The sequence below is a fragment of the Hydra vulgaris genome, chromosome 12, assembly GCF_038396675.1.
Source record: "Hydra vulgaris chromosome 12, alternate assembly HydraT2T_AEP".
Classification (NCBI taxonomy): domain Eukaryota; kingdom Metazoa; phylum Cnidaria; class Hydrozoa; order Anthoathecata; family Hydridae; genus Hydra; species Hydra vulgaris.
This window is the reverse complement of record NC_088931.1, coordinates 48,849,713-48,905,865: the sequence shown is the minus strand read 5'-3', so window position 1 is coordinate 48,905,865 and position 56,153 is coordinate 48,849,713. Positions and strand designations below refer to the sequence as shown.

At 27.2% G+C, this 56,153-nt stretch overlaps 2 protein-coding genes across 4 annotated transcripts; both read left to right on the top strand.

The window, feature by feature from the left end:
* Positions 1–9,827: 9,827 nt before the first annotated feature.
* On the top strand, positions 9,828–11,052 carry LOC136088172 (uncharacterized). Its single transcript, XM_065811847.1, has 2 exons — positions 9,828–10,089; positions 10,157–11,052. Exons 1-2 carry the CDS (start codon positions 9,828–9,830, stop codon positions 11,050–11,052), a joined length of 1,158 nt encoding a protein of 385 aa, XP_065667919.1.
* Positions 11,053–13,135: 2,083 nt separating this feature from the next.
* Positions 13,136–40,806, top strand: LOC100209716 (V-type proton ATPase subunit E). 3 transcript variants are annotated; one of them, XM_065813546.1, is made up of 10 exons: positions 13,136–13,273; positions 18,358–18,417; positions 18,505–18,570; positions 21,613–21,722; positions 21,851–21,917; positions 22,137–22,226; positions 22,353–22,421; positions 22,859–22,953; positions 40,448–40,535; positions 40,636–40,806. In XM_065813546.1, exons 2-10 carry the CDS (start codon positions 18,385–18,387, stop codon positions 40,696–40,698), a joined length of 681 nt encoding a protein of 226 aa, XP_065669618.1. In that variant the 5' UTR covers positions 13,136–13,273; positions 18,358–18,384; the 3' UTR covers positions 40,699–40,806. The 3 variants fall into 3 exon arrangements, with proteins under 3 accessions (XP_065669618.1, XP_065669619.1, XP_065669620.1); XM_065813547.1 differs by having other exon boundaries at positions 13,202–13,273; positions 18,344–18,417; XM_065813548.1 differs by lacking the exon at positions 13,136–13,273 and adding an exon at positions 14,831–14,875.
* The last annotated feature ends 15,347 nt before the right edge of the window (positions 40,807–56,153 follow it).

The following is a 56,153-nucleotide window of genomic DNA, read 5'->3' as shown; positions in this document are numbered from 1 at the left end:
TGTGGATTCATCTGCAGCCATTCTTGATAATTTATTAATCCTATTAAATCAAAAAGAGGCCCAAATAAAAAGTTAAAAAAGGTTGAAGATCTTATTGTCAAAAATTTTAGTTTTCCAGTAAAAAAAGGCCCCATTATATTGAATTTTACCTGTTGAACCGAAAAGTTTTGACCTACAAATAAAATTAAGTTGATTTCTTTGAAAACAGCAATAAGAAATATACATAGTATATATATAAATAAGTACCTATTATGAGATCCGTTTATATGAACTGTTACACATTCTTCATTATGATGATTTATGGCCTCCCACAGGTGCTGTAACTTCTGAAAAGTTCTTTGATGGTATTTCAAGATGTTAAAGGTATCTTCCTTTTCTTTCGAGGTAAAAGAGTAAACTCTGTCTCTTTTTGATCTTTTTCATCAGCACTATCAACTAATTCACTGACTTTAAAGGTACTTGGTTTTAAATATTTATTTAACCTTATCCGAAAATCCATGTTCAGTCTAGCTTCTTGACGTTCTAAACATTTTGAAACATCTAGATTGATGCTATCTGTCATGTGATATTTTCCGCTACTCTTTTGATCTTCAAAAAATGACCAATCTTCTTTTCCTTTTGGTTTTCGTGTTATCAAAAGCTTGTTATATGCATTTACTGCTGAAATGTCGCAAAGTTGTTTAAATTTATTAAATAATCTGACAGTTTTTTCTTTTTCAGCTTTAACATTTTGTCTTGGCTGCTCTATTTTTTTATTTTCACTTTTTTCCCCAACAGTTTTGTAAGCAATGAAAGGCAAAAGTTATCTGATCGAATCGGTACTCCAGCTTTTTCAAAAATTTCTTTACCTCACCAAGAACAAGTTTAAAAATATCACTTGCAGAAGCTTGATAAGTTATCAGATTCAAGGTGACCAATTAACCAGTATTAATTATATTTTCTAAAGTTCATCATAATAATAAAATATTCGCCTATCTGCTAAACTAGTTTTAAGATTATTTTTAAAATTTCAATTTCGCTAATTTTTTTAAGAAAAAATTAGCATAATAGAATGCGAATTTATCACCTTGTAGAAAAATCTTATAGATGCCTTGCTAGTTTAACTTGCAATGTTAGTACTGAAACCAATATGTTAAATAGTGAAGATGGTTTTTAAGCTGTGACACCAAATGGTTTTTATTAAGGTACCAAAAATTTTTGGCACTCGATTTCAAAAGCTGCTCAAATCAACACTTAAGTGGATCAGATCTAAAAACCTTAACTGGTGATGGAATCCAAATTCTTATTATTAAAACTGGTACGAGTAGATACTGTTATGGACGAGTATACTTACTGGACGAATAAATACTGTTGTATCCTTTTTATGAATACCGTTGCTAGATTCAATGGAAGTCGCTTCTATTAAGTTTCATATTAAACCAGCTAAAAAAAAATTTTGAATGCATAAGAGAGACCTTTGATTGGATATCTTGGGGTGAATTTAAAGGGCTTTATTAAAAGCTCTCTAAGGGGTGTCTTGGGGTGAGTTCAAACCCCTTTTTACATCTACTGCCAGGCTAAAATCCAAAACTCAATTCTAAACTTGTCAGGTTTTGCAAATATATTGTGTGTGGCGAAAACATGCTAATGTTCGAAAAAATTGTTCAATAATTTTTGTAAATGAGTTAAAGATAAACTAAGTAGGTAACATCAACATCGTTATATATATATATATATATATATATATATATATATATATATATATATATATATATATATATATATATATATTTATATATATATATATATATATATATTAATAGCACTTCCGTCATAATATATATATATATATATATATATATATATATATATATATATATATACATACATACATATATATATATATATATATATATATATATATATATATATATATATATATATATATATATATATATATATATATATATATGTATAATTTTACCTGAAAGAGCTATTTTACCTGAGAACGCAACACAAAAAATAGCGACAAATAGAGTATAATCTTTAGACAAAATAACAAACTTATTAGCAAGTTTTGAAATGTTAAAAGATGACCAAAAATGCTTGACAATTGCAAAAACATCGGTTTTGTAGTAGAATGGCTTTCAAACCCAATATTGGAAGTTAAAACAGCAATTGAAATAAAAAAAAGAAAAAGAACAAATTAGATACAATAAACAACTTTCAAACATCAGCAAATTCAATTACTTACGCCAACTCTTTAAAGGAAAACCCAGAGACGACATACTGGTGTATAAAATATATAAATAGCTTCAGTGAATAACGAATATTTACAAAACGTATCAATTCAAAAATCAACTTTAAACCCAAACAATAAACAAAATACGACTAAAAAAACACAAATGCTCAGTGTTTTATGGACATAAGAAGAATTGAAAAAAAAGCATTGCATTTAAACAATACAATAGGGGTAATTATAAGAAAGGAATAATGATAAGTGTTGATATCGATGCTACTGTTAGTAACAAAATCATAAAAGCAAAGATTGCATAAAAGTGCTGCATATCAAGCATTGCATAAACATGCAAGCAGATTTTAACAAGCAAAGAATTTGTTACAACTGTAATGGTTAGAAACACTCTGTGGCAAGTTTTCAATCAAGAAGATGCAAGATGGACATCAGTTATTCAAAATGAGTATGCAACAATGGATAATAAATTTGAAAACAAATAAAAACTATGTTAACGGAGACTGAAATTTAGAAATTATGAATGGAGTGATAAATTGCAACCTGTTTACACAGTACTTAGTATTGCTGATTATAGACAAACAAAAATTACGAACCGGTTGTTCTTGGAAAATGTCCGGATAATGATCCTTAATTTTTATGTATTTGACTCCCAAACAGGGTGAACCCTGTCTGGGAGTCAAATACAATAAAGTGCTGGATTTGAAAAGGATTTCTTATCGATTGTGATGAGTTTGAGCAAATGTGAAGTTTAGAAGTATTTGAATTATCAAATACAAACAATGAATCAATGTTCCATCAAAGATTAAATAATAGAACTTATTATAAAACTAGAATACCTTAGAAGCAGGGTTGTTAACGTAACGTAACGTGATTAGGCGTTAACGTGACTTTTTTTTTGCTCTAAACACGTTAATTAACGTTAACGTGATTAAAATTGACTTTAGTAATCACGTTAATTGTGTTAATCGCGTTAAAATTCAATATAATGAGGGGAAAAAATTTGGTTTTAATAAAATCAATAACAAAGAAGAAAAAACGAAATATTTAAAGGGAAGAAAAGAAACGAACTGTTTGAAAGAATATAAAATAATATATATATATATATATATATATATATATATATATATATATATATATATATATATATATATATATATACACACACACACAAAAGTAACGAAAATAAAAGTAAACAAAAATTTTTCTGAATGAAATAAATGAAAAAGAAAGAAAACATTCGAAACTTTGGATTTTTTAGTATATGTAGTGCATATACTAAAAAACCCAAAATATTTGCAATATATTTTGGTGATTATAACAATTATGATTAATATATTTACTAAATCTATATAACTTTTTTAGCAATGTTTGTGTTTATGTAATCATTAGTTGTTATATTTATTATTATCGTTATTGTTGCTACTTTTTATTATCATTTTTATTGTTATAATTACTTTGCGTCACTTTTTTAATCATGCTTCTGCATGAGTAACATCTTCCTGGTAAATAATAATTATATTTAATCTTAACAATGATATTTTCTTATGATTTTTTTATTTGTATTAATATCGAAATTATTATTGTTAGTATATGATTGTAAATTTGAAAAAAGGAAAATAAGTATCTTGTTGTTGTCGTTGTTGTTGTTTGTGTTGTTGTTGGTGTTATTTGTGTTGTTGGTGTTATTGGTGTTGTTGCTGTTGTTTTTGTTGTTGTTGTTGTTATTGTTGTTGTTATTGTTGGTGTTGTTGCGGTTGTTGCTGTTGTTTTTGTTGTTTTTGTTTTTGTTGTTGTTGATGCCTAACATATCTAAAGATATTTATCCGTCATCTTGAAAGTTGAAAGGTGGTCAATAAAACAAACCTTCATTTAACAATGTTGTATCATTTTATGTTTTGTGAATGTTTCAAACTACTTGGTAATTACTATAGAAATCTTTTTTTTATCCAGAAATAATTCTGTGCATAATTGTATTCGAGATAGGGTAAAGTCATGTCAGGTAAAAGTGCTTCCTTGAGCAGAAAAAAACGAACTCGAATACGAGAGAGCTCTTTTTATGATCACTTCCTTTTTTTCGAGCCTGAGTCACTGTTTAGATGCGATATTGACGTTCCAAATGAAGAAAGAGATCAAAACAACAAAACGATAGCTTGCACGCGCCAAGAAGGCGGTCAGTTTCAAAATTGTTGAAGTTGAAGTATCACGTAAAAAGTCATCATTTCAACGTATTCGATGGTCTAAGTAAACGAGAGAAGGCAAAGAAAGAAGTTGAACAAACAAAGAGTACTGAGAGTTATCCAGAGTGAACAGACATACTGAACAATAATTTCCTGAAATACTCGACATTGACGTTGAGGGTAGCTATAAATTATGTCATTCTGATGACTCCAATAGTTCATCTGACCAAATGCTGGTTCACACAAATGAATCGGAGTACGAAGATGATTTAGAAAATAAGTTGCACTATGGAAGAAAAAGAGATCCCGTGGAGCTGCTGGTGGTCAACAGGTTTACTTTATCAATAATCAAAAGTGCGGTATACACATTTTGCAATTGGCTATACGTGATAGTCTTACGGCGGCGTTTTCTGATGGTATAATACTCAAGGATTTTGCAAAGTTTTCTTCGAAAACATTATGAGATAACAAAAGAGCTTCAAGGTGTAGAAATTACTCCTGGGCAATTTTACGCAGCTTGGAAGAATGTTAAATACAATTGTCGTCGATTGTATCACAAAAACAAAAAAACGTCACAAGTGTGAGAGGCAGCTATCACTATGCTAAATTCACTAAAGATCCGATTGGAAATTATTATCGAAAATGATCTCTTTGTTTATGCTTTATACATGGAAGCAAAAGTTTAATTGAATTTGAAGCAATACCGTCAAGTAAGTATAAATCGTACCAGCATTATTTTGAGTAGAATATTTATTACCAAATGCATATATGTTGTGTAATTTTTTTTAGACAATAGCCAAGAAAAGCTTACCTGCTATTTTTGAACGTATTTCTTTGGTGGACATTCAAAGATTGACTGAGAAAGAATCTGTAGATTTAGAAGATGTTCTGGAAGAAGCTAAAGCTGAATCAATTGTTGAAAGCCAAAAAAAAATTCCAACACTGCAACTGACTGTTGCTGAATATTTCACGCGAAACCATCATCCGACTCAATTGTAAAAAGTGGTTCAGTATTAAGCAGTTCAAAACAGCAGAACCTACCAACAGATAGTATGCTTTTAAGTAGAATTTCAGGCTGAAGGTTTATACTCAGTGACGTGATTGAATTCAGCTCTTTCAGAAATTCCAGCTCAACTTTGATCTCGGAATCTACTTCTGGTTCAGTGTTTGATAATTTTTACGCAAGGACACACAAGAAGAAAGTCCAAATTGCTCAAAAGGAAGCAAAAGAATTTATGAAACTAGACCGTATGAAGTTGTTTAAAGATGCCATCAATAAACTTCCTGACGTCTTGGCTAACCTACCGAATTCAATTGACCCATTTCAGGTTCCAATTTTGTTGGAAACTATTTTGCAAGAGACTGCGAAAGTTTTATCAGCAATATCAACATCTCAAGCAAGTGTTAAGAGATTGTTTTTGGCTCTCACTTTACTAATGTCATCTCTTCATGCTTCTATGAACTCAGATTTGGTGGAAGTCATTTTATTTTTAAGCATGAATAACGTACAAATGATTAACTGAAATAAATAATATGTAATGTTTTTACATAAAAGAAAGTTTGGAAAGTGCTGATTTTTTATTATTATATGATAAAATAAGCAAATAACTTAAAAATAATAGAAAAATAAGAAAAATTAAAGTTTAAATTTTATTTAGCGTGATGATTAATGAGATTTAACGTGATAACGTAACGTGTTTACGTGATTGCTTAGTAACTGAACTTTAACGTAACGTGTTAACGTAACGTGATTAATTTTCTAATCGCGTTAAGAGCCCTGCTAGGAAGAAAGATTTTCTTAAACTGTTAAACTACTGGGATGTGGCAATTGAAAATATTTCAAAGTACGTCAAACTGTGTTGCGGTTATAAGATTCAAATTCAATTGGTGTGTGACCTAGACTCAGCTTTAATCGGGTAAATGTGTTATGAGTCACGTCTTTGAAGTGATATTATTGATTAAAATTATATAACGTTTTAAAGCATGACTAGAGCATAAGTTAAATAAATTTTGGAGATATTTGGTTATGGTGCACATGACAATATCATCAGCATATACAAGATGTTATACATATATATATATATATATATATATATATATATATATATATATATATATATATATATATATATATATATATATATATACATATATATATATATATATATATATATATATATATATATATATATATATACATATATATATATATATATATATATATATATATATATATATATATATATATATATATATATATATATATATATATATATATATATATATATATATATATATATATATATATAATATACATATATATAATATACAATACGAAAATATTTTTTTTGATATTGCAGCGTGTTTTAATTAAAACTAAAAAACTATATCAGCAACCATTACTTAAAAAATCACCGGCTACGGTATACCAGTTAAACAACTTCATTGTCTTTTGGCATCGCAGCGTTTAGATGGGATGAGATAAACAACACAAAAACTAGTTAACGGAGCAGCCTAAACGGAGGAATTTTAATTGAAATAATTATCGGAGCGGCTAATATACGGTGTCTAAATGGCAGGATTAGAATACCATTTATTTCCCTCTATTTTAAAACTGGCCATTTAGAGTTTTTCTCTTAAGAGACACTCAAATTTTCCATTAGTTTAACGGAGAGAAGTGAATACGGCTGCTGGTTTCCTAAAGGGTAGTTAAAATTCCGATGGTTTAGTAAAGTCAATCATAAAAATATTTAAAATGTTCTTTCGTCTTCATTGACAATGCATTGTGAAAATACAAATAAACAAAAAGTTTATTATAATAACCCCCGTTAAGTCCAGTAAAAATCACCGTGCAAAAGAGCAAATGATCTCCTACTTCTACTTTTAAGTAAGTTTAGCGTTACGTACTTTATGGATGAACCCTTCCCAGCGTGCACACGACGTTGGAATAACGTTGATTGACGTTGATCGACGTTGATGAACGTTATTTCAACGTTATTCCAACGTTGTGTGACCGCTGGGTTATGTTTACTTTTCTTTTTACATACGTGTAGATTTAACGAGTAAAAAATAAGATAAATGCATAATCTAATAAAAAAAAAAAAAGTTTATTTAATTGATGCGGGTTGTATTTTAATTTGCAAATTTACAAATTTATTAAAAGTGAGCTGTAATTGCTAGAAGTAGTTAATCGCTCTTTAAGTTAATGCTCAAACTAGTTGAGTTAAAATAATTAAGTTTGTGGTGTGTGCATAATAATCTTCTTCATTTTTGTAGTTATTTAATGCTCCCTAAATAAAAGCACAAATCAATGAAACTCTAGAATCTCTAGCAATTAGAACTCTAATTAATTCTTTTCGAATTGTTTTTCCTGTAAAAATTTATTTTATTTCTTATTTAAAATTCTTAATTATAAACGTACGTTTTTGGTACGAAATTTAAATTGTAATTATCACCATAAAAGCAACCATAAACACTTAATAGTGCACCCTGTCTCGGAAGGTGTTCCACCAATAAGAAACCCCATACTTTGAAATTGTATAAGTTTGATCTTCTAGAGCAAAAAATATTATATGCCATATAATATAATATATTCTTACCGCATAGTCTGGGTTTATAAGAGACACCTAAATTCATTATTATCTTCGCTGTAACCAGAGGCGTAGCTAGGGTTATCTGCGCCCGGGAACATGACACAATATTTGCGCCCCTGCTCGGACCGAAAATTATTAATACTATTATTAAGAAAAATTAAAAAATCAAAAAATCAGCTGCGTAAACAAATAACTTTATTTTTATAATAAATAAACTGTAATATAAACTTATCATATTTATATGATTTATTCCTTAATTAAAAAAAAAAAATTATGTTTATTATTTACACACTTATTAAATTTTTGAATAAATGTTATTATAAAATGAAATGTATTTTGCATATATGTACGTTAAATACATGCGTATCTGTATAACATTTATGTGTTTATTTATGGATAAGACTGACAGAATCTGGGGGCTCACTGAGCCCCTAAGACATTTTTGAAATTTATAAAGACGGTTATATGGACCATATAAATATTATGTGGTCCGTATAATATTGGTATTTGATAATATTCGAAAATGAATATATATATATATATATATATATATATATATATATATATATATATATATATATATATATATATATATATATATATATATATATAAATATATATATACAAATACAATTTGATCCTCCTTAATTTGACTGTCGCAAACTCGTCAAACATGGCTTATGTTTAGGGCTCGGCTCCGGACTCTTATATTGAATTGTTTTAGTTGATCAGAGCAATCAATTTTGTTGTTAAATAATTTTCAGGCAAAATTTATGTTAAGAAAAATTCAAACTATATACTAATACATATTGTACAATGTTAGCGAATTTGCATATACTTAACATATAGTATATATATATATATATATATATATATATATATATATATATATATATATATATATATATATATAAATATATATATATATATATATATATATATATATATATATATATATATATATATATATATATATATATATATATATATATATATATATATATATATATATATATATATATATATATATACTTAACACTAGACTGTCAGTTTTGGTATAACTCGTACACACTTGTAACATCAACTCAGGCGCGTAGCTACCCTATAGCAAGAGTAGGCACAGCCTAAGGGCCCGTCGAAAAAGGGGCCCAAACGTCGACCTTACTCAAAATTCATAAATCGAAATTGAGATGTTGAAATTTGCAATAGAGCTGGCAAGTTTTTTTTTAAATTTGAATTTTTGTTATTTAAGTAACGTTTGTAATATTTTGCGCTAAAATATTTATAAACTATTGTAGTTCAATGAGAATCTTTAAAGAGTATAGATTTGTTTAATTAAGTCATCGTTTTTTATATTTGTGAACTTCTACGTTGTTTATTTAGTCATATGTATATTAATATACATATATATTTTTTTCTTATTACCGAAGGTAAGCAAGCACTATTGCATTATTTCATTTTTAATATATTACTAATGTCCAAGCCCGTTTTAAAAAACGGGTTTAATATATATAATATTTAGAGGTCTTTAAAATGGATGATTATGTCAACATATACCTATGTGTTAACGTCAAGAACATTGTTTGAACCCAATTAATTTATTGGATTGCCTCAACAATACGTGTCTCTGACATTTATAAAATTTAAGTATTTTTTTTTTTTTAGGGGTAAAAAATTAATTCAAAAAAGTAATAAAACTTTTATATATATTGATTTCACCAGTTTTTTGGAATTTATAAGTGTAAGACCCTTTTTTATCATGGCGGAATCTACATCTAAAGTTAAAAGTTTTTGGAATTTATAAGTGTAAGACCCTTTTTTATCATGGCGGAATCTACATCTAAAGTTAAAAGTGGCTCTGAAAAGCGTAAAATTAAAAAGGAAAAAGAAAAAGAATTGCAAAAATTGCCCAAGCTCGATATATTTTTAAAAAAAAGTAAAAATGATATTTACCAATCTGATAATATAGATTCTGCGGATATAAATGAATTTCCGAAAACTGAAGAATCGCAGACTACTGATACTGCTACTGAAATTGCAATACAAATTGAAGGAGCAAATAAAGAAACAGCAGTAGAAACCTATGGCACTAACTAATGATTTGGGTAAATATTTAAATCAAATTATATCTGATTACGAAAAACGTTTATTAGTACGTATTCCACCGCATCGGCCAAAAGGACCATTTCCTAAAGATTATAATCAACAGAACAGGAGTTTTAGTGAAACTTATAATTACTACACATCAAAATATAGTCCAGTTCCACGTATTTGGCTATGTTATTCCATACTTTTAGATGCTGTCTACTGTGAGCCATGCTGGTTATTTTCAAATCAAAATAGCCAATGGAAAACTGGTCTGAAAGATTGGAAAAATTTATCTACACGTGTAAGTTCTCATACCTCTTCACAAGCTCATGTTAATGCTTGTACAGTATATGAACTATGGAAAACTAATCAGACAATTGATGAGACACAGGAGGAACAGTTAAGTTATAAAGCATCCTTTTGGAAAATGGCTTTAGAGCGTTTAATTCGTATAACGCTTATGCTCGTCAAAAATTATTTAGCCTTTCGCGGCCATCGAGAAGGATTTACAGGAGGTTATAACGGAAATTTTTTGTCGCAAGTAGAACTATTTGCTCATTATGATGATGTGATGAAACAAATTATTTCAATGCCTTCCGGATCCATTACGTATCTTAGCCCAGATATACAAAATAAATTAATAACAATTTTGGGAGTAAGATTATTGGAAGAACTAACTACGAAAATCAATACATCGCCATTTTATTCTTTAATGTTAGATGCAACACAAGATATCACTGAGAAAGATCAATTGAGCATTGTTATCAGACATGTACACATAGATCGCAGTGAAAACGAAAAAGCGACACATTTTAATATTATTGAAACCTTCTTAGGATTTTTTGAATTAACGGATCATTCAGCCAAAGGAATTACTGATGAGGTTCTGCGTATACTTTGTGAATTAAATATTCCAAATGGAAAGTGCTATGGTCAAGGTTATAAAATTAAACAAATGTAACCAAATGCTGAATATGTCCACTGTAACAGTCACAACTTGAATTTAGTTGTTAATGATAGCGTATCTGACTGCCATGATGTAATGTAATTTTATACCACACTTCAAAATATATATTCTTTCTTTGGAAACAGTGTCAATCGGTGGGATCTGCTGTCACAGTTTTCTGGGGAATCGGGAAAATTTAAAAAAAAACTTAACCCTACGCGTTGGTCAGGGAGAATACAATTTATAGCAGCTATTAAAGTTCGTTTCGTGGAAATTTTAAAAGCAGTTACAAAAATAACACTGCAATCAAATAAGATGGATGAAAGAAATGAAGCAGCCAATATTAAAAAACAAATCGAAAATTTTGAGTTAGTATTTATTACTGTAATTTTTATTCAAAATCATGACTGAAGTCAATTATGTATCTAAAATTTTATTAAAAAAAAAGATGTGGATTTAAGTACGGCAGTTTCTACATTAGAAAATTTAAATATTAAACTAAAAATATTTCGAGACTCATATGAAGCATTTAAAATGGAAGCTAAAGTGCTAAGAAACTTGTGGAAAGTTGATCCGCGTTTTACGTGTAAACGACGAAGATTTGTTAAACGTCATTTTGATGAATTATCATTAGATTATCGTTTTAGTAATAGTGAAGAAATATTCAAGGTAAATGCTTTATATTATACACTTGACAAAATAATTGTCCAAATCGATAAACGTTTCACCGGAATGAGAACTATCAACCATTATTTGGCATTTATTGAACCTAAGAATATATTAACGACGTTGCAACAAAATATGGTAAAAGATTGTAATACACTTTAAAGTGTATCACAAGCTTTTACCATATTTTGCTGCAATTGCAGCTAATATCCAGAAGTATTTACATCCAACCTAGCTAATCAATTTGTCCAACTAACCACATTATTAAAATTAGACTTAAGCCACACAATGACAATTAAACAGCTAGCTGAAATAATGACAACCAAATATAGTGTATTGGAAAGTGATTTTTCCGAAATTTACATGACAGTTCTTTTATTTTTCACATTACCCATTATTATTAACGGTTGCAAGTGTGGAGAGAAGTTTTAATAAATTAAAAATAATTAAAGATTACAAAAGAAATGCAACCACTCAAAGCAGACTACACCATCTTGCATTACTAGCCATAGAGCATAAAACAGCATCAACAATGGATGTTAAAGAAGTTGTGAACATCTTTGCAAATGCAAAAGCTAGAAAAAAGTTTTTTAATATTATGTACTTTGTAAGTGTTTTTCATACTGTGGTCTTTTCTGTAATAATAATAAACGAATGAATTTATAATATATTTACTGAATTTACTTTTTTTATAATTTACTTTAAGGGGGCCCTCAGGGGATCTTGCCTATGAGCCCGAACCTTTAAGCTACGCTACTGCATCAACTTACGTGCTCTGCATTCTGTCAGCAACATTTTTGAAAAAAAGCAACAACAGTGTAACAAAACGCAAAGTGTTGCTTATTAGGATACTATAGTTTACATATATTAAAAAAAAAAATTAAATAATTAATTTTAATACTCATTTTAGCGTTCCCTAACGTTGCGCCTGGGAACATGTGTCCCCTCCCCCTCCCTCTCACTACTAGTCACTAGTACAATCACTCGCTGTAACTCAATAATTAATTGTGAATTTTCAAAAAAAAATTAGTGTATTCTTAAATATTATTTTAAAAAATATTTAATTTCTAAAAAGATTTTATTTTTAAGAGATTTTATTTTTAATTAAGTTGCTTTTTAATACAACAAGGTTATAAATTAAATCGGCTTTATTACATTTCACTTAACGCCTTAACTTTTTTTTCTTTTAGTTTGATCTTGTGATGGTAGAAGAGTTTCTGTATCCAATGAGCAATGGATAAATAACTATTTTTAATTTCTAGTTAATATTATTATTCTATTTAATAACTTTTTACTTATTTAATAAAATAATAAGCAGCTTTTTTTTTGCAACATTTAAGATCTATTTAATGCAATAGTATTATGCTTATTACCCCCGTTTTTTTAATGTATACTGTTTGCTGGTATTTTTGCATACAAAGTATTAGAAATATCTTAAAACACTGTCGATTTTTATGTATCTAAATTTGTAGATAAACTTTTTTTTTCTCAGTTAAAACCCCCGTTATATAATTTTAAATACTGTTTGTTTTGTATTTTATAGGGAAGGACAGAATAAATATCTGCACAGGTACGCTTTTTAAATTAAACTTTTGATTAATTACATATATGTATGTATGTATGTATGTATGTATGTATGTATGTATGTATGTATGTATGTATGTATATATATATATATATATATATATATATATATATATATATATATATATATATATATAAATTATGTTAGTGTATTTTACAAATAGAGTGCTCAATGTTCTTAAAGAACAGAGCAATAATAAATTAAGTTCAAGTTGAAGAAAAAAGTTAGATAAGTGTTTTTTACTAATTTATATATATATATATATATATATATATATATATATATATATATATATATATATATATATATATATATATATATATATATATAAATTATGTTAGTGTATTTTACAAATAGAGCGCTCAATGTTCTTAAAGAACAGAGCAATAATAAATTAAGTTCAAGTTGAAGAAAAAAGTTAGATAATTGTTTTTTACTAATATATATATATATATATATATATATATATATATATATATATATATATATATATATATATATATATATATATATATATATATATATATATATATATACACACATATACCTTCTACAGTCTGTTTCACCTTCTGATAGTTTGTCAGAAAGAATGTTTGAAAAACAGAAAAAAGACATAAAAATAATAGAAAATAGACATTACCTACAGAAGGTGAAACAGACCACAGAAGAAATTTAATTAAGCGTGTTTACTAATTTGTTATTGCTCTGTTCTTTAAGAACATAGAGCACTCTATTTTTATAATACACTGACTTATCTAACACACAGACACAGACACAGACACACACACACACACACACACACACACACACACACACACACACACACACACACACAGATATATATATATATATATACATATATATATATATATATATATATATATATATATATATATATATATATATATATATATATATATATATATATATATATATGTATATATATATGTATATATATATATATATATATATATATATATATAGAGAGAGAGAGAGAGAGAGAGAGAGAGAGAGAGAGAGAGAGAGAGAGTTATTTTAGTTTGTATATATATATATATATATATATATATATAAACAGAAACTAAAATAATTCTATTTTCGTGCTCTAATATCATAATTATTATGATTAATACTATAGCTATTGTTATTATAAATATACCAATAATCATTATAAATAGTTATTATTATCACTTATTATTATTATTTTTTTAATATGAATTTTTATACCCTTCTCCGTTAAAGTTAAACCCAATCATTAACTTTAATTTTAATGAACTTAAGTATATTTTTTTAATCAAAATTAAATCATATATATTTAAATCTAAATTAAATTATACATTTTTTTATTATCAGAAATATAATTTTAGTTAAAACTATGTTTAATGTAACATTAGTAATTGTTTTAGTTACAATTTCTTTTTGTATTATACAGTTTGAATTTTTTAAATATTTAAAAAAAAATGTTTTGATAATTAGAAATATATATTTTTTAATTATCAAAATTTAATTAGATGTTATAAAACTTCCTTTTTCAATTAGGATAAAAATATGCGCCCGAAAGTAATTTTAAACTATTAACATTAGCTGGTAATTTAAATATTTGTTATTTTCGTTTCCATTTAGAAAATGATTTTATTTGAAATTATTCCTTTAAAAGGAATATGAATTTGTTTATATACCAAGATAAAAGATGCCGGTCGAATTCCTATAGGCTTTAAATTTACCAATTGTGGTAAAAAATGGCTCTTAATTGACTTTTTGTTTTTAAAAATGACAAAATCAAATACACTTTTAATCATTAAATTTAGTTGAGGATTTAAATAATTAAATTTTATTGCTTTTTAAAAAGCCATAAAAATGCAACTTAATAGATTGGAATGTTTTTGTTTTCTTTTAATAAAAATAAAAACATTCTGAATGATTTTGTTTTTTATTTTTTCACTGCTTACATACATCAACTGACAAATAGGTAGAACATACAAGAAGTGCTGCTACATCAAGGATTGGGTTTGGACAGGCATTTATCAATTAAAATTTTTTTTTCGTTTTTGAATTTTTTTCGTCTTCAAATTTTTTTTTTTAAATAAAAGATAAAGTTTACATTTTATGTAAACTTTATGTTTTGTTTCAAAAAAATGTCTCTTTCTTTTTTCTATGGCAAATATATATTTTTTTGGCCAAAGTAACCCTACATTCGGCAATATTTCTGCCAAATTTTGCTAGCACATGGGGGGGGGGGGTACTGCTGCCCTAATTATATATATGCCCATATATATATATATATATATATATATATATATATATATATATATATATATATATATATATATATATATATATATATATATATATATATATAGTATATATATATATATATATATATATATATATATATATATATATATATATATATATATATATATATATATATATATATATATATATATACAGGGCCTGTTCTAGGAAAATAGAATGTATATATATATATATATATATATATATATATATATATATATATATATATATATATATATATTTATATATAGTGATGGCCAGTGACAATACACTTTGGTGGGGCCAGGAAATATTAGCCAAACAAAATTGCAATGACTTGCTGTTAGATGTTTTGGTGTTTGTTAGGACGCTAGCGTTTTTTGAATAGTTGAGAGAGTTAAGCGCTAGCATACTTTCAAAATAAAGTATTTAATGGCATTGAATCTTTTAAACCTATGAAAAAACCAGCTAAAACTGATTGAAAACTGCCCTAATAGTTCATAAGTGTCTTAACTCTTTTTAAAGTAATAAAACACCGTTAAGCATCAGCTGTAGACACAGGCGCGACCAAAACAATCTCTATCAATTTTGATACTTCAGAAAATGTTTCAACCAGGTTTTTTTCATGCATAATTCAGATAGGGTATTAATTGTGCTGATATCACTAAAAACAGCATTTTCATCAAAACGGTTAATTCCGACACCAACTTAACTTCACTTAGTAATGGTTAGTTGTTTTAATATTTTATATGATTCTGAGGAAAAGGTTGTCTATTAAAATTGAAATTTTTCGGATCCCTATGATGAGAAGCGTTTAGCCAACAAACTGTAAATTTTGTTCATGTTAATTTATCTTAATAATGAACCTAAATTATTGTAATAAGATAACTTTAAAATATATTATAACTATGACTTTGGCATGATTTAAAAGCAAACTTTATCAACAGTAGTTTATTCAAGAAGGGCTCTTAATCTTAATTACCAATCAATAAAATAATAAAGAATGTAACATTACATATACATTGAACTCTCTGGTAGGTTTACATAAAGTTTTCTGAGAATGGTGAGAGGGTCAATAAAAACAAAAAAGATAGTTTTACAACATTAAAAAATTTTTAAACATGTTTTTTAAATAACTTTTTCATAATACAACACATATTTTACTTAATTAAATCCATAATTCTTAAATACAACATTTAAAATGTCAGTCAAATAATAGTAAACTTCACAAGATTATTTGCATTGTCAAAGATGCTTTATTGATTTCATGTAATTAAAAATAAAAACTTGACATCTGTTTGTAAGCATACATAACAGTACTTAAATGTTTATATAGTTTTAGTTATTTGGCTTCAGCTTTAACCCAAAAAAAAAAAAAAAACATTTCAATAAAATATTCTGATTATTTTATTTCTATGGTAATGGTAAATGTCAAACATTTTAAAATAATCTAAACTTTGTATATTTTTTTAATTTGTGCCTTTTTGGAAGTATCAATTATTGAAGGTGTATTATGAAATGTAACAGTATCCCCAGTGGTACAGTTTTTGTGATTGAAAAAAAAATTTTCTTCATACCTTCTGTTGTTTTGGCTGTTTGTACCTTTGTTGTATCAAACTAATAGTAATATTGACTAATTTTAAAATGTTACTTGAAAACCCAGTTGCATTTTTTTGCTGATAAAAAATTATTTAAAACCGGTGATTGATGCTTATGATCATGATTGAAATTGGCTTTGGTTCAGCATCAATCTAATTGGCAACTTAAAAGGTAGAATAACTTAACTGCCACCAATCAATGTAAACAATTTTCAATGGCTGATTCATTATGCCGCAGAATATATAATACATAAGCTATTTTGAAAAAATATTTGTACTAAGCTTTCTTGTGTCACCATATATAAACTACCTAAACATTGCCATACACTTGTGATACATTTGTTCGATTAATACACAAATCAAGATTCTCATTAATATGGCTGAGCCACATCAAAAATTATATTACTACAAACAAATTAAATAGGGCCAGTAAAAATTGGCCCAGCCAATATTGGTGATGAATTAAAACAATGCTACAATACTTTAGATAAGTTGCAAATAAACATATCACTTATAAAATAAAATAATTTAAAATTAGAACTAACTTAGAACTATTTATTTTTATAAAACCTGTCTGCAAATAGTTTAGGCTAATAGTTGCATATTTACATATATATAAATACATATTTACATTAACAAATACTTTATTTTAAATAAATCTAGGTGGGGCGGGGTCCCTATGGCCCCTATTGACGAGCCGCCATTGTATGTATATGTATATATATATATATATATATATATATATATATATATATATTAGTAAAAACACTTATCTAATTTTTGATTTCTTCTACACTGTGTTTCACCATCAGCAGGTTCATCAGGAAGAATGTCTCTTTCTCTCTCTCTCTCTCTCTCTCTCTCTCTCTCTCTCTCTCTCTCTCTATATATATATATATATATATATATATATATATATATATATATATATATATATATATATATATATATAAATATATATATATATATATATATATATATATATATATATATATATATATATATATATATATATATATATATATATATATATGTAAAATAATCACACAATATATATTTTTTTCTTCAATGGCCAGTTTCTGAGACTGGCCGTTGAAGAAATAGTTAGAATAGTTAGTATATACATATATGTGTGTGTATATGTATGCTTGATATATTGCTCAATCTTATTTATTACATCTAGTGATATTATTATAGCTAATAGTTCATTTGAAGCGGTTCATAATGGGTTTGAATGATGAAGAAGTTAAAAAACAAGTAAGTCTAAAATAATCATAGTTTCAAAACTTTTTATTTCTTTTTGAAAACTAGCTTTTACCAACTACTTTTTTGCTTTGTTTATAGATTGATCATATGATGGCCTTTATCCATCAAGAGGCAAAAGAGAAAGCAGAAGAAATTGATGCTAAGGTTGGTATTAAACTAATACTTTATTGAGATATTAAATTTTATTTTATATGCTATGTAGCCTGTAGTAAATGTATTTATATTATGTTACTATGTGTTATGTGGTCACCTATAAATGGTAACATAGTATATTCAGGGCTTGACAATTTTTTTTTATTGACAAACATTGACATTTGTCTTAATATTTATTGGCAAACGTCTATATTCTTCTCTGTTTGAAATTTACCACTAGCATTTTTAGGCTGGTGTGTGCGATTCTAAAATTTAATTTTTATTTGCTATTTTAAATGAAATAAAAACGCAAAAATGAGCGTTTTAATTAAGTTCTAGATAAAATAATTAAAGTAATATTTAAACTCTGAATAAAATAATTATAATAAGAACAGCAAAACACACATTTTATTTTAAATAAAAAATAAAAAATAAAAATGAAAAATGTTTTTTTTTACTCTAAAATAAAAATAAAAAAATGAACTTTTTTTTAAAATAATTAAAATAATTAAAATAAAAAAAGGCATATTAAACATTTTATTTTAATTCTAAATGAAATAAAAACAGCAAGACGAATATTTTATTTATAAATAAAATAATAAAAATAAAAATTGCAAAATAAATGTTTTACTTTAATTCTAAATAAAACAATTAAAATAAAAAAGCAAAATGTTTTATTGTGTAAGGGGGCATCCATAAAGCATGCAAGTAGTGAGTCTTTTGATTTAAGAGCTTATCCCCCTTGTACCCAAGTGTATTCTTTCAACGACCTCTCTCCCCCCTCTGTGTAAGTATAAATTATTTATTACAAAATCAACCCCCTCTCCAACACATTAATTTTTCAAAACGTTAAAAACAAAAAAACTTTTAGTTATATTAAAAATATAAAAAATTTTTATTAAAAGTTTGTTTTTCAATATTCATTTTTAAAACAAATTGATTTAATTTTAAAGAATGAAAAATTTAATAGAAGAAAAAAAAGTATTTGTCTCAGTTAAACATTATTAATGCTCATACTTTTATTGCAGCAATAAGATAAACATCCTTGTTCAAACAAAGAAGATTGCATCTAAATCAAGTGAAAATTTTTTAATTAAAAACAAATTTGTTAGCAGTCTTCACCAACAAGTTACACTTGTTATTGAAGACTGCTAACAAAATGTTTCAGCTGGTTTCCATATCTTTAAAACATAAAATAATGTAGTGTAAAATAAGTTTTCAATAACAAACTTAAAAACAAAATTGGGAAAATGCTGTGTTTGTTATCTGGGAACTTCAAGTTCGTTTTTTTATACTATACATTCCCCAATTTGCCAAGCCCTGATATTCATATTATGTTATCATGTGTTAGGTGATCTAACCAGTAATTAAATATGGTTTAAAATTTTAAATTTAGTTCTGAAGGAATGTAAAATAGTTAGGAAAATGTAGAATGTAAAATTTAGTTTCAAAGGAATTTAAAATAGTTTTGCAATATTCATTAAAGAAATTATTTTCTTATCTTCTGCTAACTAATTCATTACATAATACATGAGTCTCTTCATCGAAGATTAAAAACTTCTCCCTTTTTTTCTTAAAAAAAAAAGGGAGGGAGAATTTTTCATAAATGAATTTAAATTTTTTTTATTTATTTTTAATTCAATGTCATGTAAAGTTCTTTTGATATAATTTATTCATGAACATTATGTTTACAAATATCTCATTGGTAACTAAAGTCTATCTATAAACTGTTTTTTATTTTTTATTAAAGATATTAATAAAAAATATGTAAAAAATAATGTTTTAAGAAATAAATTATAAGGAAATAATCTTTTTCAAATACCAAATTTAGATTTACCAGTAATTTTTGTTATATTAATTAAAATGGTTTACAAAGTGGTACTTTGAAATACGCTATGGACGCAATTTTACTTTTAACAATGTAAATATCAAAGCTATTTTAAAGTTACTTTTATTAGTGTTAAGCATTTTTGTTATGCAATAAAATCTCGTAGCAAGACAGATGGAAAATCAAAAAACATATTTGCAAAGTAATTTTGTGAGATGACAATGCAACTGCACACAAAGCAAAACCAGCTCAATACAATCGAAGCACTTGGCTGGGAGCTGCTGTATTCATCACCTGCTGTATTCATCAGACTTGGCTATATTGACTACCATTTGTTTTCATAGTACATTGAAGTTTTAAATAGTAATTTGAAGTAGTACAATTGTACAATGAAGAAAAATTTTAATATTTTTGTATCAGTATTCTGTATTAGTCAATACTGTGAATGATAACATCAACTTCTTACAAAGTTTTGAGAAACTTATACTAACAACTGTTGAAGAACTTAAGATGATCCATCACACCAGATGTACTAAGTTCCAACTTGAGATGATGGTCCATCACACTAGATCTACTAATATTTAAAACATTATTTAGAAATACATTATGACAACTTTAATTTAAATATTTTGACAGATTGAGATATTTATATAAATAGATTGGGATTAATATATATATTATTTTTTTCAAATCTAAAATAAATCAATACATATCTATATATTAGTTTATATATATTAGTATATATATAGTTTAGATAAAGTTAATGAAGAAAGTTATATTTATTTTCAATATTTTTAATTAAAAAAAAGCTATAATATAATATATAAAATTAAAATAAAGCCCAAAATTACGAAAAAAACAAACATTTTTTTTGAAAAAAAGCTGGTTTTTTGAGCCCTGATTAGTATGCAATCAAAAAAAAAATTGGCACAAGACATTTTGAGATTAAGGTGTGGATTTTGGCAAAATCCCTCCTCTCAAAAATCTCAAAAAGCCTGCCCCTCATTCCTAATCACTAATTTGTGGATCAAAATTGTGTCTAACTTTTATTGTTGCCCAAAATAATTTTTCTAGATTATCCCCTGGATGATAGTACACCAAGCCCTAATTTATTAATTTCATAGAAAATAATTGCATCAGGTTTTCAATCATGTTTATAAAAATATTTCATAATAATTTTATTTTGAGTTGTTAAACAAAAGGTAATGACTATAATGTTTTAACAGGCCGAAGAAGAATTTAATATTGAAAAAGGGCGTCTTGTGCAGCAAGAAAGGCTCAAAATTATGGCTCTCTATGAAAAAAAAGAAAAACAAATTGATTTGCAAAGAAAAATGTAAGGTTTTGTTATATTACTTTTATACAAACAATACAAACATATGACTTAGGAATAATTTATTTATAACTTTTTTTGTAGTTTTAAAAATTTATTATGTTAATTTTCATTAACAATTTTTTATTAAGCGATCGCTCCAATTATCTTAATGTAGCTCGTCTGCGTTTGCTAGAAACACAAAATCAATATATTCAGGTATTTCTTTTCTTTTCTTTCAATTACTGATGCTTATCTCATAATTGTTGGTAATAATTATTGTCAAAAAAAAAGGAAACAAATTTAGATTTATTTTTTCTAAAAACTATAAATAGGCTGAATTTTCACCTAAACTTCATACTCTTATGAAATTTAGTTCTGTTTAATTTATGTTATATTTAATCATAACAGTTTGTTTCATTTTTTTTTTTAATTTAGGAAATCCTTGAAGATGCTCGTAGTCAACTTGGTAAAGTTACTAAAGATAAGAATCATTACCAAAAAGTTCTTACTGGTCTTTTGACTCAAGTAGATTTTTATTTCATTTTTTAATTGTTTTAGAAAGTTCGAAATCTAAGAAGAATAGAAATGTTTTTAACAAGCAATTAATCAAAAAGCTTAAAAACTATTCAGTTATAAAGTTGATCTTTTTAGTCTTTGTTTCAACTTTTGGAGCCAGTTGCCCAAATCAGATGCAGAGAGGCTGATGTTGAGCTCATCAAGGTGTATTTTTTAGAATTGAACAAACTTTTTTACTAATGTTCAAATGAACAAATGTCCAAACTTTTAATATATTGTGACATGCACAATTGTCAAGTTTTTTTTTGTTGTAACATGCAATTCTCAAGATTGACAGTTTTTATGATAACGTTGCTTAAGAAATAACACATCCACACTAAGTACTAATAAACTCTTTCTGTTGGTTTAACATGTAAATTTAAAGAATATAAACATACATTTAAACATGTTTAAAGGAATAACTTTTTGAATTGTTATGTGTGAAATTAGCAAAGATTTTCATCTCTCTGAAAAGTTTCTTGTCACTAAGGCTGTGTTGTTTTTTTAAGTGATATATTTAATTCTTTTCTATTATATGTATAAAATATTAAATGTTTAAGTGATAATATATTAAATATTTTTCTATTAAATCTATAAAATAGGCTGCCAAAGAAGAGAGTTTGAAAGCATACTATGAAAACACCAAGAAAAGTTGTGAATTATCAATTGACATGCAACATTTTTTGAGTCCTGAATGGTGAGATTTAAATAAACATTTATTGTTATCATTTTTAAGTTTATTTTTTTGTGTGATTTTCAATTCAATTTAAATATTATCATCATTTATTTTTTTCAAAAAATTAGGACAAAATATCACCAGATGCTATTATCCAGTCAGATATTAAAAAGATGTTATCCGGGACACCCCAACATATAGTTGGGGTGTCCCGGATAACATCTTTTTAATATCTGACTGGATAAAATGATGTTTTAAATTATTGCAAATATGAAGAGAAGTTTCCACTTCTTTAAGTGCTAAAACAAGTTAGCACTTAATTTACTAGCGTCACCTGCATCCTCTGTTTTAGATTTCTTTCCATTTTCAAATGATATTAGCATGAAATATCCGGTATATAAAAAACCCAATAAAGTTATTATCTGGCCAAATATTGAATACCAAATGATACTCCTATCCGGCTGGATAGCTTATCTGGGACACCCCTACTTATATGTGTGCATGTAACACAATATAAAAGCAAAAAAAAAAATTAAATTATTTTCTGCAATGCTAAGAAATATTTTTTTTTTTGCTGTGTTTTTTTTCATATTTATGATATTTAAAAAAGGTCTTTAAAAGCTTTTATTTTGCTAACATTTTGCATCTTTTAAGTCGACCCTTTTTCCATCTAACTCAAAATAATATAAAACAAGCTAAATAATGTCTAAGCAAAGCTACTGGGGTAAAAGATTTTGCTTGATTTCTTATTTAGGTTGTTTTTGTCATAATTTATGGGATGATTTTTCTCATTTTATGCTTCCTAAAGTCTACATTACATACCTACTATACATTTATTAATACATTTGTATTTTTTTGTGTTGTGTTGTTTTTTTACACATAATTGTACACATTATACCACTGGTTTTTTACACATTTTCTTTCTGACTTTTCACATATTTTGTTCCTTGTTATATATTTTTTTAATTTCCAGTTCAATTTCCGTTTTGTCTATTGTTTTGTTAAGCATTTTATTCTGGTAATTTATTTATAAAAAAAAAAGTTATTGTGTAAAAAGTTACACATTTGTTCTGATATTTTGTGTAATTCCTTATATTTTATATAATTTCTGATATATCTGCATGTATTGCTGCCTTACAGTTTTTTTTAAAAAAAGATAAGTTAATTCCGATTTGAAACTCCCCTATCAAGGACTTTTGGTTGAGTAAAGCCACATATGGCACTTGGTTGAGTAAAGGTCAGAGATAGGATTTTAAAAGATATTTAAAATTCTAATGTAAACTGCATTCATATATTGTTTTAGAGGCTTTCTAGGCAAATACTTTAGGGATTGGGGGAAAGTTTCTGTTGACCAGAAATTTTTATTGTGGTGCACCCTTTTTTTATCTAAATGATGAATATGAAGATGTAAAACTGTTTGTTTCTTGTCTATGGGGCGGCAGCCCAGATGATTAATATAAATAAATGATTTAACATAAATTTCTAAAACAAGTATAAGGTTTACTTTTTGCTGGAAGGCTCTAAGTAAAAGTTTTAGTTAATTTCAAAAATGCTGAAATACAATTTTGACCCTCTTTATATTAAAAATGCACAACCAATCAAGCATTTTTTGGATAAGTAAAAATATCGATGTCATTTATCGTGTTGTGAGACAAAGTAAAGACATGTTATCAATAATGCTTGGTTTTCCTTGCAGATTCCAATTCAGGCAATCATCTTAATTCATTTGTGCTGGTAATCTTTACGTTGGTATTTTCTTTTATTTTTATGGCAGTTGATGCCAAGTAATCTATATTTGCAAGCAGCCTAGTTTTGGAAAACTCTAATATGAAGTCCGAATATGATTTTAAGGCAGTTAATGTTTTTTCATTCATTTTTCTGGTAACATGACCAATTCTTCTAATTGTTATAACCAGAACCATTATTAGCATGCTGGAAATATTAATAATTCTAGAATATGTCAGATGGTTTGTCGAGGAATTTTTAAGTGATTTACAATTTTTTATAAGCTTGATACGCTAAAGTTTTTTCTTTAAAGTTTGCAACTTTTTTACGAAGTTGTAAAGAATAGAACTATTTATTTTGTTAATACGATAAAGTGTTAATTGTTAAAGGGATCCCCAAGTGCCAAGACAAGTTGTGTTCATATCATAGATAAACATTAGAAAATAAGTTAAAAGTTAAATAAACTTTCCAAAATAAATTATTGAATGAGATATTAACAAAAAACTTTTTAATTTTGAACACCATTTTGTTTCTGGCGAAGGAAACTTCCGGCTCTTTGACTATTTTTATTTTTAAAATCAGGTCTGATTCGCTTATATTTGATGTCAATACAAAAAGTTTATTTCAAAAAACTTAAATCAAGTTAAATTGCAGGGGTTTCTCCTTTGGCGGGTAAACGAAAATATAATGTTTGTTTAACCGCCAAAGTTTTTAATATAATGTTTATATACAGAGCCGACGACTATAGAAGACTTTTTTAAAAATTGTCAATTCTCCCCCCCCCCCCTTCCACTTCAAACCATGTTGTCGGCACTGGGTGCGGATTCACAACACTTTCGTAAGTCCAAAATTTGCGTAAAGTTTGCGTAAGTTTTGCTTAAGTTCAAAGTTACGCTAAGTGGTATTCACAAACCTTGCGTAAACAAAAACTTACGAAATTCCTAAGTTTTTACGTAAGTTATTACTTACGCAAAAAGTCTAAAAAACGGTATTCACAACATTTTCCTAAAAAGTGCTCAGCAAACTTTACGCAAGAAAAGTTACGTCTGCTATTTTCTGACTTGAGTTTGGCGTAACTTTGAATCATCTACAAATATTTAAAAAAGGCGTTTTTATTATTATAAAAGATTTCAGATTTTGTTTGTTATTGCCAATAAAATATAATTTTATCTTAATTTTATACTGCTATACATTAAGTTATTTATTTAAATAATACAACTATAGTTTTTTTTTAACAACAACAACAATAGTAGTATATTTACCAAAAATTTAGATGTACTACATAAACTTGTTTTATAAAACTTGTTTTCACCTTAAATTTAAGATTAAAAAAATATACACACAATCTATATAATCGATGGTTCACTCTCTTATAGCCTAGCTAAAACAAGGAGAGCGACGATAGTACGGATATATATTAGATAGCTTTGTAGTATACCAATAACTTATTAAATAAGTTAACTTAATAACTAGTTATTGTCATACATCAAAACTATATGATGTATCCATACTATATTAACTTATGGTTGTATCTATACTATACTATCTATACTATATTATACAAAAATATATACAATAATATTATTGAAGTATTTACTTTAACTTGCATAACTAGCAAAAAGAGAGAGAGAGAGAGAGAGTCTCTCTCTCTCTCACTTTATAAATTTAAAAAAAATATTTTCTCTCTCTTTGTGAGAGAGAAAATATTTGTGCTAATATAGATACAATATTCACAAAAATATGTAATCAATTCATTAGTTTTTAAAATATCTGTTTTTTTTTATTTATAAATGAGAATAAGACTATCAAAATACAATAATGCAAAAATTATCTCTGAGTAATGAGGCTATTGAAGTAAAAAAGTATTATAACCTAAATATTAAACTTACTTTAAATAATGATACTATGTTTTTCAATAATTTCAATTATTCAAAGGTATTAAAGGTATAACAATATTAAGATTATTTTGAATAATAATGCTTTGTTTTTATTTATTTCAATTATCAGGAGATTTTATTAATATCTATGGATAATTTAAATTATTAAAAAAAGAGCATTGTTTTTTAAAGCCTAATTTCTTGGTAAATAATATTGTTATTTGCAAATGACAAACATATTCTGTAATAGTTTAAATTGTTTTGGTAGATCTTTTTTATTTTTGTATATCTAAATGAAATCTCATTGTTATAGTTTGTTATTGCAAAGAGCAGAAATTCCATAAAAAGTTCCTTGATCCACCATTTAGTCCAAATGGAGTGATAGTGCTTTTCACAATTCAGTAGAGTTATTATCTGTTGCTGTTGAAAATAGCATTACAACTCTTGAGATGACAGCATATTGCTCACACTGGTTGTAGCTATTAGATTGTACTGTATTTGATGTCTTGAAAACCTACTACAAGACTTGTTGTTGTGATTTAATCAATACTTACTGTGTCAAAGAGTCAAACTTTTTTATACTGCATGTACCTGATTCACAAAATTAACTTTACGCTATCCATCAAATATAAAAATCATGTTTTTATTCGTGCAAATATGGTACCATAAATTCTCAATCTGAAATATCACTGAAAAAAAAATTACAAAAAACAAGTGGGTTTTAATTCAAACTCAACTTTTATTAATTATACAATTAAAACATTTTCCATAACATATTATGAAAAATACAATGTATTTTTCATAGTATGTTATGGAAAAGTTGTTGAACTTTTGCTTATGTTTTCAAAATGTTCCTTATATTTCTGACAATAGAAATTTTGTTTATAAATAGTTACAAATATACTAGAATGCAATTAAATGTATTTCTTGAATTTATTGAAGCAATTTCATTATTTGAAATGAAACTGTCATTCCCTATTGCAAATAAAGGTGTTTTTGATTCAAGTTAATTATATGATAAAACAAGACCACTAAAAAGAAATTTTAACAATTATCATGATGTTTTCTTATACCTTAGGGTATGAGAAGTAAGAATGAAAACAAGAAGTTAAAAAAAAAAACACTTTAGTTTAACACTTCCATTATTTTATGAATGTGAAATTTTATGCTAAACTAAAGTATTTTGTTTTAACTTCCTGAAGCAATGCAAGACAAGTTGCATGATCTGATCAGGTGTGAACCCAGACCTTATTTGGTACTATAGGACTGGTATGGGCACCAAAATAATGCTTCAAAATAATAATTTCATTTTGTTTTTCTTTTTCTTTTTATACTAAAAATAGAAAAAAAAGTTCTTTCAAATGCTAGTTTTCTGTATATTTTAGCTAGTTTATTTAGCCAGTTATGTTTACAAATAAGGTTTGCTGTAGGTTTGGAGTTAGGGTTAAATAAAACTAATGGGCATTCACTGATGGCATCATACAGGAAGCCGAATAATTATCTTGCATAAGCCCAGGATAATACAATTTATATTACCCATTTGGATTTGAATAAATATGCCCGAATTATTTCTTAATGAGTGCTTGTAATGTTTATATTTGAAGTAATAGATGTGTAGCACTTTTTTAATAATCGATATCTTATTTAAAAAACCAAGCGACTCCTATTTGTTCCATTTTTAATCCAATTATTAATTATTTTGATTATTTTGCTAATATATACTCAAAATAGATTGAAAGAATGTTTATGCTATATATGCTATTACTTTTATAAGTAATTGCGCGTATATACTATATGGGGCTATTCAAGTACAACGAAACACTTTTTTGCTGTTTTTAGACTCTCTTTTTTGTATATGTAACATTTTAAACAATCTCTCCCCGCCCTATTTGTGACGTGACATTATTTTTAAACAAATATATCTTTGAGTTTGTACTTTTATGCTAAAGGTTTACTATTCCGCTGTGATTAGAATTTAAATTTTAAAAATTTTGTCAACGCTGTGGCTAAACACCCCCTCTCCCATGTGATATTTGGTGACACTTTCAAACACCTCCGTCTCATATAAGAATGTCACGTATTATTTGAATAGCCCCTATATGGTTTTGCTACATTTTTAAATATAGCAACAACAACAACAAAATAATAATTGTAAGTAAATTTAAGCCCTGTCTTTAAAAAAAAATATTTACTGTTTGGTCACATTGCCCTGTGTGTCTTAATAAAAAAAATGAGTAATACTAACTAATTCCTTTATACAAACAGTTATAAAATATTTGCCTTAAATTTTGGGTAAGTTTTTGCCTAAGTTTTGCGTAACTCATGCGCAACCTTAACTTTACGCAAATGCTGCGAAAAAGTTGTGAATACCAAACAGTTACGCAAAAAATATTTTGCGTAAGTTTTTCGTAACTTTTGCTCAGCTACGCAAGAGTTACGCAAAACTTGTGAATCCGCACCCTGATATATATCTGAAAAATATTTATTAGATCATTTTAAAAACGATTTCTTGAATTAGGAAATAAGTTATCATAAACATAAGTTAAAAATATATATAAGATCATTTTTAAAACAGTTTCCTCAATTTATTTAAAAAATAAAGATTTTTAAATCTTTCAAAATTTATGTTGTTTCAAAATTTTTGTTGTTTGTTTGTTTTTAACGTTTTTTGGTTTTTCTGGTGTTTTTTTAGCAATTTTTTAGTTTTTTTGTGCATAAAATTTGGAATAGTTTTCTTTTATTCTAGTAAATTTTTAGCATACAATCATTAAAAGCACAATTACATGTATAAACACCAATTTAACTAATATTTTTAATAAAAAGTTAGTTATAAGTTATATATATTTTAATAAACAAGTTAGTTATAAATCTAGACATACTGTATGAATGTATGGAAATGTTTATTTCTTGTGTTGTACTTCCTAACAACTGTGATACTCTCATTTTATATAGAAACTATTCTTATCCTATAAGAAAGTTCAGTTTCGATAATGTAAATATATCAGTATATAATACCATGCCAATTTAGTATCAGACTTCAAGTGCTCAAAAAAATAAGCAATCTATTAATATTACTTATTTATTTGAGCATTTGTATAATGTGCAGTAATTTAGTCTTACATTGTTTGTTTGTTATATTTGTCAAAAAGTATATATCACTAGTAGGCCCTTATAAAAAAATCCCTATACTGTACTTGATTTCAAGGAAAATTTAAAAATTTTGAATCATTATTTACTGAGTTTCCCAAACCGCCTTCATCTGATGATTCATAATTTATTTACTCATAATTTATTTTTTATCTGCATTTCTTTTACATCTAGACATTTTCATATATCGCTAAATCATTTGCAAAATTTTTCAACGTGCTTTGTTGTTCAGGATCAATTTTTATACATATGGTATGGTAAAAGAAAAAATTTTTTCCATTTTGCTAATTTGGTGTAAAGGTTTGAATAAATGGGCAGCTAAGGTTTTATTTTTACCTTCTGTTTGGAGAGTTTAATCATAATTGATTACCAACAAAAGCAATAAGAAATCACTCAATAATTTAAAGATATCCTTTTTCTCTCTCTATATATAATTATGTATAGATATTATGGTGCCTTGAAACCCCCTTTAGATAGAAAATCACAACAAAGTGTTTTTAATGTGTTGTGGTTATCTTTTGTGTTAATCCTTTTTAATTTTATTCCAGAAAAACTACAGTTTTTTATTAAACATAAAATGCATGAATTTATATATATATTTATACATATATATATGTATTAGTATAAATGTGTATATATGTACATATATATATGTGTATATATATATTTATACATATATATGTATTAGTATAAATATGTATATACATATATATATACAACCCGTAGATGTTGTCCGAAAGTTTTTTCTATATTTTGTTGACAAAAAGTAAAAATTAAAATGCAAGACCGGAATTATTTTTTTTTATTAATTGATAGACTGCCTGCCCCAACCAAACCCTCAGTCGATGTAGCAAAACTCCCTTGCGGGTCAGGCTAAAAGATAGTAGATGTAGCAGCACTCCCTTGCGGGTCAGGCTATTTGTCAGTTGATGTAGCAGCGCTCCCTTGCGAGTCAGGCTATTTGTCAGTCGATGTAGCAGCACTCCCTTGCGAGTCAGGCCATAAGATAGTCGATGTAGCAACACTCCGCGCATGATTTACAGTAAAAAAAAAATAAAAAAAAAAACATTTTATTAAAAAAAATAAAAATAAAAACATTGTTTATATTGTTAAAAACATTCAGAATGTTTTTAAAAACATTCTGGTCAATTAAATTTGCGTTTTTGTGGTTTTTTTAAAAAACGATTAGTTTGTAATTAAATTAATGGTTTTTACTTTCGTCCAACACGCAAATGTTGGACGAAACTCAAAAGTAATTAAAAGTGACGTATGTGTTGGCGTAAGAATCACTTTTTTCCTTCCGCTCTTCCCAAAGACAACAAACTATATATATATATATATATATATATATATATATATATATATATATATATATATATATATATATATATATATATATATATATATATATATATATATATTAGGGTGGTTCAAAAAACAACTTTTTTTTAAATAGTCTGTTGCACTAAACTAAGTGTGTTCTATATGATACAAAAACACTAGGTTTAAAATTTTTTTGAATAAAAAATATTTTTTGGGGTGCCTTAAAACCTATAAACATTTGACAGGTCCCTAACATTTTGAAAAAAAAAGTTTTTCTAAAGTATGTCAACTTGGTACTCAAAAGAAGCGAAATTATATAAAAACTTCAAAAATAATAATCATTTTACATAAAAATATTTTTTTCAGATATAATTGCCTAAAAACTATTGTTTTTAGGATAAAAATAAAAAATATTTATGTAAATTTTGTGTAAAATATTTTTTATTCAAAAAAATTTTAAACCTAGTGCTTTTGTATTATATAGAACACATTTAGTTAAGTGTAGTAGACTAAAACTTGTTTTTTGAACCACCATATATATATATATATATATATATATATATATATATATATATATATATATATATATATATATATATAGATAGATAGATAGATAGATAGATAGATAGATAGATAGATAGATAGATAGATAGATAGATAGATAGATAGATAGATGGATAGATAGATAGATAGATAGATTGTTGCATTTGGGAGTACTGAAGGAAAAAAATGATTCTTATGCCAACAAATACGTCACTTTTAATTACTTTTGACTTTCGTCCAACATTTGCGTGTTGTCAAAAAGTTAAAACCATTTATTTAATTACAAATTAATTGTTTTTTAAAAAACCCGCAAAAATGCAAATTTAATTGACCAGAATGTTTTTAAAAACATTCTGAATGTTTTTAAAACATTCTTAATGTTTTTAATAATATAAACATTGTTTTTGTTTTTATTTTTTTTAATAAAATGTTTTTTTATTTATTTTTTTTTACTGTAAATCATGCACAAAGTGTTGCTACATCGACTATCTTATAGCCTGACTCGCAACAAAGTGCTGCTACATCGACTGACAAATAGCCTGACTCGCAACAGAGTGTTGCTACATTGACTATCTTATAGCCTGACTCGCAAGGGAGTGCTGCTACATCGACTGAGGGTTTGGTTGGAGCAGACAGTCTATCAAGTAACAAAAAAAAAATTCCGGTCTTACATTTTAATTTTTACTTTTTGTCAACAAAATATGGAAAAACTTTCTGACAACCAGTTAGGGGTTATATATATATATATATATATATATATATATATATATATATATATATATATATATATATATATATATATATATATATCTGTGTGTGTGTGTGTGTGTGTGTGTGTGTGTGTGTGTGTGTGTGTGTGTGTGTGTGTGTGTGTGTTACAGTCCAATAATCAAACAATCTAATTTTTTGTATAACTTTTTTTTTTTTTAATATAACTTTAGACAATTAAAACATAATTTTTTGCAATAAAGTATAAACTTAAACTTTATTAACCAGAATAATAATTTTTTGTAATGTTTTCTCATCCTCACTAGTCAACACCCTTAGCATCATATATTTGGTCTATCGCTATGGTGATTTTTCTTGAGGTGGCATTCTGCTGCTGTTCAGACGCACTCCTATTCACGTCGATCTTGAATCTGATCTCACTTCTGTAACAGATTGGGGTTCACAGTGGCTTACAAATTTTAACTTCAACAAAACTCAGTTATTTACTGCAAAAAACTATCGTGATACTATTGGCATTCCTATATTAATGAATGACAACCTTTTCACTGATTCCTCTTTTTTACATCTTGGATTATCATTTACTACTAACCTTGTAAACTCTTATACAGCTATTCATGAAAGTTTAAATGATTGCAGAATTTTTATCAAGTTTGTTTGGTTTTTGTTTAATAAAAAAAAACTGTAAAATGATATCGAATTAATTTTTTTATTTATTAAAGATAAAGTAATTAGCTTTAAAATAAATATGAACAAATTATAAAAATTTTAATATTTAGTTAGAAAAAAACAATTACAAAAAATTGTATAGGAAAAATAAGAAGCACAAAAGTTTAAACGAATTGCAAGATTCGAACAAAAAATGAAAAAAATAAAGCAAAATTAATATTTAAAGTAGCCTCCTTTGTTTTTATAGCAAAGATAAACTCGTTTATGCATTGATTCAACTAATTTCATGCACATCACGCGAGGTACCTTCAGCCAGTACTCATTCAAAAGTTGCTTCAAATGCTGAGTTGATTGAATTTCATCATATGTCAGTTGGTTGACGATCCAAGATCAAAGGGCATCACATTGAACCTTTTTTTTTTTTTAATATTCTTTGATTGAGTGAGCTGAAGCCCCATCTTGTTGAAAGATGAATTGCTTGCTTGTGCCATACAAGTGTCTGATTGATGGAACTAAACACGTTTCCAATGCGTTCTTGTAGGTGTATTGATTAATTTGGCCTTCGTACAGCTCACAGAAGCCTATACCTTTGTGAGAAAAACATCCCCAGATGCCAACAGAACCCCCACCGCCTTGTCAATGATGTTACAAAAAACTAACAGTATGCTGCATGTTGGAGACGTCCTTGGTAAGTTCCCAGGTTTTGATGGTTTTTCGAACGCAATATTCAGAAACATGAAGTATTTTGCCTATTTGAACATTTGTGTGATTTTTTTTTTAGCAATTTTAATTAGCAAATAATTGATCCTAAATAAAATCATTGTGACACCTCTTAATTTGTATCACCTGGTTTTTAATGAAATTTCTGAGTAAACAGTGATGTGTCGAAACATCATGTATATGTTTTTTTAATTCTATTAGCAAATAACCTATTTACCAAATCGGAAAAAAAATTATTTTGATATCTATTTCCGTTAGATTTTTATTCAAGAAAAACTAAATTCTGTAATCGTTTAAACTTTTGTGATTAGCTGTATACAATAGATTGCTAAATTAGCATTCACTAAGGTTGCTTCTCTTTATAGTGCTTGCCATTTTCTTCACCTGATTTTATTCTCTACTTCTACAAGTTTCTTAGTCGTCCCTGTATAAAATACTTTTGTCATATTTGGTCTTGTTCTTTTAATGATGCTCTTTCTCTTCTGACAAGGTCCAAAAATACATTGTAAATGTAGTTGGACCCACTTGATCTGCTGAGCTTGAGCCTTTTTCCGATTGTCATAAAGTTGCATCTCTTTCTTGTTTCTAAAAATACTATCATGGTCGCTGCTCAAAGCAGTTATCATCTCTAGTTAAATCAACTAAGACTCATTCTAGCTTGATTTTTCATTCAGCTAAGTCTCGTTCGTTTACTGTATCTGTCCCTGCATGCTCTAAAAACTTTAATTTGTCCAGTTTTTTTTCTGTATTTCAACCCTTTGAAACTCTCTCCCATCTTCATGTTTTCCTGCCTCATACAACCTACAGCTCTATAAGTCTTCTGTCAACCGTTTTCTTGCTCTATAACTCTTTTTTTTAATAGTGGTTGCTTGCAGCTTTGTTGGAAGTGAATCAGCATATATATATATATATATATATATATATATATATATATATATATATATATATATATATATATATATATATATATATATATATGTATATATATATATATATATATGTATATATATATATATATATATATATATATATATATATATATATATATATATATATATATATATATATATATATATATATATATATACATATATATATATATATCAAACATTAAATGTAATTAAATATAATAAATCTAAATAAAAAATGTTTGTGTCAATACATAACACCAAAATCAATTAAGTTAAAATTGTGTAAGATTAAGTTATGTAAGAAGTTTTAGGACTCATGTTAACTAACCATGTTAACTTTTAAACATACCAAAATAAAACGAATTTCAGTAAATATCAGCATTAGTTGCCTTTAATGGCAATATCTTAACTCATATTTAAATATGAGTTAAGATATTGCCATTAAAGTTAAATTTAGTAGCTTAAATGATGAATTTTTAAATATTTCCCAAAAAAACAGACCCCTGCATTTTATATCCAAAAAAGCAACCAAAAAAAAATAAAAAAATAACAACCAAAAAACGCATTACATATTTACCTGTAGCTGCAAACCTTTAACTTACAAATTTTATGCTGATGATTGCTGTGCACATAAGTATTGAAACAAACTTTTTCAAAATTTGGAATCAAAACAACTTTTACAGCTAATCCTAATCTGACGTCAATTCTCTGCTCTCGTAACTGATCAAAATTGCAAAAAAAAAAATTCTGGTGTTTATTTTGTTCTGTGTAAATGCTGATCAAAATATATAGGCGAGACAGGCAGTTAGATAAAAACTAGAATGAAACAGCACCAGTATTTAATATTCTGTAGAAAATGGACTGACTCAACATCGCAAAACTTGCAAAGATAATATCGATTGGGATAATGTAAGGTTGCTAAAATCAGAAAATAATTTTTATAAATAAGCTATTCAGGAATCTGTAGAAGTTTAAGATTTTAATTCAATATTTAAGTGTCAATATTTTGACACTTAAATATTGGGTATGAATAGAGATGCTGAAAGGTATGTCAAAACTAGTCAATAGCAAGATGCGTTTGTGCATATGAAAATAAACTAATCTAGTTTTTAAAAAATAAGAAACCTGCATAGCGCAACAAACTCAAAATTAAGCTGAAAATTAGTTTATCTTGGCAGTATAATGACTACTAATGTCTCAGATTGAAAAATGGGTCTGACAATTAAAAGTTGAAATATATCTGTATAAGTATTTGAAACGATTTTTAACAGAATAAAATAATACGTATTTCCTCAACCTGATATTTTATGTTTATATTTATTTTATTGTTTTTCAGAAATTTATTTGAAAAAAAAAATTGGGGTTAATTATGAAATAATTACTTCCATTTTTTATTCCATTTTTTAAGCCAGATAATTTTAACAGGTGATTAAAAGAATTGAAAAAATAATTCGACTTCATAAAGAGGAAATCATGTTACCAACAGCTTTATCAAAGTATAAGTTAAAACAGTTTTATAATTTTGATGAATTTGGCTTGTTTTATTGGCTCCAACCAAATGAAACCTTACCTCTTAAAAATTGCCAATGTGTCAGTGGTAAACACACTTATCTATGTTTAATAGGGTTTGCAGCCACAAATGTAGGGTAGGAAAAATTGCCTTTTCTTTTCAAATCTTTGTCATTAGCAAAGGTCAATTGCCCAGATACTTTAATTTAAACCACTTGCCCTGCCTTTTTTGCAGCAAAGAAAACTACATGATATTTAATGACAACAGATTTATTCATAAAGTTTTTACCAAATAAACTTCATTTAAAGAAAAATTACCTTAACTCAAACTTATATTTCATAATTTATATTTCATATTTTATATGTTCAAATTAGCAAGACTTTGCTTAAGTCAAGCATTTGTTAACTATTTAACTTGATTTCTAAGATTCATTCCTTAGATAAAAGCAACCTAATTTGATTTATGATACAATTTCAAAATGTAAATTATTTGAAACTTTCTGTTTTGAGATCATTCTTTTAGAGTATGATTGTTCAAGAATAAAAATAAAAAATTCACATATTTAAATTTAAGTTGTTTTGAATTTAATTATGTGAAAAAAAGTATCAACCCAAAATCATGTTTTAGGCAAAAAAAAACAATAGTTTCCAATCATCTAAATCTATTTCTGCATCAGAAAATACAAACTGTTATTGGTTAAGTTTACTGAAAAACTAAACAAAGTTTGCTAAATTCAATAGGTAACTTTTAACATAAATTCTATATTTAAAAATAAACTTTAAATAATCTTAGAACAAAAAGTATTTCATTAATACTACAAATGCAGAGGTCTGTGGCAATTATCCTGATGGGATACCCTAAGAATAGTCCTTTTGGTATAACAAAAAAGGATACTTTGACAAAAAAAGACCCTGGTGTACACCCAGAGTGGAACTTTTTATGGGATACCAGTCTCAAATGAAAACTGGGGGTCTTCTTGTGTTCATACTGTACTGTAAGGCACCTATCTATCTTATTATCAAATAATTACTGTAAACCACCCATTGCACAAAATCAGTCATAGACTCATACACATAGACTTTGTTTAAATGAATAGAGGCTACCTGCTAACTGTTTTATAAAACAAATAATTCTACCCCACATCAGATACCTTTCATAAGATTACAATCATATGACGTGCAGTCACTCTAGTTATCTATGCAAACTATGAAACACATTTTTGTACATCCTACCTTTATCTGTAAGTGTACAATTTCCATATGGTTCTAGATTACTAATGCTACTTGTCAAGAAATAAATATGCAAGATATTGTTACTGTATTGTTGTCATTATATTTGAATATTGCAGATTATTTAGTTATAACAGATTATTTAGTTGTAACAGATTATTTAGTTATAACAGATTATTTAGTTATAACAGTTCATATATTTTATATGCCTAATATGACTTTTCTATGACTTAATGGTCTTTATATCTATTCTATATGACTTTACATATATTTTATGACTCTATATGAATCCACATCTAGCTTATGTTATACCAGTTTAAATGACTTTCAACTAATCTTGAACTTACAACTCATACTAATAACACATGATAATACAGTATGCATACACACAAACTTTACATTGAATATTAACATCGCACACACAGCTATAAGCAACTGAAGCAGTTCAACCCTCACTGACCCAAATTATACTGAAATAAATCACTATAGATACTGTCACTCATGTCAAAAAACCACTTACAATTGTATGCAAGTTAAACTGAACTCCACCAAGTTTCCTGTGATCTTGGTGTCAATACAGAAGTCTGAAGCAATTATCCTGATGGGATACCCTGAGATAAGTCCTTTTAGGATAACACAAAGGGATAATTTAACTAAAAGGATACCCTGGTGTACATCCAGAGTGGAACCTCTTGTTAGGATACCAGTCTCGGATGAAAGCTCGGGGTCTTCTTGTGTTCATACTGTACCATAAGGCACAAATCCATAGCATTTGTGATATGTCGTCACAAACGACGTATCACAAATGGTATGGATTTGACGACGTAGCGGATGCCACGTCGTCACAAACAACGTGGCATCCGCTCACAAAACGAGTAATTCTGCTCAAGGACTGACACTCTTGTGCATCAGATTTACGCTCTGCACTAACAACTTTTTTATAGCACAACAATTAATTACACTGACTTTTCCTTGACTATTGTTTATTAATTCTGTTTATATTTACTACGTTCAACTATAATTAATTTTTAATATTTCATAATGCAAAATCCTTTGTCTTAAAATGGATGCTTGCTGTTGTAGTCAGTCAAGTTATTCATTAGTTTCTTGAAGTATTCTTTTTCATTTTCTTGCCTACTCTTTTTTATATTCTCTTTGGCTACCACTGTAATGTTTTTGTTGATAACATGTGAATGTTTGCTAAGAAATTTTGAACACAACAATTATTTTTATTCTCTTTGGCTACCACTGTAATGTTTTTGTTGATAACATCTGAATGTTTGCTAAGAAATTTTGAACACAACAATTATTTTTATTCTCTTTGGCTACCACTGTAATGTTTTTGTTGATAACATGTGAATGTTTGCTAAGAAATTTTGAACACAACAATTATTTTTATTCTCTTTGGCTACCACTGTAATGTTTTTGTTGATAACATGTGAATGTTTGCTAAGAAATTTTGAACACAACAATTATTTTTATTCTCTTTAGCAACCACCATAATGTTTTTGTTGATAACATGTGAGTGTTTGTTAAGAAGTTTTGAACACAACAATTATTTTTATTCTCTTTTGGCAACCACCATGTTTTTGTTGATAACATGTGAGTGTTGGCTAAGAAATTTTGAACACAACAATTATTTTTATTCTCTTAAGCAACCATCATACTGTTTTGTTGATAACATTTGATTGTTTGCTAAGAAATTTTAAGCAAGGCAATTTTTTTAATTTTCTTCGGCAACCACAATAATGTTTTTTTAATACCATGTGAGTGTTTGCTAAGAAGTTTTGAACAAGGCAATTATTGAAATTATCAGAGCAGTCATTAATGGATATTTAACACAAAATGTTTGAAAAATATGATGCTGAGATTGAGGTCTACAAAATGGTTTCTCTTGCTTATTAAGATTAAGTATAAGCTGTTTCCAGCTGTTTTTCCCAATAATTTCATGCAAATGAGTGTTCTTGAACATATTATCTCTGACCTCAGGTTTCTTTATTTCAAAGTAAGATATGTTTTTAAGAAATGTGGCTAATATTTTATCTTTTTCCTCTTTTTGTTATAAAGAATGACACTTCAGAAACTATGGTATGAAAAAATAACATGATGAGGTACAATTTTGTTGACATCTCTCTCCTTCATTGTCATTAACTTCAATTTTAGTAAATTAGTTTAAAGCATAAATAATATAAGTATATTTGCATAAATCTAGATTCGTGACAAGAAGGGGGTTGAGGAAGGAAGAAATTTAATTGCATCAAACTCTATCAAATTGTCTGTTTTGACCTTAGGAAAGTTATAACAAATAATGGCATTTCATAGGTATTCCTTAGGTGTAGCAATTAAATCTAATGCGACTATCTTATTTATTTTTAACATCAATTAGATCTAATATTTTTTAAACTTTGCAAACAGATCTTTTTTGGTGCCTCAGTTTTTTTGCTAGTGTTTGCATAAAATGACATTAATAAAAGTTATGTATGCCTGTGTTGTATGAATGTTGTGCCTTTGTTGTATGAATGTTGAATCAGCACAAACGTTCATACAAATTCATTTTCAAATTCTTTCATTACATTTTTTATTTGTTTTGCCTAATCGTTGCTTTTAAATAAATTTGTCAGGAAGACTCTTAAAAGAGTATCACTACTATTCAAGTACTGTTACACTTTCAATATTCTTTCTATTTTAACAATAATATTGCATAAGATTATATGTATTGAACAAGATTATATTTATTGCACAATTTGCTAATGAAGTAAATGACGAATTTTTACCTCAGTAAAACATCTTGATGGTCTAAAATCTTTTTTTATGGGTTCCTGATCTTGACATAACAATGTTTTATAAATTATGTCCTATATGCATCAGAGTTAAAGAAATAATAACTCTGGACCCCTCGCACCGAATTAAATTTTACAACTATTTCAGTTGAAGCTTTTTTTAATTAATCCTTTTATTAATCAATCCTTTTATTGTTCGGTATAAACACCTCATCAGACACCAATCATTTACATCTCGTGTAAATTATCTAAATTATATAAAGTTATTTTTTATCCTAAAATCTTAAAGGTAAAAGCTATTATAAATACTTATATACTTTTCATAAAACACTGTTCAATTTCCTTTGTAATTTAGTGCTGGTGGGCTGGAGCTACTTGCCAAAGAAGGCCGTATTAAGGTCACAAACACTTTAGAGAGTCGCCTAGAACTTTTGAGCAGACAGGTTCGTCAGGTTTTGTTTTATAAATCGTGTTAAGCAATTGTATTTGAAAAAAAAAAAATTTTGTATTTAAAATATTTAGCCACTTTCTTGTTTTGTTTAGATGCTGCCGGAAATTCGTGAAACGCTTTTTGGAAAGAGTTTAACACGAAAGTTTTTTGATTAAAATAATTTTTAATACTTTGTTGACAACTAAAGCGAGTATTTTAAAAATATTTCGTAATTTATTCAAATAATTTGTCTCTTCAAATACACAAAATTAAATGCAGTTAAACTATTATTTTTTTTGTTTTTTCAAAGTTGAATTCATTTTTGCGCACAGTGTCGCGCAACAAAAAAAGTTGCGCGACACTGTGCGGTTGGCTAATTATCATAGTTCAAAAGTACAAAACATTCAATTTTGTCAATTTTTAATAGGAGTTATTTCTAACGGCGAAGTGTTGCACACGATTTTTCTTTTAGGGTTTGTAAATATCCTAGGTATTGAGTCTAAAAGTGCAAAGAAAGTTATGTGATACCTAAGGCCTATTTATATATCAAAGATTAAAATTGAAGAAAAAAAGTTATATACTTACAAAATGATCCATTAAGGCAGAGGCGTTAAGTTTTGTAAAAATGTAAACATTTCCAAATGTCAATACAACATGGTCCTAACATAATAATTAAAAAATCTCGTGTGAATTTGTCACACACATGATATAACTTGAATTAAAAACTGAACAAAAATCAAACAGCAAGAAAACTAAATTGCTAATTAAATGAAACATAAGTCAAACATTTAAATGTATTTCCATTTAAAAATTAGTTGCTCATTCATTTACACTCATGAAATAAATTATCCACCACATCGCATATGTTTTACTCTGCTGCAGTAAGTTTCTCTAAAAATAGTGATGTGACTTCATTATAGTCTTCTTCGGATTATGAATAATCGCCACAACCATTGATTAGAAAAGGAGCATCTACTAAACATAATTTTTTCAGTTTGGTAGTTTATCTACTCGGGAATAACTGGCCAGCAAAAAGTATTCTTTTGCCCGTTATTCATGCAGTCGGCTCGGATCCCAGTTAAAAATACCTAAAAGTATTAGCGCAACATTTTAAAATAATATAATATAGAATTTATGATTTGTTTAATTTTGCTTATATAATGTCTTTCTTAAACTATTTTTATATTATATTTATATTGTTTTTATTTAAGAGCACTGTTTTGTAAAACAAAACAAAAACTTGAAAACTAATATATGCTTTAAATAATATTACCTCCACAGTATATCCGATATTCCATTGTTTTTCATATACAATAGCAACCCAATCATTCACTTTCCATACAAGATAAATTTCTTTTGTAAGGTCGACGATGTCTTCCTCATTTATTATCATCTTTATTGTCCCCTGTCTGATTACAGTAATCGTTTTCGACATAAACTTCTTTGTTATCGTTAATCTGACTACTTTCATCTTTTTTTGTTTTTGGTTCTACTAGCATACCTTTTCTTTTCAGGTTACTAAATCTACAATTATATCAAATGTACATCTTTTTAAACATATGTAAACAAACACACAAAAAACAGTTTTCACCAAAATTTTCATTTCATTTTTGCAAAAGAACTGTTTAACAGTCAGAAACATTATCTAATTTGTAAAAGTTTTAATAGCAACAATGCCTACCTTGAAAATAAAGATCTTATCTGTTGGCTAGTTACATATTGATCAGGCGGAAGTTCGCTTCTCAGCTGCATGTGAACCTGCTCAGGGCTCATTTTATTACCTGATTCTTCTCCACAAATAAAGTATCCAACAACAGCGCTTTCTGTTGATTTAAAAGTCTAATAGAACTTCGAACTGGTAATGCCGAACCTTTCAATTCAAAATGTTCATGCAATGTTGTTTGTCTTTTACAGAAACATTGTTAGAGAATAAAGAAATCGGCATATTTAGTTGTGAAGTAATTTTCATCTTATAAACAAAGGAGTTGCAAACTTTATCGAATGATTTAATGATTTCGAAACTGTATGAAGACCGGATAGCATGTGTTTTTCTAACTCAGCATAACTTTCAAATGATAAGGTACAATTCGTTTCAATGCAAAATCTTAATAAACATAATTGCCTGTCGCTTTTTTTCTGTTTTTTCTTTAGTGAATTGTTTCGCTTAATAGAATTATCTGTTTTGCTATATGGCAACAACAACTTAATTGAGGGTTGAATTTTAAGATTTCCATACTCTTGTTCAATTCCTTTGCCTATATCGAAATAACACTACATCTTTATACTTTTCTTACAAAATTCAAATGAGTAATAGTCGCTAATGTTCTCAATCTTTGGTCTAGTAACTACAGTTTTATCATTGCTAATTTGAGTAACTGCTACTTTTACATCTTCAGCGCCAAAACTATAATGCAAAGCCTTGTGTATATGTTATATTGAAAATTTAACATGATTGTATTTTTACATAACTTAGCGCCTCCGCCGTAATAGATCATTTTGTAAGTATACTATAACTTTTTTTTTTCAATTTTAAGCTTTGATATATGAATAGGCCTTAGGTATCACATAACTTTCTTTGCATTTTTAGACTCAATACCTATGATATTTACAAATCCTGAAAGAAAAACCGTGTTCAACACTTCGCTGTTAGAAATAACTCCCATTAAAAATTGACAAAATTGAATGTTTTTGTACTTTTGAACTATGACAATTAGCACAGTGTCACGCAACTTTTTAAAATTTTTTGGAGAGAGCTTTTGGGTTGCGACTGATATTAACTACAAAAGTTATGTACAACTGTTTGTCTAACAAAAAAATGGATTCAAAGGTGGCAAAAACCACATTTCTAAAAATTTTTCAAAAAATCTCAAAGTTTTAAACCCGGATTCCGAGTGAACGAAACATTTTTGAAAACTTTTTTTTCCCCAACAGGTTTTCTCTATATTCTAATCAATATAAAAAATTCAAGCAATTTGGAGGAGATCACTTTCACTGATTGCCTGATTCTTACAAAAAATGACTCTTAAAAGTCAAAATACAATAAAAATATTTTTTTATCGTAAACACATTTTTTTTTGTTAAATACAGTAACAATGTAACTCATATTGTTACTGTATTTTACAAAAGAAATGTTTTCATGAAAATAAATTTTTATTGTATTTTTATTTTTATACTTATATTATATAAGTAACATTCTTTTTTGTAAAATATTTGTATTATTTCTTAACCTAAAGTACAAATACTTGTATTTGAATTTATATTTGGAAAACGCTGATTACATAGATTTGTATTTGAATATGTATTTGAGAATCTAGAAATAACGTATTTGTACTTAATCAAATATATTTTACCTCAATCCTGATCATGACTCGTTTCTACTATTTTAATAATTATGAGTAGAATCATTAAATCTTACTTGTTTGATTGGAGACGATGGTTAAGTAAACTATAACCAATGGGCGCCATTTTTTTTTCAATAATTCAATTTGCTTCTTTATGCAATGCATTAATAGGATGTTTCATTCTTTCATTTTTCGTTTATTTATTTTCATAAATATACTCAGGTGATAAATAGTTTATAGTTAGTGTTGCATAAAAAGTCTCCTTTTTTCTCTGTTATTATTTAACAAATTTGTCCTATGCTAACCTCTGCTTAATACGTGGGTTATGAATATATGCAAACATGCATGCATACATGTTTGCATACAAACATACACACACATACATACATACATACATACATACATACATACATACATACATACATACATACATACATACATACATACATACATACATACATACATACATACATACATACATACATACATACATACATACATACATACATACATACATACATACATACATACATACATACATACAAAATTTATGACTTTAAAAACTATCCTTTTCATTTTTTTTTTTAAATTTGTGTTTTTATAATTTTATAATTATAATTTGTTTAAATTATTATTGAAGTTTTTATATAATTTTTCTTCTTATATATTAAAAATAAAGTAATTATCAGTTCTAGAGATGAGTTTTGATCTGTTTTTTATACTGATTAGCTGATTTATACTGTTATCTGATCAACTATTTGAGCTTAGGTTTGTGCGAATATTCGTGTTTTGGAGTGAAAAATTACACTTTAAAACCTGACTCATTTTTTTATCGTTATGAAGACCGGAGTTGCGTCAATCCTGATTGATCCTGCGTCAATCCTGATTGATCCTGCGTCAATCCTGATTGCGTCAATCCTGATTGTGCCGCTTTTTATAAACCAAGTAAATAAAGTTTTGTATCTATTTAGGAATTATTTTTACTATCACAAATTGCTTATTTTATGTTTAAAATTCGGTAATTCTTCAGTTAAGCAACGTAAAATTACTTATTTGCTTTTTTGCGCTTGTCACAAATATGTCAGAACATGGGTTGATACGTCTCTAATAAGTAGGGTAAACTGACCAATACCTAGCCACTTTATTCATTTATCATTTAAAAAAATAAATCCACATTGCTTAATATAAACAAACACATTTTGGATTTAATTAGGTTACTTAACGATGAATATAATTACAAATAGTTGTTAACAAAATTAACGTTGACATGCGTTTAGGCATCGATTTTTTTGATTGTAGCTAAAAGGTCTATTTCTGGCCATTTAAACTTAATTTTGGCCGCTTCTTACCTAATTCTGGCCGTCGGCCAGATTTAAGATCGATAATAAATTTTGCAAAAAACTAACGAAATCATGAAATACAACCAATAAATCGTAAAATTAATAAATTATATTACCAAGAAATTATAACTTCGATATTTAAGTTAAATACAGACAGCAAAACTTCGATAGTTAAGTTAAATACAGACAACAAAACTTTGATATTTAAGTTAAACACAGGCAACAGAACTTCGATATTTAAGTTTAATACAAACAACAAAACTTCGATATTTAAGTTAAATACAGACAACAAAACTTCGATATTTAAGTTAAATCACAACAACAAAAAAATTGTTATGAAGTAGTTCAAGTCTTTTTTCTTCCTGTTTTTTATTCTTTAAATTTTTTCTTTTTCTATTTTTCGTGTATTAATTTTTTTTAACTTCTGCATGTTTATCCTCCAATGCAAAAAGTTAAAGTAAGCAAAAAACTATGTTTCAGTGCAGTTTTTTTTTCAATGATTTATTTGGGATAAGTTAAAACATTAGAATCCGGATCTAGAATTAATATTACCTGAAACTAAATTAGTTGCTGAGGATGGATTAAAAATAGCATTTGTATTATCAGGATTGAAAACTGAAGGTTACTTAATTGCTAAAGATGTAGAAATAGAAAAGTTGACTTCTTTTTCAATAGATGGATATAATTGAATAATTTTTCTATATCACAATTGCTATGAGATGCTTGATCACTTAAGTTATTTAACATGTTCTCACTGTTTTGATGATTGGCTTCTATTTATAAAAAATTATTTATATATGCTTCAGCTGGAACTATATTTGGATCATATGGATAGATTCCACAGAACCCTGCTTTGTCCAATCACTTTCTGAAACACCACATAGAGTGCTTCCTTCAGGGGCATTTTCCATTTAAAAAATGTGGCGAGGCTTTTTGGTTTTTCCTTTAGTTATAAAATATGGTGGAAGAGAGTTACCCATTGAATTGGCACAAGCTATTATATTGATTGTTGTCCAATTATCAGTTATTTGACTATGCAGATACTTTACTCCTTTTTTAACAAATACTTTTCCAGGGCAATAACTTGATTGTATATAAGTCTCATCCATATTCCAAATGTTTTGCGGTTATCCATTTAAACATTTTTAAGAATATTTATAAGTTATCCATTTAAACATTTTTAAGAATATTTATAAGTTATCCATTTAAACATTTTTAAGAATATTTATAAGTTATCCATTTAAACATTTTTAAGAATATTTATAAGTTATCCATTTAAACATTTTTAAGAATATTTATAAGTTATCCATTTAAACATTTTTAAGAATATTTATAAGTTATCCATTTAAACATTTTTAAGAATATTTATAAGTTATCCATTTAAACATTTTTAAGAATATTTATAAGTTATCCATTTAAACATTTTTAAGAATATTTATAAGTTATCCAGTTAAACATTTTTAAGAACAGAAAAGTATTTTGAAACTAGCTTTCATACACTTATGTAGCAACTTTGGTTGATGTAGCAACTGCACCCTTTGGTTGATGTAGCAGCTGTACCCTTTGGTTGATGTAGCAACTGTACCCTTTGATTGATGTAGCAACTGTACCCTTTAATTGATGTAGCAACTGCACCCTTTGGTTGATGTAGCAACTGTACCCTTTGGTTGATGTAGCAACTGTACGTAAAACTTTAAAACTGCAAAAAAGAAAAAAAAAAGAAAAAAAAGCAAACTAAGTTGAACTCTAAAATGGTTATTATCCAAATATCCAGGTTAGTATGTGCATATAACAAAAATATATATATTTTTCGCAGTCGTTCAAAATAACGAGATGGACAATGGTTAAAAACTAAAACCATTTATTTCATAATATTGTTGGTTTAATGTAATGTTACTAAACTTTGTTAATAACAGAAAACTTATACATATTTAGTGATAATTTATAACAATTTATAGTATTTATTTTTGTCTCTCACTCTCTCCCTCTCCCTCCCTCCCTTCCTCACTCCCTTCCTCTCTCTCTCTCTCTCTCTCTCTCTCTCTCTCTCTCTCTCTCTCTCTCTCTCTCTCTCTCTCTCTCTCTCTCTCTCTCTCTCTATCTATCTATCTATAGCGGAAGGTGATTTTCACACAGACGCCAAGGCGCTAAATTTGTAACGAACACTTATTTTTTTGCGGAGAATATAGAAAATTTAAATTTATAAGAATAATTATAATATAAAGATAATCTTCAATACATCCACTCATCTTCTTATCACCCACCACAAATTATCAAACACTTACCTTCTTCAATATCTAACAGACTTTTGCAAAATTCATATGGTTCAACCCCCCACCCACCCAACCCCCCCCCCCCACCCTATTTAACAAAAACTTCCCTAAGATACACTTTAAACTTTACAAAATCTTTCAAGCGATACAAAATATTAAAACCAATACAAAACAAATTTAGTTATTTTTTAATGACATAAACAGCGGCGTCACTCCTAAAAAAAGCCACCCGAGCATGTTTGCCCCACCTTTACTACGCCTTTTTCTGTCCCTCCACTTTTTAAACTGACTATACTTAAACCCTAGGGAGGTTAGAGAGGGGGGTGATTCTATGAAAAAATTTCGCTTCACACATTTAAAATGCTAGATCCGCCCCTATAAATTTGTTATTGCTCTGTTCTTTTAAGATAAAGGACATTTGGTAGAAATTGTAAAATTATATATCATTCCAACATTTTAAATGCGTTGTAAAACAACAGCTACTAGACCTCAACATTAATGAAACAATCTCTTATTTTTAAAATTTTTCCTTTTTCATTTTAAATCTTCAAATTTTCTTGAAATTTTATTTTATTACTTACTTGGTTATTTAATGATGTTCATTGTAAAAAAAAATAAAAAATAAAAAAAAAAATAAAAAAAATAAAAAAAAAAATTTATATGTATTATAAATATTTTATTATATTTGTATTTGGTTTATATTTTTGTTATATTTTGTCAACGACAAAAATGGGGCAAGATGATAAGACTATTGTCTTCTACTGCTCCAGTCATATATTTCACGGTAAAGTGTTGTACAAACTTATATTAATAATGACGAATATATATATAAAAAAAAAAAAAAAAAAAAAAATATAGAGAAATTCACAAATTAAAAGAATTATCGACAAATTTACAAAATACGCATAGTTGCATATACAACTTTAACAATATTATTTTCCAATATTACTTGCAATTCAAGCAATTTACAAACGCTTTAGAATTTAAATGTAGTCATAAAAAACTTTGAAAATACCAAACATTGAGTTAACAGGACAAAAAAGTTATCAAGTATTTCAAGCATGTTTTTGAAACATTGACAAGTTTTTGTATATTTTAAGCTGAATATTTTAAAAATAATGAAGCTGAAGCATTATTATTTTTTGGAAACAGGGGCAATCTCACACTATTTTAAAGATTTTAGTGCTTTTGACAATCGGGCAGAATTAGGACGTGGCCAAAAATATGTCAGTTTACCCTATATCTGATGTGGCGTATACTTCTACAAAAAAAAAAAAAAAACGCTTATTTGAGGTTAAGGTTTTGAATTAATTTTCAAACTAGAACAACCTGGCTTTCGCTTTAACTCTATTTGGATTAGCCATAGCTCTAAATTTGACCATAAACATAACCTTTATTAGCCTAAACCTTGTCCTTGCATGATCTATTTTTTTATTTGTAGAAGGGTGCGTTATTTCAGACGTAATTGAGACGAGCGCAAAAATACGGAATAAATAATTTTACGCCACTAAAATATAGTATGAAATAAAGTGTGGAAATTTTCTAGACCTCCTACAACAAACTACCTATTTCATGAAATTTGAAATTCTATCAACTCAAAAAGAGCATGTTTATAATTTTTATTTTTACTTTCAGCTATTAAAGCAACAAATAGTATTTGTGAAAGATTTGGACTTCCAACAAGGTAAAATATAATAAGACATTTGGTAGGTAGCACAACAAATATAATAAAACAATATCAAAGAATACACAAATTTTTTTTAGAATATTTGCTTTAAAATGTTTTTTGTATTATTAGTTATAAAACCTAATATTGCAGCTGTGACAGTGTTTAAAAATATATATAATAATGTAAAAATAAGTAATATATTATATAGAACATTTAAAACTGTTATTTAATTTTTAACATTATATAAAATCTCGCCAGAGTTTAATGTTAAGTCTTGAAACTTGCTGTTTCTCGGCTCTCCACAGTTTTTTAGGTTGAATGAGAACAAATATATGCCGCGTAGTATGATTATGCTACTAACAGTCTACTATGGCAGATTACTTAGGTTTAAAAAGTAGAACATTAATGTATATACTGTTTTTTTACTGAAAATCAAATAAGTACGAAGACAAGGATACCGTTTAATATGATAAGAGTAAATATTAGCTATTTTTAGACATCCTATGTAGTGATTTGTCATTATCATGAATATGGCATAGCAGTTCCGAATTCTACCCGGATATTTTAGTTTTTGTCTCCGGATCTGAATCATTTTTTACTAATAAATGAAAAATTTGTATTAGGTTCAAGGAATCTTTATCAACTTTTATACTATAACAACATGTTTAAAGTGAATACTTTGTAAGAATACTTTTTTTTATAGCTGAATCTAAGACGGAAACTTGATTGATTGAAATTGAGTGGTTTTGAGTGATATCTTCATCTATAGCAACCGTAGCGCAGTGGTTAGCGCGCTTGACCATCTGGAAATGTCGTGCGACAAGTTGACCATCTGGAAATATATGTCGTGCGACAAGTTTTGTCTTGCAAGACTGTTTTATGGTCGTGCCATAGGTGTCGCAGAGATAAAAAAAACTTCTACGACAATTATTGCGCGACCCTAAAATATGATTGGTTGACTATTTCGAAAACGGAATATTAAAAAAAAAGTAGATTTTCAAATATCAACATAAAATGGAACTTGAACTAGAAAGATTTAGCCAAGAAAGCTTTATGCAGGAAGTGCAGAAGTATCCTGTGCTGTATGACAAACTCCATACTGAATTTAAGAACAATAATATTTAAAAAAAATGCTTTGACAGCCATTGGTGTTTTGTTCGGTTTAACTGACCAAGAATGTGAATCAAAGTACAAAAATATAAGATTGTCTTATGGACGCTTTTTAAAGAAAAAAAAAGACACCTACTGGCTCAGGGCAAACTGTTATCAGTAAAGAGTACGATTTGCAGTGATTAAATGATTAAATTGACCATAGAGTTACCACAACTAATGTTTGAGGTAAAGTAACAACAACAGAATCAATAACAGAATTCCTATGTCTTGTATAAGTTATGATACCATGAACTATGACGAAGAATTAGTAATCAGGCAGAAGTAGAAAATGAAAATTTAAGTGAAAATACAAGTGTGTTGAATTTTTCTTCTAATACACACAAATCAAATACATTCAGTAATCAACAAAAATCGTTTAATGAAATAAAATCTCCTATAACTATATAGTAACATTTATATATAACTAAATAATATAATTTAAAAGATCTCCATCTGATGAAAATGCAAAAATACAAAATGCAATACTTAGTACTATGAACAATATTAATGCAACATTAGAAGTTAGTGCACATGAAGATAGCGACTATATTACACATTTTTATAAATTTATTTTTGCTACAATCAAAAGACTACCTCCAAAAATCCAAGCAGTTGCTAAAATAAATATACAGCAATATTTATCTGCTCTGGAATTTCCAGATATTGTCGGCTGGTATACAATTTGTTTGTTTTTGTTGACAGTTGTTTAACATTTTGTTATACATAATTTAAACTATTATTTAAATATATCAATAATACAAACAAAAGATTGTGTTTTTTCATTGTTCCAAAAAATTCTATTTTTTGCTAGATCATGCCCACTAGTGGTTACATAGTTATGTTGCCATGACAAGGATCCACTTGGATGATTAAAATACTATGTTAGTGTTAATCTTACAGTGTAAGCATCTGTTGGGTATCAGTTGATTATACATCGAGGTAAAATATGTAAAGCATTACCTTCAAGTGTTATTTTCCTCCAGTCTCCAGGAATAACTTCACTAGAATTTGTTTCTAAATCAACAAAACCAGATGGTGCATAGTTAATGCCGTCATTGATCCTTAAATTATTATGTAAACAAATTGCAGCTTTTATAATGTTTTCAATATTTTCTGTGGTTGCTTTTATTGAACGTCTAAATACTCTCCATCTAGCTATCATAATTCCAAATGTGTTTTCAATTGTTCGTCTAGTCCTAGATAATTGATAGTTAAAAATACGTTCTTTGATTGGCAAATTTTTACCAGAAAAAGGTTTCATTAACCATGATTTCAGTGCAAAAATATCATCACGAAATAGTACTGGTGGTACTTATGTGCCATTTGATAGCTGTCGGTTTTAAGGAAGTTTAAGTAAGTTGTTCTTGAAAGCTTTTTTCAATTTTACTTTCATTGAATATAGAATCATCGTTATCTCTATCGTAGCTACCTATACGTACCAAAGTAAAGCAATATTTTGCATCACATATGGTTACCAAATTATACTGTGATAGTTTTTTTAGTTGTAATATGCTGATCCACTCAAACTCGGAGCGTCTATACATACATATTTCCCATCTGTGGCCCCAATACAATTAGGAAAGTTCCATTCATTTTCAAATTCGTTAGCCAATTTTTCCCACTCATTTGATGTACTTGGTGCCTTTAGATATAATGGTTGTAACACATCCCAAATGGCCTTTATTGTTTCATTTATAATGTACATAGTGACGTTCTGCCCAATCTAAAGTAAAAAGCTTGTGTTTGTTGTGAATCTCCGGTAGCCAAGTATCTAAGTGTCACAGTAAATTGTTCTGAGGGTGATATAGTTTGACGGCTTTGACATGACTTTTTTGTAATGCTAGGTGAAATCATTGGCAACAAATGTTCATACCTTTCAGGCGACAATCTGTAAAAACGTCGTAGCTCAGGCCATTGTTCTAAAAATCAATTGGTTCATATAATTAATTAATTTTAATTTTTTTAATACTACTTTATTACTAGAATTAATTATTAGAAACTTATTATTTGAAAAAAGAGAAAAATTCTCAAGTAGTATTAGAACTGATGATCAAAATCTATTATTTTTTGGCCGGTAATAAGTGTTGTTGGGAATCTGAATAACTATTTCTTAACAAAAATTGTTCTTTTTTTTTTTAATCTTTGTTATATTCCCAGTTAATGTTAAAGTTTTTTGTTTTCATTAGAACCTGTCCCAGTAAACACACAAACGTCTATTAAACGTAAAAACAACGTTTCGACAAAACGTTCAGATTTGTTCCATTATCCGTTTAGAATGAAATCCAGATTAAAGTTTAGATCAAACGTTCATAAAACGTCTATATTCTAACGTATTTTAGACGTCTATTGTAGGAATAATATACGTATATAAAGCGTTTAGATTTAGTCTAAGTAAACGTATATTAAACTTTTAGATCTTGTCAAACAGTTTTTTTGATTTAGTTAACGTAATTTCAATTTATTTAAATTTTAAAACTAATATAAACTAAAATTACATTATAACTTTTTAACTTTATATAAGTAATAAGAGCTATATAGGTCTTGAAATTAATAAATAAGATATAAAAGACTTAATCTTATTTTCATACTTTTTATAACTATTATAATATGCTTATAAACTTTTGTACTATACTACTTATACTTTTATTTTATAAAACTATATATAAAGTTATAAACTTATATAAAACGTTTTCATATAGAGGGGATTAAGAGAAAAAATGTTTGTGCACTATACTTGTTTATGTTTCGATAATTAAAAAAAATTAAATGATCAAGCCTTTTGCAGCGGAAATTTTATAGTAACAATTTCTATTAAATATTTTTTAAATTTAATTTCATCAACAGAAAATAAATGCTTACATTAAGATTAAGTCAGACTACTAATAAAAATAAACTCATAAACAAATATTTTGGATCACTGTTTACTCTTGTTAATGCATTATCAAAAATCTTCCTAGAATACTGTCTACCGCTTGTTCATCACGCACCTGTTTGTGCAACAAAATTAGGATTTGTAACTGCAAAAAAATTAGGGTAAAATAGTTAGCATTTTAAATGTTCAAAAATCAAAATTCATAAATCAAAATTCATAAATCAAAATTTATAAATCAAAATTCATAAATCAAAATTCATAAATCAAAATTCATAAATCAAAATTCATAAATCAAAATTCATAAATCAAAATTCATAAATCAAAATTCATAAATTAAAATTCATAAATCAAAATTCATAAATCAAAATTCATAAATCAAAATTCATAAATCAAAATTCATAAATCAAAATTCATAAATCAAAATTGGAATTACACAAAACAACTTTAGATATAGAGGATTTTCTGAATGGAAGTTTCCAAAATTTCTTGTACCATCCATGTTTATTTTTGACATTAAAAAATTAGTTACTTCGCGACATAACATATTCAGTGGTTTTTACGAGCGTTTTACGTTTTTCATATTCAGTGGTGGTTACGAGCGTTTTACGTTTTTCCACCAATTTTCTTTAGCAAATGCAACTAAATTAAACTAAAATGCATCTAAGTTTAAAAAATAAATATTTAGTTATTAGACCTCTTGATTATTGCAAAGATAAATACCTAACGTTACACTAACGTGATACTAGCTTTTACAAAATGAATTTAAACTTTTTATAAAACTTACGAAAAAAGTTCTTGCAGCAGGACTTTCATAACCAGAGACCAGCAACTCATATTTTTTACTGCGTCAATGTCGCAATCAATAATTTCTAAAACATCGGAGTCCATTGACTTGTTAGCATTTAGGTAGGTAGATTGTCGCAATAAGAGCATTTTAACTTCATGAATTAAAATGGCGCACCCGACACTCATTTATTATTTATTTATCAGTCGTTTTGCTTTCACTTGTTGTAAGGAAGTGAACCTTGAAAACGCGTTTAAAACTAATTTATTATTTAGCCAATAAAAAATAATTTTTAACAAGTTTTTATTTCGTTTTTAATTATGCTCATTTAAACCGCGTGACTTGTTATGTGAGTCTTCTGACCAATAGCTATATTACGATATTATAAACGTTTATATAATATAATAAACGTTTATATAATATAATAAACGTTTATTAAACGTCGATCAAACGTTTAGAATAACGACTTATGTTAGTCAATATTGTAAACATTTGATCGACGTTTAATAAATGTATATATTAAAAAATTTAAAGCATAGATTTAAATTTATAAATGTTTACGTTTAATTAAGGTCGATTAAAGGTTTACAATATTGACTAATATAAGTCGATATTCTAAACGTTAGATCAATGCACAGTGAGTCAAAACCCATAAAAAACTAGATAGATAGATAGATGGGTAAAAACAGTTCAAAATTTTATTTAAAGTCATAAGTTTAAGATGTTCAGTAACTATTGACAACATTTTTGACAATTAATTTTAATTTTAGATTTTCATTACTGAGATTTCAAAAATGTGTCATAAATTGATTTTTTTTAGTTAGTTTAATTATGAGTTTAGTTTAAAAACTAAAACGTTCCACTAGATTCCATGGTAGTTGTAATATTTTCCTATTAATATATGAAAACAGAAAAAATAAAAATCATTTGCCCCAACTTGCCCCAATTAAAATAAGACTTTTTTAACACTTCGTTTTTTTTTTGTTTTTTCCGTTTTTAACTAAAACTTGCGTATAAAGTAGCGAACAATAGTTCATTGCTTACATTCATCACACAAATAATACATTTAGTTCCTATTAGTAAAAATACTCATGCTCAAGCAAATGGTACTAATTATAAAACCTCAAAAACCAAAATATGCAACATTTGATGGCATAGCGCATGTTTTAAAATTAAAACTCGCGTATAAAATAACCAACAATAGTTCTGCTAATAGTACTGCTTACATTCAACATGAAAAGAATACATTTAGTTCCTATAATTCAAGAGTTAGGAACTAATCATGATAATTTACTCGAAACTCTTTTATGTGAGCTTTGCAGACGGAAACATTCAAGAACCTTCTCTAGACTTTTAGAACACGAGCAAACTTGGTTGAACAAAGATGTAACTGTTCACAAAAAAAACTTTGCAGCAGGTCCAGGTAGAAAGTGCAAGAACTGGGAAAATTTAGGTAATAGAAGCAGAAGATCTTAGGGTAATAATAAATCACTTAAATTCAACTCCGTTTAAAAAATTGTTTACAAGCTTAAATATCAAATATTATTTTGTTTAAGGTTGCCAAATTGGTTGAACACCTTGCTGAAGCATTGGCATTAGCTTGAATAAAAAAAAGCTGCTAGAGATCCTAACAAAAAAGACTTTGTTGTTCTCATGAAAAGTGCTACAAACTCTGAAAAAGTTAAAATCACGGAGATAAATTTTCAGATAAAAATGAAAACCGAAGATACCTTCAGCTTAAAAATTCAGAGTGACCTTTCTGATGACCAGTATAAAATTATTAGAAATTCATCGATAATACATAATGCAGGTATTTATAATTCACTTCATGAAATTAAGAATGAGAGACACAAATGTTATCCTGAGGGTTTAATTGTGACAGAAACATCTGCTTCAACTCCTCTACAGGGTATGTTTAATCATACTCTGACAAGGATACTAACTTTTAAGGAACGCCAAGACTCTATGAGAATGTTTGCTGAAATTGGGGGAGGTATAAAGATCTACTTCACTGAAAAGGTGGTTTTGATGGTGTCTCAGTCAAAGTGTCTATAAACAAAAATGTACTGATACAAATATTTTGTTATTTATTTCTTAACGATATCTTGTTAACTTTTCTTTTTTTATATATATTTTTGTATCTGTATCATAAATATTGTAATAAAGAACACACACACACAAAAAAAAAAAAAAAAAAAAT

Excerpts from the sequence above, each read along its gene's own strand:
- LOC136088172 (XM_065811847.1), top strand. The coding sequence starts at position 9,828 with ATGGCGGAATCTACATCTAAAGTTAAAAGTGGCTCTGAAAAGCGTAAA. Across the intron at positions 10,090-10,156 it reads AACAGCAGTAGAAACCTATG|TACGTATTCCACCGCATCGG; the intron begins GCACTAACTAAT and ends AACGTTTATTAG.
- LOC100209716 (XM_065813546.1), top strand. The coding sequence starts at position 18,385 with ATGGGTTTGAATGATGAAGAAGTTAAAAAACAA. Across the intron at positions 21,723-21,850 it reads ATTGATTTGCAAAGAAAAAT|CGATCGCTCCAATTATCTTA; the intron begins GTAAGGTTTTGT and ends TTTTTTATTAAG. Across the intron at positions 22,227-22,352 it reads TTACTGGTCTTTTGACTCAA|TCTTTGTTTCAACTTTTGGA; the intron begins GTAGATTTTTAT and ends TGATCTTTTTAG.